Source organism: Scaptodrosophila lebanonensis, unplaced genomic scaffold, assembly GCF_003285725.1.
Source record: "Scaptodrosophila lebanonensis strain 11010-0011.00,11010-0021.00 unplaced genomic scaffold, SlebRS2 tig00001412-arrow-pilon, whole genome shotgun sequence".
NCBI classification, from domain to species: Eukaryota; Metazoa; Arthropoda; class Insecta; order Diptera; family Drosophilidae; genus Scaptodrosophila; species Scaptodrosophila lebanonensis.
The window spans coordinates 11426842-11497647 of NW_022060739.1; the positions used below are offsets into that span (position 1 = coordinate 11426842).

At 39.2% G+C, this 70806-nt stretch overlaps 8 protein-coding genes across 8 annotated transcripts; 6 read left to right on the plus strand and 2 right to left on the minus strand.

Annotated features, from left to right (window-relative positions):
• Positions 1 to 19238: 19238 nt before the first annotated feature.
• LOC115631569 (glycerate kinase) lies at positions 19239 to 21409 on the minus strand. The gene is made up of 2 exons (XM_030528361.1): positions 20109 to 21409; positions 19239 to 20051 (listed from the first exon to the last, which is right to left on the minus strand). The coding sequence occupies exons 1-2, from the start codon at positions 21252 to 21254 to the stop codon at positions 19716 to 19718; spliced, it is 1482 nt and encodes a 493-aa protein (XP_030384221.1). The 5' UTR covers positions 21255 to 21409; the 3' UTR covers positions 19239 to 19715.
• Positions 21410 to 22551: 1142 nt separating this feature from the next.
• LOC115631625 (pancreatic triacylglycerol lipase-like) lies at positions 22552 to 23975 on the plus strand. The gene is made up of 3 exons (XM_030528432.1): positions 22552 to 22671; positions 22739 to 22832; positions 22890 to 23975. The coding sequence occupies exons 1-3, from the start codon at positions 22644 to 22646 to the stop codon at positions 23710 to 23712; spliced, it is 945 nt and encodes a 314-aa protein (XP_030384292.1). The 5' UTR covers positions 22552 to 22643; the 3' UTR covers positions 23713 to 23975.
• A 1060-nt stretch (positions 23976 to 25035) lies between these two features.
• On the plus strand, positions 25036 to 26143 carry LOC115631377 (pancreatic lipase-related protein 2-like). The gene is made up of 3 exons (XM_030528098.1): positions 25036 to 25063; positions 25131 to 25230; positions 25288 to 26143. Exons 1-3 carry the CDS (start codon positions 25036 to 25038, stop codon positions 26141 to 26143), a joined length of 984 nt encoding a protein of 327 aa, XP_030383958.1.
• An 857-nt stretch (positions 26144 to 27000) lies between these two features.
• On the plus strand, positions 27001 to 28326 carry LOC115631156 (pancreatic triacylglycerol lipase-like). Its single transcript, XM_030527833.1, has 3 exons — positions 27001 to 27195; positions 27263 to 27362; positions 27419 to 28326. The coding sequence occupies exons 1-3, from the start codon at positions 27168 to 27170 to the stop codon at positions 28302 to 28304; spliced, it is 1014 nt and encodes a 337-aa protein (XP_030383693.1). The 5' UTR covers positions 27001 to 27167; the 3' UTR covers positions 28305 to 28326.
• Positions 28327 to 28650: 324 nt separating this feature from the next.
• LOC115631155 (pancreatic triacylglycerol lipase-like) lies at positions 28651 to 30042 on the plus strand. The gene is made up of 3 exons (XM_030527832.1): positions 28651 to 28700; positions 28768 to 28879; positions 28941 to 30042. The coding sequence occupies exons 1-3, from the start codon at positions 28673 to 28675 to the stop codon at positions 29908 to 29910; spliced, it is 1110 nt and encodes a 369-aa protein (XP_030383692.1). The 5' UTR covers positions 28651 to 28672; the 3' UTR covers positions 29911 to 30042.
• Positions 30043 to 30421: 379 nt separating this feature from the next.
• LOC115631378 (inactive pancreatic lipase-related protein 1) lies at positions 30422 to 31920 on the plus strand. The gene is made up of 3 exons (XM_030528099.1): positions 30422 to 30567; positions 30995 to 31753; positions 31827 to 31920. Exons 1-3 carry the CDS (start codon positions 30422 to 30424, stop codon positions 31918 to 31920), a joined length of 999 nt encoding a protein of 332 aa, XP_030383959.1.
• Positions 31921 to 39955: 8035 nt separating this feature from the next.
• Positions 39956 to 41693, plus strand: LOC115631379 (phospholipase A1 member A). The gene is made up of 4 exons (XM_030528101.1): positions 39956 to 39986; positions 40549 to 41292; positions 41350 to 41518; positions 41588 to 41693. The coding sequence occupies exons 1-4, from the start codon at positions 39956 to 39958 to the stop codon at positions 41691 to 41693; spliced, it is 1050 nt and encodes a 349-aa protein (XP_030383961.1).
• Positions 41694 to 41930: 237 nt separating this feature from the next.
• Positions 41931 to 57250, minus strand: LOC115630939 (vesicular glutamate transporter 1). Its single transcript, XM_030527506.1, has 8 exons — positions 56797 to 57250; positions 54530 to 54896; positions 50061 to 50385; positions 48478 to 48714; positions 47083 to 47733; positions 46843 to 47028; positions 46570 to 46785; positions 41931 to 46485 (listed from the first exon to the last, which is right to left on the minus strand). Exons 2-8 carry the CDS (start codon positions 54577 to 54579, stop codon positions 46246 to 46248), a joined length of 1905 nt encoding a protein of 634 aa, XP_030383366.1. The 5' UTR covers positions 54580 to 54896; positions 56797 to 57250; the 3' UTR covers positions 41931 to 46245.
• Positions 57251 to 70806: the final 13556 nt, after the last annotated feature.

Here is a 70806-nt window from a genome sequence, read left to right on the forward strand (position 1 = left end):
GAGCGGAGCAAACAGAAACAATAACAAATTTAAAATCGTTTTATGCTACTATATAGTACATATGTGTATATATATAAATAAATAACCAATTTTTAATTGAATTTCTACCTAAATTTTTAACCTGTTTGACGGCATTCCGTGGCAATCAACGTCGCTCGTTGTAGAGTAGTCGTCGATGACGCTGGTTGCCCGTGTTGTTGTTGTTGTTTTTGTTGCTGCTGCTGCTGCTTTTATTATATGCATAGTGTGTAGTTGTTATTGTAAATTGCTACAAGCGCCGCAGCCGCGCAAACCTCGTGCTGTTTTCTCACTGCACCCAACAGCCTCCACAACAAAGAAGACCTTTTGCATCTCAACTGTTGCTGTTACTGTTGCTGTTGCTGTTGTTACTGTTGCTGTTGCCGGCGTCGGCAGCAGCAGCAACAACAAGCACAACAACAGCAGAAGCAGCAAAAGCTTATCAGCAGCCAGCCAGCGAGGCAGCCAGTCGGTCGATCGCCTGGTCAGTCCATGGCTTTTGGTCGATCGGCTGCTGCTCCACTCGCTTGACTGCTGCCTGCCGCATGGAAACGGAGACTGAGACTGCGACTGAGGCTGAGGCTGCGGCTGAGACTGTGAGGCAGCATTGAAATCGAGTGATAGCCCCAGAACCCGAGTCGTTCTCCTACAGTCCCTATCGGTTAAATGGCAAAATCAAGAATACATAACTTGTTTTATCAAATTGCAGAGCTTCACTTAAAGCTAATGGAAACCTAATCAATCAAAAGATCAAGCTTGGGTTTTTATATTGACATCGACACAATATTCAATTTCACGAATTTCAGCTTTTTAAAAAAGGAAAATGTTTTTTTATAGTTTTAATATTAAACTATAAATATTTCCAATTATCGACATAGGTACTGAAGAATATTTGTATTATAATTAATATTAAGTACTGCATACTTTTGGGGTACAAAAGCTTTTAATAGATCCTTTATTACAATGCAGATAAATTGATAGAATAAAATAGATAGAAAAGATTTGTTGCAAATTTTATTTGAGACCAGATATTGGAAAACTGCGCTTTTAATTTGGACCTTTTAACAGTCTACAAACTACACTCAAAAGAAAAAGGAACAATTATGAAGATTGATGCTCTTTAGCCTTCAAATTAAAACTTATAAGTACGAATCAATTTTAGCTTTATACTTGTTCCATCAGATTAATGTATTCGAACAAGATGAATTCAACAAAATTCTCAACCAGAAGTTCATGGTGATATCAAGTTTTCGTTTTCTTGGGCCTAATTGTTTGATTAATTGATTTTTAATTATCAACCAACATAAGTGAGGAGCATCATTTTAATAACATTTTAATAATTTTCGTATTAAATAATAAAAATTTTGAGTACAATTACTATTGTTTTTGTAATAAACATAATACCTATAAGCTTATTTATGTTTAATATGGAATCCGCACACGAAATTCCTCAATTCCTTCCTTCCTTAAATTCTTCTATGCACTTTAGCCATTCCTTGTTGAAGTCTTTTTTGAAGAATATTTGTTATTAAATATATACGCTATAGCCACTGTACTTAGTCATACTCTCACACACACACCATCGTATATCTGTGTGTTTGTGGTACTTTTGCTGAGCACGATTACGCGACAAGCGATTCGCATCAGCTTCTGGAAATGGAGCAATTTAGAGCTGCATTGAAGTCGGTTCGGGGTGTGAATGCTCTGAAGGATGTTGACTTACACACACACACATAAACACACACACACCATTACGAGATTATGTTATTCAGAGTGCAGCTTCATTATAATTATGATAATGACAACAATAACTAGTCATAGTTATTACATAAACATGCAAATTTTATAATCGTCGCTGCTCTTGTTTTCTGTAATAATTATTTGCCCGATTTATGTTTTTATTACACACGAGTACTCGTATTTGCAATGACTTGTCATTTTCTGCTTCCTTAAGTTTCTGTAGTTATCATTGTTTGTTTTTCTAATTCAATGATTCTAAACTGGGTTTAAACTCTTCTTATCTGCCCAAAAGTGGTTCAAACTAGCGAGCCAAACAGGCCGTGAGGGTTACACAATTAACACACACGGCCTCAATAATTACGAATAAGATTGATATTGAAACTACAATATGCTCAACAAATGCAATAAACAGCTTGCTGGAAACGTGTTTTCAAAGTCGTCTACTTCTTGTAATCCAATATGTACACCTGCTTTTAAAAACTGAAAGCCTACAAGCCACTAAGTTCAGATTCATGATAGACGATGATTTACTATAGAGGAAAGGTTTGCCCCATATATAATTTGTTTGTTCTCACTATAAGTGCATATAACTAATTAATTGTGTTGTCAACGCGCAATCCAACACACAAGTTAGAGACCAGAAATTTGCACACACATTTCAGTTTGTTTGGAGAACTTTAACCAAATTGTGTAAAGATTGCGACCAAGATTTACATGGGAAGGTGCTTATTTAACTCTCGTCTAGGGAACATAAGCATTAAGTGCAAAACCTTACACACTTGAGTAAGGTTTTCTTACTTGAGACATCCTTTTATAACAATTATTTACAAATTATCTTAAGGAGTTTTTGGGGTACGACTAGGAAGCTTGCATTTAATCTAAGTGAGAACTTAAGAACATTTATAGAAAAACAAAACATTATTTAATAAAAGACAACTAAACACCGATTAATACAAAGAAAGTGAAAAAGAGCAATAAAGTGCACGAATTCCTCATCACAATGGCATTATTTTTTATCTGCATGAAGCCAAAGTTATGGGAATGAATTACAGACAGTGTCATCAAAAAGAAAACCCCTCCCTTATCAGAAAACAGACAAACTTGCAGAATTCCATTGCCATAGATCTAAAGAGAAGGTATTTCTCGCATTTGCATAAATCAGTCAATCAGTTACGCGTATGCATATGAATATATGCATTCCAATAGACAATCTTGTTCGCTTTCTAGTAATTACATGCTTCCATCTGTCATATTGCCCCCCGATTGGAGAAATATATAGTTTTCATGTGATTTATCACGTCTGACACTTTGGCCAAACCACTTGTCAAACGTTGTGCGACAACACGCTGTGATTTCAGATAAATTCATAACCGATCTCGACTTGTCTTGCCTTCAAAGTTCAAATCACTTCGCACTCGCACACGCACACACACACACATGGGCAGGCATGCCCACAGCAAACAATACAACTTGTTTTGTGTCTGTCTGTGTGTGTGTTTGTGTTTGTGAATATGCTTAATTTTAATTATTTATTTATGCGTTATTTTAGCGCGCGTTCACTTCGATAAGCTGAAAATGGAGACACAATTTACAGTTAGAAGCGCAGCTGAAACCGCAAATCAGCTGTTGTCGACTGCCGCTGCCTCTGCCGCTGCCGCTGCGACTGCGACTGCGCGGCGACTTCTTAGCGCGAACTTGAAACAATTGTGAAATGAAAAGGCGGCCGAGGCTTCGATAAAAGCACAAATAGGCGTTGTAATCAGCCCGCAATGGCCGCGATTCGCGTTGTTGTGCCATTTCTGATTTCGACTGCCCAGGGGTGTACGCGGGGGGAAGGGTTTAAAAACCGCCCACATAAATGTCGCTTAAAAACTTTCTGTAAAAACTTAGAATTTAAACTCTTAATAGAGTAGCGGAATTATAACGAATTCGATTTGTAAAAAATGTGAATTATCTCTGGCGATGAAAAGTATACAATTAAACTATTACAATTAAAACATCATTATTGTAATCTTTTGGCATTCAAATGAATTTCAGAACTTCTATAAATATTACTATCAACTCCATTATAGAACATGTTAAAAATGTTTGCTGATATAATCGTTTATTTAAAATTGTTAATTATATAATTAATTATACGACAACTAGTGGTGTGATTCAAAAAAATGTGCTAGAGTCTCAACCATTAAATGGGCAGACTTTTAAGATGTTTAACCAAATAGATTTTAGTGACATAACATTAAAGTTCTTAGTTACTTCCCGGTGACTGAAATGATTCATTTATCTAAAAGAAAACTATCATTGGTTGGCAAGATTTTATCCGAAATGTGTAGCACTTTCGATTTGCAGCCTCGTTAGGCGATTAGATTCTTTTTGTTAAAATAACTTTCGTCGCGGCATTTACAATTCGAACATTTAAAGGAAAAGGCACGTTTGCTTCAAAATCTAAACAATTTTGTTTCATATATTTCAAACCTTGCAATAATACGCATTAATTAAAAACTTATTATGTAACCCCCAACAAACGAACCTGAAACGCCACTGTTGGCACTCAAATACATATAGTATATGTATATTTAGCACATTCTGATAGTAAGTTGGTATATGAATGAACAAAATATATATATGTACATATGTATATTAGTTCTGTTAGATGTGCACAGAAGTCGTATGCTATTTCCTGCTTTATTTCTCCCAAAATATATTTTTTTCAAGCGTGTACATCGGAAGTAACGGAGCATACGCATCGCAAAAATAACTGATATGCTTATGTTTGTTTTGTTCAAAGCCCGATAAAAGTGTGCGCTAAAACAAACAAATCAGCATTTCCCACTTTTTTGAGCTCTTAAGCATTGCACAGCAGCAATACTAATAATCTGTTTGTTTTTTGTCCTTGTTCGAAGCTATTAAATAAAGTGTTGGGATTTGTCATCCCATCCTTTATGGAGAACCCTAGTATTATAGTATTATATGTGTGTGTTCTTTTCAAAAATACATATATGTTAAAATAGGGAAGTAAAAAGTTTGGAACAAAGGCAAGCCAGTAGCTTAATGTTACGCTAATATTAACTTCAGTTTGAAAGTAGTAGTAGTAATAGTAGTTTTCTTTTGAAGGTGCTTAACTTAATTTCTAGCTCTTGCGAAAGAGACTGCGAATTTATCAGAGAAAATGGCTAATGTTCATATGTACGTTTCCCCTAAATATTCATATTCAATGTGCATTTGATTTTCCAAGACCAATCAGAATTTCGTGCATTATAAATATTAATGGGAAGGAAAATTTCTAAGCCGCACACCAATCGGTCGAAAAGCTAACGCCGAGTGCAGAGTCCAAAGTCAAATGGCGAACACCAGCGATTGTGTTGTTCTTGTTGCTGCATTGCTGGCCACATTTTGTATGTTAGTTTGTAGTTGCAACCTGCAACCGAATTGTTGCTGTCTTGTTGCTGTTATTATTGCTGTTGTTGTTGCTATTATTATTGTTGTTGTTGTTGTTGGTCGCTCTCATGCAATTCAAGTACAAGCGAATACCAATAAAATTTTTGCATGGTAACGTGATAGCAAAAGTTGCTGCTGTTGCCCGCAGTTGCTGTTGCTGCCAGCGAGCAACAGCAGCAGCAGCAGCATCTGCTTGTGGAATTTATTTATCGTTAAGAAATGCGTGTAAAATAAGTGAAACTATTGGAAGTTGCCTCTGTGTGTGCATGCGTGCCTGTGTGTGTGTGTGTGTGTGTTTGTGTGTTTGTGTGTGTGTCCAGTGTGACCAGTTTCGTTAGCATGAGAGCAGCAGTGACGGCAACTAATGCTACCACTTTTGATAAAATGTTGCTGGCCATCTAAGCCTGTTGCTGCCTCTGTCGGCGTCTCTGCTGCTGCTGCTGCTGCTGCTGCTGCTGATGACCAGTAGCTGTTTGTTGCTGAATCTGAGTTGCACATCTGGCTGGCAAAGTAACAAAAAGCAGAAATTATTGCCGCATTGCTTAGTGGCTTGCCTGTCCGTCCTTTGTCGCTCGTTGTTGTTATCAGCAGCAGCAGCAGCAGCAGCCGGAGCAGCGGCAGCAACACTGTTGGCAGCAGCGGCCGTTGGCGCATTTAGCAAGTTGCTTCATCGCGCTCACGATTTTTGTCGAATTTCCGAAAGTGGTAGACCTTCGTTTGCCACTTGTTGTTGGTGCTTAGTTTGTTATCAGGTTTGAGCAGCGATCACCGCTTGGCCCAAAGCTCGCACTCGCACTCGCAGCCGCACTAGCAGTCGCCTCTCTGCCCATTTGGGCTATCAATTTCACACCTGACCAACTTGTTTCTACCTTTTGGCTGCGCTAGGTCTTATATATATGTATATATATAAATTTTTTTTCATCTTCTCCTTCTTCTTGTTTATTTGTTGTTTAATTTGACAGTCGTTCGTTGCGGTTTATTTGCTTTTGACATTGTCGCGTGGCAGCCAGCGCTTGCTATACATGAGTATAAAAGGCGTGAGGAGACAGCCCTCAATTCAATTGCAATTTTCTAAAAATAGCCCAAGCACGTTTATTTTTAGCCAAACCACTTAGCAGTTCAAGTAGAGCCTAACAGCCGAAGTAGTTAATACTTATTCGTAGATATACTTTCCGTACAAAGAGTTTTAACAGTCAGCTGGAAAGTTATTAGGTTTAGCATAATACTAATTCACATTTTTGGCAACGTGAGGAGTTCATCTTTGGAAGCACAATGGAGAGTAAATATCAAGCTCTGTGAATTCCTTAGAAGTGTTCTAGAATACAATAAAACAGCATCAAAATATACTGTACTATCGTTGGAAATGTTGATCTTGATTTCAAGTCGAAACAATTGAAAGGATTACAGCAGTGATATTGGGGAATCATTGGAGTCTCAGGATTTGGGTAGTTGAAGGGCAAAAAGTTTATGTAGAAAGGCTTTTTTATGCACTACACTAAATAAATAAAAAATAAAATAAAAAAAAAATAAAAATAATTAAAACCATTATTCAAAACTTATTCATGAGTTTCGTCTTTAGCTAATTTACTTATAAAGCTATGTCATTGACTTTAGTCTAGTAATAAGTTGTAACATAAATAAAACGAAAGAAATTTATAATTTAAGCAAAAAGACACAGACGTTTTAACACCTTGTTCAATCCAAGATACAATACAGAAAAGTACTGGGACGAAAAAAGGGGCTTCAACGATAACTACGAGAATTCGCTCTAGAACTTTAACTTCAATTTTCTTGTTGTACTCGTTAACAAGGATCAAAAGCGTAACTCAAACAAACAATGAAACCGATCGAATTTCTTTGAGCATAAGTTGAGAATGGATTCTCTTCAATTTAAAAGAAAGAGCTCCATAAACAAAACACTTCAATTTGATTTATTGTTCTGTGTGTGGAGTAGCCGCAGCAACAGTTGGAATAACTGAAGCAGCTTGAGTGTAAGGCGTCCATAAATGTCAACAGCTTGGACGACTTGGCCAATTAGCATAGCAAATGGCATGTAATGCGATAGGGCCATAGATTCAGCCACTGGCAGTGAGTGGCACTGAGCATGGAGCGCGGCACTTCATCACATTGCATCAGACGACAATCAAGCTAGCTGTCAGCATGGGAATGTGGCCGAAGCTTATGCAAGCAGCTGACTGCGAGCCATTGACGCCATAGGCGGCCAACACATACAGATATAGGCATATATACATATTAAAAAGGTATGTGCAATTATTCAATTAGTTAAATGGCGCCATAAATTAGCAACAATCAATAGACGCCCCTCTGCCAGAAGTCGATCTACTTGTCTCACTTGCTTGACTTGTCAAAAAGGGCGACCAACTGGCGCGGCACCGATCGAACTAAATATCACCTTAATATAAGATTAAAATTTAAGAACTAAACATCAACACACAAATATGCAACAATCAGCACTCTAACGGAAGGTTAATCAACAAGTTAATTTATTTACTTCTTTTTATCTAACAAACAATCTATCTATCTATTATGCATTTGTCAATCAATCTGTGAATGATAAAGTAAATGAATCTTAATTCATAACTAGCTAGTATATATTAGTTTTAATTTTGAATCAAACTATTCATCTGTGCCTATCTATCAATATTTCAATCAGAATCTTAATTCATAACTAGCTAGTATATATTAGTTTTAATTTTGAATCAAACTATTCATCTGTGCCTATCTATCAATATTTCAATCAGTTAAGCTATCGATTGATCCATAAATCAATCAATTAATTTTATTTAACAAAAAACATTTATAAGTTTAAGCTGATATAATCTATTAGCGAATCTATCGCTATTTGATTCAATCATATTATTAACCAAACTATAAATCTATTAGCAAATTGATGAAGCAATCAACTGATATATTTATCAATCAATTTGTAAATGAATTTATCTATTTACTAATCCATAAATCAATTATCAATAAATGCCAATCAGACTATTAATACATCTACAATTCAATCTTGCAATAAGTCGTTCAATCATCAATCAATCAATCAATGTGTATTATCTTTATATAAATCTATATGTTTTTCGACGTATTCAGCTATTTATGCGTATAGATATCGATATCTTATCGATATCTTTATTTGTTTCATCGTCCATCGATTTACCATCAATCAGTTATTTATTATCCAATCAACCAAGCAATAAGTAGATCAATCATTCAACCAACGAATAAATCAATTAATTAATCTATTAATGAAATTTCATATTAATAACACTTTTTTCAAACATCAATCAATTCCCAATCTATCCGTGCATAACTATTTATTGATGTCATTCCCGATAACTTCCTTCTCTGGCGTAGGGACCCTTGTATTTAACGGCAAGTGAAATAGAAATTCTCGCATTTGTTCGACTGTTATGTGTTTAATGTGTTTGCATTGTAGTGTAAAATTGTTGAACGCCCTTACCACGTGATGCATTTAGCAATGGATGTTAGTAGCGCATGGCGTATACGTAATATCATTATTTACGGCCAATTTGGCTTACCTGCACACGTTCTAAAAGCGTTCTAAAATCCACAAATCCTTCGGCTGCAACTGCAACAACAACCAATTGTAGCAATGCACAAATGTTGCATACATTCTCAGTGGTGAAGGGCACGATCAATGGGAGGGGGCGGTAATTTGTATATATATATCTATTATTTTATTATTTCTTTTACAAAGGGACGCGCACGCACAAACAGATAATGATGGGCACTTCACATGGCCGAACGGCTTTGATTCGAAAGCTGCACTTGCGTAGTAATATTATTATTATTATTATTACTATTTGTAGTTACGATCGGTGCTCGCTATACATATAGCGAAATATATATATAGAGATCGATACATATGTATATATGCATATGAATGGGCCACACTAGGCACGCTCTCAGCTAATGATCAGCCGAAGCAGCAGCGCCAGATCGAGTAGAGGAGGCAGTTAACACAAACACCAACACTAATGCACAGGCTCACACACAGGTGGCACCTCTACATACAAACACAGACTATACTTGTGTGTATGAAATATCAAAAGGTATTATGGCTCATACGTCACACAATATGCAAATCATATCGGATCTTATGGAATGGTATCGTATCGTATCGGATCGGATCAGATCGTATTGTATCGTTTCGAGACGCGTCGACAAAAGCGAAGGCGCGGACGCTGACGATGACGACGACGGCGACGACGGCGAAGACGAAGTCCGAGACGAGCGAACCGTAAACGTTTCAAAGAAGAAGAAGAAGAAGAAGCAGCCGCAGCAGAAGAAGTAAAGCTGTTTATTGTTCTTAGGCGCTGATAGTTCTATCTGCTATTGTTGTTGTTAATTTGCGATTTGTAAGAAATAGGCAGACGCGATAGGCTTTAAAAAATACTTTAAAAAAAAATAGCACTCTTTATGTTTCATTGGTGGTGTTGTACGTGTATTTGTTGTTGTTGTTGTTGTTATTGTTGTTGTGGTAACTAACGAAGGCGCAACGACACCAGCAACAACAGTAAATCAGCGCTGCGTATTTCACATTTTCTGATAAACATACATACTATACATATACATATATGTGCGTATATATACATATGTATGTGTTGTTGTGTTGTTCTTTTTTTGTTTTTTGGACAAAGCTTGTAAAAATTTATTTTGGACAGCGGCGACAAACAACGGCGAAAAAAACTCAACGAACGGTTCCGTACAACGAGCGTTGAGCGCAAAAAACTGAATGAGCGACCACAGCGGCCAGGCAAGGCGAACAGGCAACGGCCAAGTCGAGCTGAGCCAGCCAGCCAGCGAGCCAGCCAGCCAGCCATCCAGCGAGCTAGTTAGTTAGTTAGTTGAGCGCGTAGTAGTGAGAGTCGCTTGACACACACACAAACACCCAAACACACACACACACATATATATACACATACACATATCAAGTTGCTTAAGTCGCTCAAGCGCCATTTAAGTTGAGTAATTAAAACAAGCGGCGATTTGCATGTATACACACACACACACATATACAGCCACACTTGTGTGCGTGTGTGTGTGTGTGTGAGCAAGTGCGATTAATTATTAATCAAGCCAAAAACAAAAACAAAAAAAAAAGCAGAAACAACAACAAACAAGTCGGAGCAGCAGCATAAAAAAGAAGCAAAACACATCGCAAGAGACGAAAGACAATCACAATACAATTTCAAGTCTCAGGTCTCTGTGCGACTTTCTTTGCCTCTCTACAGTTGTTACATATTTTGTGCATAGCCTATAGCAGTAGTTGTTGTTGTTGATATTTCTGTTACTGTTGTTGTTGTTGTTATTCCTACTTCCACCAGGAATTTGTGCCTTGCATTCCTGCCAACTGGTTCTGCACGGCCTGGCCGGCATATTCATTTATCACAGGCAACTAATGAAAATCTGAACTGATTGCAAAGTTGTTTGCAATTACACTGCAAGAAATAAAAGCAACAACATTTTACGAACTTTCGCCATATAATTGTAACGTATTTAAACTCTTAAGTCATTCCCATTTGTCTCAGCCTTTGCCAGAGTAGAGTAATTCACATCTATCCCATCATTGGATATAACTACATTCAACTGATATTTACTTGAATATTGTTAAATATATTTAAATATATTTCAATTTTTTTCCATATTTAAACTACCTTAAGAAAGCAAAGCATAGGCAATCGAATTTAAACTAAGCTGCTCTGAATCACAATCTAAAATTAAATGTGTGCCCAGACTACATTTTATAATGCGAACATCAAATCTTAGCTGCGATTCTGCTTGCCGAAAACCCCAACATTTATGGCTAGAAAGAACCATATACTTAGTAGTTGTAACTTTAAACTATATGATTCTAAATATATTGAAAACATGGACTAGGAATCGATAAATTGTGTGTGCAAGAGGGAATATTTTGGCATCGCAAAACTATAAAACATTCAATAGCCATTGTTATTTTATCGAACAATATCAAATGAAAACAGTAGTTTTTTCTCTGTGTGTATGTACACACATGCATAGAAACGAGTGAGTGTGTATGTGTGCGTGTGTATGTATATAACATGCGACAAATTCATATTTATATTATAAAGTTATAAGCGCAGCTTTTGTATGCCGTTTTTTTTTTTAATTACATGCCATGTGAGTGCGTGTGGTGGCGTTGCCAGACCAATAAAAGCCCAGAAGCCATGCCCAAGCAGGCGCGCTCTCTGCGAGCGGAGTTCGAAAGCTACTCCCCGTTAATTCTTCAGCGCATTGCGCATACGCCACATGGGCTGCTGAGAAACAGCAACAATTGTGCTGGCAGCCCTGGCTGGCTGATGTTACGCTTGCGTCCACACTATCGCGTTGTTTTTGTTGCAGTCTTGCGCATATTGTCTTTGCCGCAACAGCAACAAAAGCAACGACAACCTAAAAAAAAATATATTTATAAAAAGAAGAAAATAACAAAAAAAAAAAAAATGTGTATCAAAACTTGTTCATTGGAATTTTCTAATAAATCAATAAACGCAGACAACAACAACAACAACAGAGACAACTCTTTGTAGAGGGGCCAGGGGGCCAAAGGGGGCAGCACACAGATGTGCAGCGCCGTCGGGCCTTGTCGCGACCGCAGATGGCAACTGCGATGGCAGCGACTGTGGCAGTGGCGGAGACGGGGATGCCGATGGCGACGACTGCGAGACGCACGCATCGAGATTGCGCGCTTTAAAAATAGCTCTTTTTTGAGGTTATGGAAAATTTTTTCAACTCGGCGACAAGCCGAGCAGCCGTTACAACAACAACAACAACAACTCGATTTGTGAAAAATATGGTGAATATATATTTAAAAAAAGCGTTGCTATACGAACATTTGCAAAGCACTTTCACAGCAATTATAGTTTTTTTCGGTGGTGGTGTTGGTTAGCTTGCATTTCCGGCAACACATACGAATCGTGGGCAAAGCGGAAGTACACACCACACACACACACACACACACACACACACACACACACACACACACACACACACACACACACACACACACACACACACACATAAAGACACGCGTGCTTGTTGGTTAGAGCGTATAGGCATAATTGAGTAATTTAAAGTTCAAAAAAAATATACAAAATGTGAACATGCAACCGAAGGCGAAAACATTTAACTGCCAAAGCCAAATCGATCTTATATACATATACATATATGTAAATATGTAGGTGTGTGTGTATATGTGATGCCTTGCCTTCCTCACGCACACACACACACACACACACACACACAAACACATGCTGGCAAGCTGGCACGCAGCAACAAACAAACAAAGCGGAAAAACAACTTTTTGCTTTAATTAAATTATTATGCTGGCTTTATAATTTTTATACATCTTATAACGTTTTATTTTTATGTTTGTGTGTGTGTAACTGTGCGTGTGTGTGTGTTCATTTCGTTTTCATAACCAATAACACCAACAACAAATCGTTAGCGTATTTTATGGGTGCGCTCGACGATCTGCCAGTGATTTTATGCAATTATTATTAATTTTTTGTTGAGCATTTTAATTGAATTAAGAAATTTGTGTATTGAATAGACATGCGCTGCTCCGATATCACAAAACTGATATGCTAATAGCCATAATGGCTGACAATTTGCCGCTCCTCCTGCTCAGGCAGCCAGCTAGCCAGGCAGCCAGCCAGACAGTCGACCACTTGTGACCACTACATTTTAAATGTAAATAAAATGGAAATTCCTGGCGGCAGTAACACAACAACAACACACAACAACAGCGACTGTAGGAAAAAAGTTGTAGAACAGCACTTGTTGAAATGCCTGCCTTGTTAAACGAGCCTGCAACACCCCACAGGCAACGCAGGCAACACAGGCAAGCAGGCAACGGCATCATCGGAGGCAACAGAGGCGACAGAGGCAGGCAGCACAGCAGCAACAATAAACAATGTTGCAATGCTTAATTATTTCAGCGGCAAGGAATTCCTTTGCGCGCAAACTTGAACTGCTTCTTCAAGATTGCAATACACGTTGTTGTTGTTGTTGTTGTTGTTGCTGATGTTGCTGCTGTTGCTGATCTTGTTGTTGCTGTTGCTATTGCGGCCAAGCATGCAGCGCGTTTGTTCCCAACACTTGAGGTCGTCTGCTACTCGTCCCCAGCAGCTCCGAAGGCACACCACAAAGCAACGCATTCTGCGCAGTGTTGGTCAACGGCTTCGTCACGCCTGTGCTAGTAACTTGTTGTTGCTTCTCCTGTTGTTGTTGTTGTTGTTGTTGTTGCACCTATTTGTAAGGCCTTAACCCTAAACAAACTCAACATATTTTCACTCAACTTATATTTGCCCCAATTTTGAGGTAAAAAATGCCTCGTGTTCTCAATGGGTTACTTTCAAAGTGTATATCTTTGATTTCGAAAAAAGTCTTGATATTTCTTAAGATTTACTAAAAATCATAACAAATTGAAAGTTAAAACAATTTGAATTCTGATGTTAAGAACACTATTCTGTTAAAGGTTAGCTTGTATTCGTTAACTACTTGCATGTTTAAATAAAACTGAGGTGTAAATCTGCTAAAATTTACATTTAACAAGCAATTTTTGAGGCTGTGGATAATAGTCGATATACAATTGGTGCCTTTAATTGTCCTAATTAATTTAGTCCTGCATTCATTCTTGGATTCTGTAAGAGTTAATTGAATTCAAATATTGATAAAATGCCATTTAAAATGCAATAATGTCACTAACACTAAATAACACTAACACAGACTTACAATTCTCAAACGAATTATCATACGAATTCATCTCGACTTGATCCTTAACAGTATCTACTATATCTGGTTCCAATATGTCGGAATTTTATTCGAATTTCGCATAATGACTCACTTTTACCGCCCACGGGACCAATGCCCAGCCACATGTTGCAAATTAGGAAATTCCACAGAAGCATGAATCACGATCCACAGAGATCGGCAGCGACATATCTACACACGACTATATGTTCTTACGATTTCCACTAAGATACAGCTTAAGCGAGTGTCAATTAAACTTACGCACGCACTTGCGGGCGCAGTACTTATGTATGTGCATACACTGAGAGAAAAGTAAACTAATTAGGCATGCACTTAAGCTGTTGTCTTTTCGATTTTTTCACAAATTTTATTTGGTTTTACTTTAAAAAAGAGGATGCAATTTGAATTTAAAAATCAAGGCAAAAATTTAATATAATTCATTATTGGAACTTTCAGTTATCCTGTACTATAATTACTAATATAGAGCACTAGAAAACTGCAATACGTTATATATCACATTATAAGAAAGGTCAAGAACTAATTTCACAATCTTCAGAATGTAAAGATGGAAAATCAATTGAATTAATTGATTATTTATTTAAGTAGGAAATGCTGGTTTGTTTTTCTGAGTGTACGTATGTATGGATGTACTTATTACTTTAATGGAGGGCACACAATGATCACACACGAACACACACTCACACACTCGCAGGCGCACTTGCGCGTCCACAGGCAGAGTCATCTCTGCTCTGACACACAATGAACTTTGCCACCGTCTAGACAAATTAAGAACAGACAAATTCATACTCGTATAATAAATATGTCGCCAAAGTGCGCGCTCTAATGTTTAATTGTTTCATACTTGAGACTCGAAGCAAGAGAAGACCATATACTATGTCATATACACTGCATATACTACAAGTACACACATTTTTGAATGCCTGTGCGCACAATAAAATGAAAGCACTCCAAAAATGTACATATCGGCACATTGATTGCGATCTCATAGACCACATACTTATTATGAATAAATGGTACAGTGAATGCCTAGGATCGATTACTGTTTGCATGACCCCTTCTCGGCACTTCTCAAACCAATTAAGTCTGAGGAAGTCTGCTCATTGTGTTAAAATTAAGTTTCCAGTGCCTTTTTAATTTCCAAAGTAACTTATGAATGCCTAACAAAAATAAGTGGCATTCAAAGTATTATGATTTGACACAATTAGTGGCAATTAATATTTGTTTTCATAAAGAAATAATAAATTGTATTTAATTAAAAGGAGTTTCATGAAATATTTCAGGCAGAAAAATTATAAGAGTCTTTTTACAATAGCTTAAATATAACTTTCTCAAAAAGAAATCAAATCTGATGGAAAGCTGATTTAAAACTAAGCTGGCAAACATTTTGTGGCAAATTATTCTTAATACCTCAATTTAACAGACTTTTCTTCTAAAACAAACGTCTTGTATAATAACAGATATTTGTGTGCAAATTTTTAGCATATCTTCGTATATAGTATATACATTTATACAGGATGCGCCATCTTTTATGTCGGTAAGTAGATATTGAATAACTTTGTCAGTAGTGAACCGATTGACTTGAGTAGACCAGTGTTGAAAACCTCAGCTCAAGAAATTGTACATAACCAAATTAAATAAAAATATCTCATACTTGAAAATCGGTTGTTTATTTTCAAGGATATTCAATGTTTGCATGCCGACATAAAAGATGGCGCACCCTGTATATATATGAACATGCTCATTGGTGGGGTTTTTAGCGTGTATTATATGTTATACATTCAATATTTTAAATTATTTAATTAATGTGAATTATTTCCATCCCATTTTCCTATTTTATATTTTAGCACCAAAACAAAGTTGGCAGCTATAACAAAACGATTTCTGATTTAAAACTCAGCAGAAGGACGATAAATCATATTGGAAGGAAATAAGAAATTATGGACTAATTTGATTTAAATAATTGCTCTTTGTAGGCAGCCCCCACTGTATGTGTGCACATAGAGTGTCTGTCTGTCTATATTGACGACTTGTGGACCACATGGCGTATGTGCAATGTTTGACTTCTTTCTAGTGTGTGCCATAAGCGATAAGCGTCGTCAGCTTGTCTGGCCGATCGCGGGCCGCGTGCCAACTGATAGAGAAGTGTGTGATGTCATAAGTCAACATGTCAGCTGCGTGTATCGCTCAATGTGTGCGGGTATGTGTATGTGTGCGGGTATGTGTGTGTGAGTGTGTGCGTGTATGTGTGTGTGTGAGTGTGTGCGTTTCATTCGCATTGCTGTACGCAGGCTATTCGTTAATTAAAATATCAAGCGTGTACTTCATTAACATCGATGCCATCATCGAGTGTGATAAATTGTTGCGAAAACGACACCAAAAGTACAGGAAGAGAGAAGGTGGAGAATCAAAATGGAGGCAAAAGTTCTGCGGGAAGTAGGAGTTGAACGTCCATAATATTTACTTTATGATTTGTGGAAAGAGAGCGGCTCCAAAGCAACCCAACTCAGCATTGCTTTCCCATAGAAAAGACGTCACCTTCCGGACTGGATTCCATTTATTATTTACTCATCAGACAACCTTTCACATAAAAGTAAGTAGCTCTCTATTTAGATCCAGCGATTGATTATGGAAAAACGAAATGAAATATTCGCCACTGCCTATATACTCGTATGTAGTCTACACCACCCCCAAAACAACAACAACAACAACAGTAAAAACGGCAGCAATATCAACTGTGGAATGTCGCGTCAATTTGTCTGCCACAGTCGGCGGAGCAACAATCTCTGATCACATCTGCTGCGCAGGCGCGGAGACTTCAGCTGCGGCCATTCAGCGTTGATTTATTAATTAAAAGATTGGAGCGAATGCCGCAGCTTTTGTTTGCACATTTCTGACATCGATTTCAAAATATTCACATAAAATGAAAACATGTGCCAAGTATGCCGAATAATTAGTTATTTATAGTATTTTATATGTTCAATGACTTTGTAGAAATTTTTTATTGAAATCTTAATAAATGCTTATCACAAAAGTCACCATTTAAATTGAATTTAAGTGCAGATCGCATTTCTATTTATCACATTTCGACCCTATCCCCAGTTTGGGTTAAAAAATAAACTAAAGCAGCTCCATAAATAAAAGGATTATTCATTCATTTGTATTAATGCTATTCATAGACTAAGTGCCTACTTAGGAACAAACTCGCATTGTGTGATTCGCCTAGCTCGCTTAAGGAATTCTTGAGAAACGCTTTTAATAAAAACTAAACTAATAATAAAACAATCGCTTTATATATCGCTGTAATGTAATATAGAGACTAACGCACAAATTAAGACGGGAGTCCATGGGAATGCAAACGGAAACGGAAATGTTTCTAATCAGACGGGGAAGATCTCGGCGTGGGCAGTAGTCGCGTATAAGACTTAATTTAGGAAAGTGCGCTCAATTAATGAACTGTGCTTAATGCGTATAATGCCACTTAATGTGCAACTGCAACTAGAAAAACAGATTAATGCAGCGAAGGAGGAGGAAACACAGAAAAACAATTCCATAGAATTTCCCCACTTACTCATCGCCAGTCGCTGCAAATGCGCTTTAATTGTTGTTTTTTGTTGTTATTTTCAAAATAAATTGATAGCAGACGAAAATAGCACAGGCAAGCGATTGCGATTATTTAATAATTGTGCTAAATGCTTGGGAGACGATGTTTTTTATTTCTATTTATAATGTTTTTTTTTTCGTTTTGTTTTGTTTCAGCAATCAATTGTTTGCAAAATAATTATAGTACAGCGCTGCTCAAACGGCAGCTCGGCGAATGTAAATGTTTAACAATGGCACATATAAATATAAGTACTACAAGTATATCGCAAAATCAACAGCAGCAGCAACAACAGCAACAACAATAACAATGCAATTAGAAAAATATGCAACTAAGTGTCAGTTGTAAATTGAATGGGCGCGCGAGCGTTTTGGATTTTGCGAGCTGAGCTAAAAATAAAAACCGCGGCGAGGGCGGCAAAAAATACATTTACATTTTTAATTGCAATTATCGCTGCCAGCTGTTGTTGTTGTTATTGCTATTGTTAGTGTCGCTGCATGTACAGTGCAGTCTCAGTAGTTTTAAATAGTTCCCGAACATCGCGCTACATCGAATTCGAAACTCTAAAAGAAAGTCTTTTTCTAGCTTCAATGCTGGGTACTCTTAAAATTGTTAATTGTTTAATATCGATTGTAGACTCTGTAATCTGAACACCACTCCTTTTTTAAATGTACAGAGCCAACTCGACAGATCGAACAATTTAAGTTACATTTCCATAGTGGAGTTTCAATGTTGGGAGTACTTGAAATACTTTTCGAAGAGGTGCTTTAAAAATGTTGAAATGCAATTTTTGTAGAAACAGAATTGCGATCTCAGGTTGTTACTTATCGAAATCTACCCGGATGTACAGATATTCAATAAATTATACTGATGTCGACAATAAACTTTCTAATAATAAAATAATATTGCAACCTGTAAGAAAAGATGCCTACAAATCTACATAACTTTATATTTTGTTTTCTTCGTTCGGTTTTCGGTATTTCGGGCAGTGATTATATCGAGGCTGTACTGTGTATATATATTTTATATTAGTATCTCGGCTATTGCTACTGTTCGCGTGTGCTTTTTGTCTCGCTGCGAAAATGAACAATTAAAATGATTTATTAGCGTCACTTATTTTTTCTTTTGTTGTGCGAGCAGCAAGTTCAATGAATATTAAATAAAATATTGCATCTATTAATTCAGTTAAATTAACTGAGAATAACATTTCCTTTTCCTGCAGATCCGTATCTATTGAATTCCAATTCCAATTATCGCCAAAACAATTGATTGGATATCCAATTAAAAAGATTCTAGTGTAAAACATTTTGTTTCAAAACAAATTAAGGAGTCGAAGAAAATGTTACTCGATTAGGCGTTTCATTTCACTCAATTAATTTTCTGTTGTTTTGTTAAAAAATATCAGTTTAAAAAAGTAAGTTTGTTAGTGAGACGAAAGCAATGATTTTTGATAAACCTTTTCGTTTATTTATAATCAACAATCACAGACACAATAGTTAAACATTTACTTTCTACAAAAACTAAAAAACATCTCACAAAACTAACAATTCTCTGTTTTCAGCTATTTCCTTGGAAATTTAACTCACTTATTAGTGAGATACGCAATGAACCTCGTTTCGATTAGGACTAAAAATGCTTCATTCGTTAGTTATTCCAATTAACAATCACATACACAATAACTATACATTTATGCTTTACAAAAACTAATAAAGATTTTCTACAGAATTAGCAATTTTTTGTTCACAACTCTGCGGCTATTTCGTAACAAATTTGTTTAATGTGCTTCGCACTCGTTAAATTGTCATAAATGGATAGAAAAACTAATTGCCATTTTATGTTGTGCACGAGCACCAGTTTGCAGTTGTAGTTGTAGTTAAAATAAACATAAAGAGCAAAAAATATTTCCACTCGTATTAAAATGTTAATGAAAAAGTCGTAAAAATTCATGAAAATTAAGAGGGAAAATCGTAAAAGCTGTCATACCGTTATTAAACAATTCACTGCTAAACAAATTGCCGTCGGTGCTCGGTTCAATTGCCATTTTATGTAAAAGCTCATTTAGGAATCACATGTCTGTTTGTTTCTAGTGGAACGGCACGACCATGAAATGCAAGTCCATCACATTGGTGCCCGTGTGGCCGGTGAGGATGTGGAATTCTCCGTTGCATAATTTCTTGTAGAAATTGTAGCTATCACAATTCTGCACAACCTGGCGCAGCTCATCCAAAGTATTGCTCTCCAAATAGGTTTGAATGACGGCCTTGTCGCCAATAGCGCCGGCGGCATCGGTAGGGCCATCGATGCCGTCCGTGCCAGCGCTGAAGAAGCAGCACTCGCCCAGCGCCGGCTGTTTATGCAGCAACTCGGACATGAGCAAGGCTAAATGCTGACTGCGACCGCCTAGTCCTTGGCCAGAGACCTGCAAACGAAACATACGTATTCTATTACTGTTTCACAATAATTTTGAAAGACAGACCGTTATGACTGGCTCTCCACCAGCTATGAGAAAGAGCGGCGCCTTCGACTTCACATGCTGCTCCAGGACCTTCAAGAAAGCTGCGAAATTTTCCTCTGGATACGCAAAGCGATCCTGCAGATCTTTCTCTGCCAGCGTCTTATTCTTAAAGCCTTCAATGCTCAGCAGCAGACGCTCATAATCGGCTGCCACATTGCTGACAGGGCCCTGCACGGTGCAGCTGAGTATGCAGGGAATGTAGCCGAGCTCCTTGGCCTGATCAGCAGCCGCAGCGGCCGCCTTGACATTGCTGCCCACAATGAAGACGTGATTGTTCTCAGGCGGTCGGAGTTCATCTTCAGGTGGTGGCGTCTTAATAGCCTTTTGGATTTTGGGCGTAAGATCATTCCAGAGATTATATTTGCACAGCACATCGGTTGCTGACGCTTCGCCTTCCTTCGGAGGAATAGTTGGCCCGCTGGCAATCAAATCCAAAGGATCGCCGATTACATCGCTCAGCACAATTGTGACCAGCAAGTCGGCGTTGCGAGCTGCTCCTGCCAAACGGCCACCCTTGATGTCCGAACAGGCAATGCGCACAGTGTTTATCTCCTGGATGGTGGCACCGGCCTTCATCAGCTTGTTCGTTATCTGGCGCTTGTCGGACAGAACGAGGGGCTTCTTGGGCAGTGGCAGCAGCGCTGAGCCACCGCCCGAAATAAATACAATAAGCACATCATTGGATTTCATGCTCTTGGCCAACTTCTTGATGGCATTCGCAGCATTCAGAGACGCCTCATCCGGCAGATTATTCATAGCCCCTTCGTGTATCACCAGACGATTTTGACCAATGACGCAGCTGGAGTCCTTGATTTGCTTCAGTCCGCTTATCGGCACGCTCAGAACGCCGCCTGCCGAGTACTTTCCCAGGTCCCGATGCACCTTTGTAGCCATGCCCAGCACCGCCTTCCCGAAGCCGACTATGTGGCATCTTTTATTCGCTAAATCATAGTACCTGTTATCCAATTTAATAAAAACGCTTTCTTTAGCAACTTCTGGACGAAAGTCGAAGGATGGCGACTCAGCAAAGATCTTCTCGGGGTGTACAGCGCTCACGGCATGAGAGAATATCTGTCGCATGTGTTCCCAGGCTTGCTTTTTAGACATTTTTTTGTTTGTTTATTTGTGTAGCGGAAAATAGTGATGTAAGTCGAAATGAGAAGGTCGCGATGTTAACCAACATCGGCTGCACATATCGCATCAATGTTTAAAATTAATAACATACAAAATTTTTCAAACCGTGCCTTTTTTAAGAAAAAAAAACGAGTTTATGCGGCCTAACAACAACAGAAATTGTACTGCATTTTTAAAATTTAACTAAATTAAATTGTTCTCGAATGGACGTGGTCGAACTCTATTCGACACATCGATTGTATGTTTTTCCGTTTCGTGCACCACTACCCATTGATTTGAATTTAACGAGGTGGCAGCGCTCCCCTTGTAGTCGATAGTACCCTTGTCACAAACAGGGCTGCATCGTTCGGCTTATTATAAATATATCGCATTCAAATTCAATGAGTGCTGTCAAATAAGTGCTGGCAAATAAAAAAACGATATTTTCATATAGTACATAACTTACACAAATTATATGTTAAAGAATTTCCGGTAATGTGTTAATGTACACTATTTGATTGCATTGTTTTATGATAATTAAAACCAAATAAATTGTGTTAGTAATGAATTGCTAAACACTTAAGCATGTAAAGACGCTTTATAGCCGGGAAGCACTTCCTGGGATTCCCGCCTATTCAGTCAATTAGATATTTTTAACCCTGAATGAATAATTTCTTGTCTGTTGGCAGTCTACAAAACAATACGCAACGAAGAAATTGACTCTCATTGCTTGGGAAACTTACCCAAGATCCCCAAGCTCCACAGTAAATCGTACATCTATTCAATACTTTCATCTAAATGAATTCATTTACTCTTCTACGTGTCGTATACAAATTGTTTTAAATACTGAGTGAAAAACAGTATTTCTTATAATATTTCAATATATTTCTAGCATCAACTGATTGTTTGGATTTGCTTGAAGTTCAAGGTCTTGTTTTAAAATCTTTTATTTATAAATACTTTAATCTTTATTTAAGATCTGTCCTAGGTTGAACAATTATTAAATTTCATGATAACTTAAATCATGCTTCATTATTGTTTCGGGGTGATTCAAGCCGAGTGCCTAGTCGGGAACAAACCCACAATGTGGAATTACTGCTAGCTCGTTGACCTATGCCGGGCCCCACCTTTATTCGTTGGGAAATTCTTTTTTTTTCTAATTATTTAGACAGCTGGAAGAATATTTTTACATAAAGGTGTTTGTTCTAAATTGTGTATTTAACGATCTTCATATAAATATTTTAATAGCATTTTTTATCTTTTTGGTTAGTGCATTTGCACGTTTTTTCGACCTGATAAGCGGGGCCTTAAAAAGCGGCCGCTTTCGACGCGCTGCCAACAGTCACCTCGGAGGGTTCTGACAGAGCAGCATTAGACCTTAAAATGAGAGCAACGGTGTTCCTTATAATTGGTAAGCCACAAACTTTAAAGGTAGCAGGACGAGAGAGTAAGCTGCTTTCCCTTCTGATTTCTGACAGCCTACTGCGTGTATGCCGAAGCACAAATTGGGCCATGTATTGTTGACACAGGGGATTGTCCCAGCGAGAACGTCGAGTTTTGGCTCTACTCTAAGTAACTTGAATTGAAATTAGTTCCCTTCCCTCATAATAATTTTGAATAATTTCCCAGTGAAACACGGGATTCGCCAGTGCTGCTAGACCCGCTGGATTTGAATCCGAGCGACTTCGAGCCACCGCGCCCGATCGAAATTCTAATACATGGCTACACTGGCCACAGGGACTTCGCCCCCAACTCCAACGTACGTCCTGCCCTGCTCGATCACGAGAATGTCTACGTTATTTCCGTTGACTACGGCCCTTTGGTGCGAGAACCCTGCTACCCACAAGCCGTGGAGAATGTGCCGCTGGTGAGCAAATGTCTCGCCCAGCTCATCAACAATCTACTGGATCGTGGAATTTCTCAGAGCGATCAACTGCACATTATTGGCTTCAGTCTGGGCGGGCAAGTGGCCGGACAGACGGCAAATTATGTGACGGAAAAGCTCCACCACATAACTGGCTTGGATCCGGCCAAGCCAGGTTTCATCACGAAGCCTGATACAGAACGATTGGATGCCTCGGATGCGAAGCTCGTCGATGGCATACACACCGACGTTTTGGCTTTTGGCATGCTCGGCTCCTTGGGGCATGTGGATTTTTATCCCAACAACGGAGCTTTACAGCCGGGCTGCATTGAAGATACGATAGCTGCTGCTAACTTTAGCAACTGCAATCATAATCGCGCGCCTATCTACTATGCCGAGTCCATATATTCGGAGAAAGGATTTTGGGGACGTCAATGCATCGATGGCATCGGAAGTCTCTTGGATCCATGTTCCGAGGACACCCCAGAGGCTCTAATGGGCTATCATGTGTCGCGCGATGCACGCGGCGATTACTATCTCAGGACAGCGAGTGATTCTCCTTACGCCTTGGGTCGAGACGGCGAATAAAAGAATGCGCTTGATGGATAGCTTCAGAAAATATTTTAAATAAATAATGTATGTATGTATCAGAGTTTCAAAGCTGTAAGAAAAGCTCTTCATTCTAAATGTCAACCAATTGGATTTTCAAGAAAAGCAACTAATATTTCAGTCTTGATACATGGAACCATTTGTCCGAATCCACGATATTCGACTAATGATAATTGGATGAGCATCTAATAAAGAAAAACACATTGTGGTCCTGGCTAGTCAAGACCATTCGATTATACATAGCTATATTTGTTTGAATTTCGACTACTTTGAAAAGCTTAATTTTCCTGATCTAAAATAATTTGTGTTGCCCTTTATCCTTTGGTACAGAGTAAACAGCAAAAGCATATGCTTTTATGAATTTCCGCACTGTTCCGCTTTCGTTTCTACGGATATATGCAAAAATATAGCATTCATTAATATAATAATAATATTTAGCCCCCTTGAGATAAATCATTTTCGAAGCAGAAAGGTACGAGTTTTCCAAAATGTGCTTAGATGTGCATTATCACACATCAATCAAGTTCATCAATCAATCTTTGGAGTTAGCAGAATCTGGATATTCTGGCTCTTATACTTTCTGACATCCTTGCACTTATGCGTATGGACGCAAAGACTGATGGACAGACGGACATGGCTATATAGAATCGTCTTGTCATGCCGATCTAGAATATACACATATATAGCTGTGGGGTCTGCCACGCCTACTTCTGTGTGTTAGATAAATTCTTTACATATCTCAGGTTCAGGGTTCAGGGCGTAATTAACTTGAAATATGAGGTATACAAAAATATTAGAAAGTTCCCAAACTCATTGTTCAGATACTTATTAATGTAACTAGCAGACATGTGATTCATCTTATAGAATGGTCTTTTACTTGTATTTACGCTTTTACCAGTCGTATACAGATTGTTTCAAATATTGTTTTTCACTTATTAATTCTTAAAATATTTAAATGAATTTCTATCATTAATTTTTTGTTTGGATTTGTTTGAACTTTGAAGTGGAAGTTCAGGGCCATATTTTAAAAGCTGTACTTTTATTTAGTGGAAAATTTTGTTTTTCAAATTTGTTTAGGCAGCTGCGACAATATTTTACATAAAAGTGTATTTAATGTATACGATCTACTTGTATATATAAATATATTTGTTATATTTTCATTGCCTGACCCATTTTGTTGATTTTTGGTAAGCACATTTGCACATAAGCCGAATTTTCGATCCGATAGGAGGAGGCTTTAAAAAGCAGCCACTTTCGACTCGTTGCCAACAGTCGCCTCAGGGGCTTCTAAGAGACGTTAAAATGAGAGCAGCACTGTTCCTTATAATTGGTAAGCCACAAACTTTTACGAAAGCAGGACTAGAGAGTAAAGTGCTTTTCCTTCTGATTTCCGACAGCCCACGTTTACTGCGCGTTCGCCGAACCGGAAATCGGGCCATGTTTTGTTGACACAGGGGATTGTCCCAGCGAGAACGTCGAGTTTTGGCTCTACTCCAAGTAACTTGAATTGAAATTAGTTCCCCTCCTTCACAGTAATTACGAATAATTTCCCAGGGAAACACGTGATTCGCCAGTGCTGCTAGACCCGCTGGATTTGAATCCGAGCGACTTCGAGCCACCACGTCCAATTGATATTCTGATCCATGGCTTCACTGGCAACCGAGACGCCACTCCCAACTCCAACGTACGTCCTGCCCTGCTCGATCACGAGGATGTCTACGTTATTTCCGTCGACTACGGTCCCTTGGCGCCAGCGCCCTGCTACCCACAAGCCGTGGAGAATTTGCCGCTGGTGAGCAAATGTCTCGCCCAGCTCATCAACAATCTACTGGATCGTGGAATTTCTCAGAGCGATCAACTGCACATTATTGGCTTCAGTCTGGGCGGGCATGTGGCCGGACAGACGGCAAATTATGTGACGGAAAAGCTCCACCACATAACTGGCTTGGATCCGGCCAAGCCAGGCTTCATCACGAAGCCTGATACAGAACGATTGGATCCCTCGGATGCGAAGCTCGTCGATGGCATACACACCGACGTTTTGGCTTTTGGCATGCTCGGCTCCTTGGGGCATGTGGATTTTTATCCGAACTACGGAGCTGCACAGCCGGGCTGCCTTCTAGAGAATCCTTTCACCTGCAATCATAATCGCGCGCCTATCTACTACGCCGAGTCCATATATTCGGAGAAAGGATTTTGGGGACGTCAATGCATCGATGGGCTCGTCGGTCTCTTGGATCCATGTTCGGAGGACACCCCAGAGGCTCTAATGGGTTATCATGTATCACGCGATGCGCGTGGCGATTATTTCCTCAGGACAGCGAGCGATGATCCCTACGCCTTGGGTCGAGACTCTGGAGAAAACAATGTGATTGGGGGAACTCTACAAGATATTACTGGTATATTGTAGTCACTTTTAAATTAATAATGTATGACACAATATGTGAGGAACGAATTGCATTCTCAAGAAAAGCAAATAATATATCAGTCACACATTTGATAATTTCATGAGCATCTAATAAAGAAAAACGCATTGTGGTCCTGGCTAGTCAACGTCGCCATTCAATTCATATACAAAACTAAATTGGTTTTATTTTGGACAAGAACTTCCTTTTCCCTTCCAATAATAACTTGTATATCCTTTTATCGTTTGGTAAAAAGTGAACAACATTTGCTAGCACTATTCCACTTTCGTTTTCAGGCATATACTTGTATATGCACAAAGTAAAATTCCTTTATATTTCACCTCCTTCACCTCCTCCTGTTCTGTGCAGCTTTTAGGTATAGAGAGGAAAGGATTGTCCAGAATGTCCTTAAATGTGCATTGAGCACAAATCAGTCCAGCTGCCTTTCTTGCTGTCATATCTCGAGAAAGCATGCATGATGCAACTAAATGCGATTCTTTTTGATTAGCCCTCGCAGAACGAATTTGAAAATATTGAGGATTTCATGGCAGCTGACATGCCTATTTCTAAGAACTGCTAATATTTTGATTAAACTTGTGCACCATTTTTTCAAATAAACAATAAGTCCACGACTGTAGACACGTACTTTCGTTTATTGGTCCCAGATTTTAGGTCAGCACAGTAATCGACTTAAAACCTTGTGAGTAAGCATTACATAGATTTGTTCACTATTTATATTAGAATTAGCTTTAAGATTTCCAATAAATAAATTACTTATACAAGTATAGTATGTAGATATTCAAAAATCTTATGACGATTACCAAACTCTACATTAAACAGTATACTTTTTTCCAAAGTTATTAAAAACGAGCAGACAGAATCGTTTGGATTTGCTTGAACTTTCAGGCCCTATTGCAAAATCTGTATTCAGTGGGAAATTGTGTTGAATTTTCGATAGGAGGAGGCTTTAAAAAGCCACTTTCAACTGGTTGCCAACAATCGCCTCAGAGGCTTCTTAAAGGCGTTAAAATGAGAGCAGCACTGTTCCTTTTCATTGGTAAGCCCCAAACTTGTAAGCAATCATAACTAAAGAGTAAAGAGCTTTTCTTTCTGATCTCCGACAGCGCATGCATATTGCGAGTACACCGATCCAGCAGCTCGATCCTGTTTTGTTCTGGAAGGGGATTGTCCCAACGAGAACATCACCTTTTGGCTCTACTCCAAGTTATTTGAATTGCAATTAATTCCTTTCCTTACCAGTAATTTGAATAATTTCCCAGGGAAACAGGTGATTCGCCAGTGCTGCTAAACCCCCTGGATTTGAATCCGAGCGACTTCGAGCCACCACGTCCAATTGATATTCTGATCCATGGCTACACTGGCCACCGAGACGCCCCTCCCAACGCCTACGTACGACCCGCCCTGCTCGATCACGAGGATGTCTACGTTATTTCCATCGACTTCGGGCCCTTGGTGCAGAGCCCCTGCTACCCGCAAGCCGTACAGAATGTGCCGCTTGTGGCCAAATGTCTGGCCAGGCTCATCGACAATCTGTTGGACCGTGGAATTGCTCAGAGCGATCAACTGCACATCATTGGCTTCAGTGTGGGCGCGCATGTGGCCGGGCAGGCGGCAAATTATGTGAAACGAAAGCTACAGCGCATAACTGGCTTGGATCCGGCCAAGCCGCTCTTCTCCTTAGCCGGTGACACACAACGCTTGGATCCCTCAGATGCAGACTTCGTGGATGTCATACACACCGACGCCTTACTTCTAGGCATGCTCCGCCCCCTGGGGCATGTGGATTTTTACCCGAACAACGGAGGCTTCCAGCCGGGTTGCCATCAATCTTATTTTTTTAATGCTAGCAGATGCAATCATGATCGTGCGCCTCGCTACTATGCCGAGTCTATATATTCGAAGATGGGGTTTTGGGGAGGCGAATGCGCCGTGGACGCCATCGAGTTTGATCTGGACCGCTGTTCGGGGGACTCACCACAGGTTCTGATGGGATATCATGTGCTCCTCAATGTGCGCGGCTCTTACTATCTCAGGACAGGTAGTAAGTATCCCTACGCCTTAGGAAAAGCCCCCCATGTGTTTAATGAATATCTAGAATATCTAGAAAATCCTGATGATATATTTTATTCAAATTTAATTTATTAATAAATGTTGACACTAATTGTTATTTAAGCTGAGTTTCATAAATAAAGGGGACTTTTTAGGCAGCTGTGACAGTATTTTTGCATAGCGGTGTATTTTTTTGCAGATACATCTGCTTGTTTCTAATTATTTATAAATATTATACCAACTATTTTTCATATTTTCACTCTCTGACCCAATTTGTTTCTTTTTGGTTAGCACATTAGCTCATAAGCTACGGTTGCCGGTAAAAAAAAACGTCAGAATGTGTGGGTGTTTATGTAAGCCGCCTTTTCGATCTGATAAGGGGGGGGCTTTAAAAAGCGGCCGCTTTCGACGCGCTGCCAACAGTCACCTCGGAGGCTTCTAACAGAGCAGAATTAGACGTTGAAATGAGAGTAGCGCTGTTCGTTATAGTTGGTAAGCCACAAACATTTTAGAAAGCAGGACTAGGGAGTAAAGGGGGTTTCTTTCTGATTCCTGACAGCCCACGTTTACTGCGCGGCCACCAATCCGATAGTTGGCTTATTCGATCCGGCCTGTTTCGTGGTCAGAGGAGATTGTCCCAACAAAAACATCACCTTTTGGCTCTACTCCAAGTAATTTGCACTGGAATTACTTCCCACATTAGTTCTCACATTAATTTTGAATACTTTTCAGTGAAACACGTGATTCACCCGTTCTGCTGAACCCGCTGGATTTGAATCCGTGGGACTTCCAGCCACCGCGTCCGCTCAAAATTCTAATACACGGCTACACGGGCTACCGGGACTTCGCCCCCAGCTCCACCATTCGACCCGCCCTGCTCGACCATGAGGATGTCTACGTTATTTCCATCGACTACGGCCCCTTGGTGCGGGATCCCTGCTACGTACAAGCCGTACAGAATGTGCCGCTGGTGAGCAAATGTCTGGCCCAGTTCATCGACAATCTGCTAGATCGTGGGATTATTCAGAGCGATCAGCTGCACATCATTGGCTTCAGTCTGGGCGGGCAAGTGGCCGGACAGACGGCAAATTATGTGAAAAGAAAGCTACAGCGCATAACTGGCTTGGATCCGGCCAAGCCGCTCTTTATCTTGGGCAGTAATAAGCGACGATTGGATCCCTCGGATGCGGACTTCGTGGATGTCATTCACACAGATGTCTTAGGTCGTGGCATGCTTCGGACCATGGGGCATGCCGATTTCTATCCGAACTTTGGACCCGCACAGCCGGGCTGCCTTGAAGAGAATCCTAACGATCCTGGGAGCTGCAATCATGATCGCGCACCGCGCTTCTATGCCGAGTCCATATATTCGAAGAAGGGATTCTGGGGACGGAAATGCGCCAATTGGTTCGTACATGTTCTGGGTCTCTGTCCGGGGGACGCAGCTGAGGCTCTGATGGGCTATCATGTGCCCCTCGATGTGCGCGGAGCGTACTTTCTTAAGACAGGGAGCAAGTCGCCCTACGCCTTGGGCCACGCCCCCAAAACAAACAATTCCAAATTCCTGTCGCAACTGAGCCTTGATTCCAAGCAAAACGAGATCGATCGTGACTACGAGCCCCAGCTCCATCGCACTCTACTGAAGCTCAGGCCCTTCGAGGATGATGTGTTGGACGAGAAGCTGGAGAATCTTAGCTTGTGATATATTCAGTCAATTGAAAACTAATAATCTAGATAAGTACTAATATAATTCTAGAATTTATTACTAATTAAACACTTCACTAGAAAAATACAAAAGAAATTTAATTGATCTAAAATGAAGTCTTAAAACAAATGTCCCTTCTGCCTTCATTTAATTGAGATATATTCAGAGAGTTAGTTTTCAAGTGTTTCGGCGTCTGAACTATTGCTGTAAAATGTATATTTATTTCCGAAAGTGCTTTCAATTTTTTCTGTGTCCGATTTCCGTTACATTGCTTAGTTCCACATAGCGCTCCACAAACGCCACCCGCACAAAGGTTCCACTGACCTTGAACTACTTAGAAATGGCTTAGAAACCTTGAATCCTTATCAGTGTTTTGTGTGCAACCTTCGTGTGTTATATGGGCGCTCATTTTCAATGCACTTTTCAAGGTTGTGCCAAAAAGGTTTATAGAATCAGCGCGCTCAGTGCACGATACAAAGCATTATAGATCGTCGTGCTGTGGCAAGCCATGTTGAGACTACGGATCGAACTAATTCTCCTAACGCTCTTGTCAGGCAGTCTTCTCACAAAGGCGCAAGTTTTCCTTCCCGAACTGTGTGTATTCGCCGAACAGCACTGTCCAAATTCGCGAATTAGTTTCTGGTTGTACAAAAAGTGAGTAATATATGCATTTCTTTGCGTCTGATGTCGACTTTCTTTCGTGCCGAAAGGTATATAATCGGATGAGAAAAAGTGTTCTATTTAAGCTAAGAATGTTAATAGCTATAATATTTGATGAGCTCGATTTGGAAAATTTCGGTGTACTCCAACAATATATAATAACTATAAGGAATATAAACTTACTATATATACGATCGTGTTTAGAGGCTATGAGCTTATATAGAATAACTGTCAAGTTTAGAGCTGTCGTTTTAAGAAGACTTCCTTTCACTGCAAATTAATAATCAATAAGACCCATAGGGAATATATACAATTCGTTAAATAAACTGTCTTAAATGAGGTTAAAATTAGTCGACCCCGCATCCAATCAGGTCTCTCACACGATCTTCCCTCATTTTCTAATAATAACATCACTTTACAGCAACACTAGGGAGCAGCCCACGCTGCTGGATCCGCTCAACCCGCTGGCTCAGCACTTTGAGCCGCGCCTGCCTCTCAAAATACTCATACATGGCTTCATCGGGAATCGCAGTCTCACGCCGAATCTCGAGGTACGCGATGTGCTCTTGCAATCGCAGCCCGTCCATGTCGTATCCATCGACTATGGCAGCTTGGTGCGTTGGCCCTGCTATTATCCTTGGGCCGTGCAGAATGCGCCCATTGTGGCCAAGTGCTTGGCACAGTTTGTCGATGGACTGCTGGATGCTGGCATTTACACACGCGACCACATACACCTGATCGGCTTCAGCTTGGGCGCCCAGGTGGCCGGCATGTCGGCCAATTATCTGAAGCGCAAGCTAAAGCGCATAACGGGCCTCGATCCGGCGGGACCCGGCTTCATGACTGCCTGGTCGCATGAGAAGCTGGACAGCAGCGATGCGGACTTTGTGGATGTCATACACACCGATCCGTTCTTCTTTTCCTTGCTGCCGCCCATGGGTCATGCGGACTTCTACCCCAATCTGGAGCACTTCAACCAACTGGGCTGCAGCTACGTCAGCAAATGGCGATTCTATAACTGCAATCACTATCGCGCCGCCATCTACTATGGCGAGTCGATTCAAAGCACCCGTGGCTTCTGGTCCCAGCAGTGCGGAGGGTGGCTCGACTTTTTCCTGCATCGCTGCAGCCGTTACTCGCACATGTCCGACACTCAAATGGGCTACTTTGTTTCAGAGAAGTACTACGGGAGTGGCAGAGAGGGTATATTTGTATAATACTGAGCGCTTCTTTCTTTTCTCGTTTTATTGCAGCGCCACCGGCTCCTACTTTCTGACCACCCACGAGGAGGCACCATTTGCCAAGGGACCGCTCATCGATTTCGAAATGACAGTCATTGGAGTTTAATTAAATAAAGTCGGCTAAAATGTTGAGAGACTTCTTTGTTACTATTTTAATATTTTTAAAGCTTGAACAAATTTAATATTTACGCCCTTAGTCGATTATTTTTGTAAAGCCCTAATAAATCCGTCACAAAGTGTTTCGACTGGTCTTTCGTAAATTTTGAGAGACTTCTTTGTTACTCATTTAATATTTTTAAAGCTTGACAAAATTTTATATTTACGCCCTTAGTCGATTATTTTTGCAAAGCTCTAATAAATCCGTCACAAAGTGTTTCGACTGTACAAAAAGCGAAGAGCTTTCAATTTGGTTATAATTTTCGGAGCTTTCGCAAACTTTTGCCCCAAACGAAAGACTTCAGACGCGAACTGGCGCCGCAGTTGCTCGTCAGCGCGCGCAAGTATCGCACGTTTTTGTGGCTCCCAGAAAATCAAGTTGTGTGCACGAAAGCAACAACAACAAACAGTTGAAAGAAAACGAAAACAGTGTGCTTTTCAATTTACGGCGCGTGCCCGGAGCCAATATAGTTGAATTAAATCATTGAACGCGGCCGGAATTATGCGTAGCCGTCGCCAGCGTGTCGTGCATTGAGATCGAGTCCAATGACCAGCATCGCGGCTGGTCTCTGAAAAGTGGCCAAAAGCCGAAAAGGCATTTGCATTTTTTCTTTTGGCAAACAGAGTGCACGTCAGTCGCAAACCTTGACCTAGAGCAAGGGCTCGAAGTATTGTACGGCTTGTTGCTGCACTCACTTGTGTTTTGAAAAAGTCCAATTAACCCAAATTGCAGTTAACCTCTTGGCCATAAAACCATAAAGCTTGCTTTTTAAATTTAAATTCGTGCTCGTTAAATACATATTGCAATTTAAATTTGACATCAATTGTCGAGTGTTCAGTGCAAAGTGTTTCCAAAAACATAAAATACATAAAATGTTTCATTGCCTGTGGCTGCTGGAAGCTACTTTTGGGTCAAGAAACACGCTCCTGCTGCTCCTACTCGGCTTGTCCCTCAGCAGTTACCTTGTGAATTTCGCCGGTTCGTATTAAAACACTGCCCCCATCCAAAAAAAAAACACTAAAATCATCAAAATTTCGGTTAAACTTTTACTTTCGCCCTGACACCCGATTCCATGCTTCAATGGCTCGCTTGCCTTTTTCTTTGCTTTAACTTTAACTTTAACTTTGCCTTTCTTTTGAGCCGACGTCACTGCCATTGTTGTTGTTGTTATTGTTGTTGCCGCTGCTGCCTGACTCTTCTTGCCTCAAATTAACAGCATTTTTTGGCCAAACCGCGCCTCTCGCCACCTGTTGACACTTTAAATTTACGCGCGTTGTGTAAAAATATCACCATAACCAAGAAAGCCTCGTCATAAAGTTCGCCATAAACCACAATAAGTTACGCAATGCTGGGCAGCACTTAATTCTGCAATTCAATCCAATATCGAACGACCTTGCTTCACATCCGCCCAATACCTGAAAAACCATAACAAGTGCTGATTTTTCGCAAACATAGTGTTTGTCTTTCGGCAATTCAGCGGTTAACGCTCCCAGACAAACCACACTGCACACTGCTTCGAGGTTGCCTTTTAATTATTCGTTTGTTTTTTTTTTTGTGTGCTCTATTCTGAGAATAAAGATATGCAAAAAAAAAAATATTCCATAAAGTCTGCAGCAAGATAATTGGCTATAAAAGCAAGTGATTAAAAAAAGAATAAAATTTTAGGTTATAGTGGTGTTTATCTGAACTTTTACAGAATTTACTCAATTTACTTCAATGTGACCTCTGAGTCTAGTCTTCAGTGGACAGTGAAGGAATTTTATATTATTTGAAAACATTTTAAAATATATTATGAAGTTTATTTTTTCATTTCTTGGTAATTGTTTGGGATTACAGTACTATCTACAAAGGTGACTCTGTGGTTACTCTAAGCATCTAAATCATGGATCAATCAATAGAAGATATTTATTTTAGAATGTATATGAAGTTTCTTAAAAAAAATTAGTAAATTAATAAAAGACTTTCTTTCTATGCTTGATAGAGTGTTGAGGCGTTTTATTCCGCCAAGTCAATCTCTGTATAATTTTTCTTAGCAAACATTTTCGATTGAAAAAAAACAATGATTTGTTAAATTATTTATTCATTTATCTATGCTCTTTCTTAACAAGATTCGTCTTTCTGCTTGTGGCTCAAAAATAATGAATAACTTAATAATACTTTCTAAAAATCATTATATAATTTTTATCATTCTGTTTTGTTTAGTTTTACATTGGACATATTAAATAATAACTTTTATGTAAATCAACGTAAATCAATCATGTTTTAGCGGATTCTCTCTTGATTCTTTATAAGCAGAGCTAAAGCCTGCTTCCTGATGTTCTACCTTTTAATATTATTGGCTCATTAAGGAATGGTATGAATTATTATCTTTATAAAATATGGATTTTATCGGCCTTGACAAATTATAAGAAAATATTTATAGGTACGAGCAATATTTTAACAATTTTGATTTTAAATATATTTTAAATTAAAAAGCGATATTTACAATTATTGAACTACTCTCCATTTTTAGTAAGATGACAAAACATTTCTGTTCGTTGGGAGTTGAAAGAAAGATTTAAATGTAATGTGGAAAAATATTCCAATTAAGCCTTCAAAAGTAAATCTAAAACACGGTTCTTGTAATAGACAATTTTAGCATTCCTATTTCTTATATGTGTAATTAACATTATGGCTTTGGCCGATTAAAGCCATTTTTTTTTTTTTTGCAGTCTGACTGCAACTTTAATTAACAGATTCTTGCAAGCCTGAAACTAATTGCTTATGCAAATACTCGTATAAATAAGTAAACAATCTGAATCACTGTGCAGGCCAACGGGTCCAACATAATTGAAATTGAATTTGAAATTCGCAAAGCAACAAAAAAATCTGGATTTGTTTGCGCATATTCAAGTGTCACTCGTGGCTACCGTAACAAATGGTCAAGTCTCTCTTGGCCCGCATTTGTTTTGGGCCCAATTCGTTACACATATTTGGGTGAAATTTCTGGCGTCTCGTAAACAAACCAAAACTTAAGCTGCTTCATCGAAAACGCTGCCTCCTCATATCATTTAATGTGTGCGCTGATGCATTGAACCACATACATAAATAAGTATATACTAAACTTTATTTTTAATTCAATTCACCCAACTATGCCTCATAATTATGTACATATGTATAACAAATGCTTAATGTTTGTGTGTCATAATACGGCGCCCACCTTGACACTCTTCGTTTTGCAATAATTACTGCTTAACATTTGTATATAAGCCCCCTCAGTTCCTCTCCCCTACCCGGCCCATTACTGTTGCTGCCGTTGACGTGTTCAAAGAGGTGTCTTCAAAATCGTAACTACAAGTGCCTCCAAATGGAGCGTGTTGCGTGCCGCCTGGTGTCTGGTGTCATCGTCCCGAGGTGTGGCTTTCGGATTTTGTAGCATTGAAGAGACTTGAGGCCGACTCACAAGTTCTCATTAGCGAGCAATTGCATGCCATTAATTAATAGTAACCAAGTGTATTGTTATTTATTGATGAGAACCTATGGGCATTCGGATTGCTGACTTTAAATACATTTATACATACATATCAGTTTGACGAAACACATACATTCAGACATGTCCATTTGCCCGTCCGTCTGTATGAACCTCAAGATTTTATAAACCATTACAGCTAGTTGAACTAAACTTTGTATATAGACTTTCCTCATCCATACGCAAATCAAGTTTATTAGAAACAAACATACATACATATCAGTATGACGAAACGAATACATTCAGACATGTCCATTTGCCCGTCCGTCTGTATGAACCTCAAGATTTTAAAAACCATTACAGCTAGTTGAACTAAACTTTGTATATAGACTTGCCTCATCCATACGCAAAGCAAGTTTATTAGAAACAAGCATACATACATATCAGTATGACGAAACGAATACATTCAGACATGTCCATTTGCCCGTCCGTCTGTATGAACCTCAAGATTTTATAAACCATTACAGCTAGTTGAACTAAACTTTGTATATAGACTTGCCTCATCCATAGGCAAAGCAAGTTTATTAGAAACAAGCATACATACATATCAGTATGACGAAACGAATACATTCAGACATGTCCATTTGCCCGTCCGTCTGTATGAACCTCAAGATTTTATAAACCATTACAGCTAGTTGAACTAAACTTTGTATATAGACTTGCCTCATCCATACGCAAAGCAAGTTTATTAGAAACAAGCATACATACATATCAGTATGACGAAACGAATACATTCAGACATGTCCATTTGCCCGTCCGTCTGTATGAACCTCAAGATTTTATAAACCATTACAGCTAGTTGAACTAAACTTTGTATATAGACTTGCCTCATCCATAGGCAAACCAAGTTTATTAGAAACTGTATAGAGTACCCACATTATTTTATATAGCTGACTGGAACTGATCGGTGCAGAGATCTCTCTTTTTTCTTTATAATGAGATCGTGAAAAAATTCGACATTAATGAGTACACCTAATTCTGTTTTTACACCGTAGATTGGTTCCAGAAACAACCGTACAAAAAAGATATTGATCATATGCAAAAATGGGTGATTGGTTCCATATCTCTAAAGAAATATATATGCAATTTTTAATTTTTAAACCGTGTTATATCAAAATCGTGTAAAAAGAGAAACAGAATTAGATGTATTGAATAGTACGTCATGATATATTCCGAAGTCTCTTCAAAATCAATGCACTATATCATAAAGCTGCCATAGAAAGGATTTCATACTAAGTTGTCACATGAATCCTTCTTAAAAACAATTTTCGCATGTAGCTGCTATAGTAACAAGATGTCAAAAAGATAACAATTCGATATTAAATCATTTTCCAGAGAGTTCGACACATTGAAGCTTTTTCATATTTCTCAGACACTTCATTCAAATGAAAATTGATTGGATGTCAGAAATTTGGTTCCGCCTTGTCAGCAAAATATTTCTTTACTTCCCGTAGAATTAACCTCATAACTGAAATTATGTGAGCGAGGAAAATGTGACTTCAATTCAATTTTGAGTTGCAACCAAGACGTAGAGTCTTCGAAAACTGTAAGCCATCGTGCTATTAATTCGGACACTAACAATAACAATTGTTGTTATGCAATTTCCCATTGGCCTGCCTCTCTGGCCAATTAAGCAACCATCTCAGTATAGGCAACCACAACCACAACCACAACAACCACAACAAACAATCGAAGTGACTCACGCAGAGGCATGCACATTCGGAGAGACACAAAGACCTAAAAACAAATAAAACGGAATTAAATGGAAAGCAAAATCATGAGCCAAATGGTTGGCCGAAGAGTCGAACATTGGGAATAAACCAAAACCAACGACGATAACATCTCTTGCTCTCTCACAACGACCACACAACAACAACAATGCTCGATGATGCGCACAACAACAAGTTGTTGTTGTTGCTGTTGTTGTTGTTGTTATTGCTACAGTTGTTGTACTTTCTGTTGTTGTCGCAGCTGCTTCGTCTTCCGCATTCGCTTCCGTTTGGTTTTCTGGAAGCAGCACCGCCGAGGCGCCAACATTTACTCGAAACTTTTGCGTTTTTCATTTTCATTTCTATTACTTTGCACATTTTCCGGCCCCACACATTTCAATACACACATGGCTATATGTGTGAGTGTGTCTGTGTGTGGGCAGGTAGTGTGGATTTGACAGTTGCAGCAAAATAAAAGCCAAAACATTTAATCGGCGCTCGATCCCCTTTTGGCATCCGTAATGCGGCATGCATGGAATATTGGGGCGCACAGTGGCCGGTTTTGGAAAATTTCAACTCAAAATGGACAAAACTACAGAGAACTTTCAATGTTTTGAGGGAAAACAATTCAAAAACTGCAAAAACAAAAAAAACAAAATTTAAGTTCATGTAAATAAATAGGCTTGTATCTGTAGTAAGTTATGTTCAAAATATTACATTGCTTGTTGTTCAAAGACTTACCCAGTTCATCATTTGCTTAAAAAATTAAACTTACTTATATTGTAAAGAATCTTCTATGTATATAGTGCATAATACATAAGTATAGTATATTAGTTAGGTTAGGCTATAGAAAAGCCTCTGAAGCTTTGCTTCTTCAGTATGAATAATTTTTCCAATATTAATAACTGCAAATCGTTTAAACTTTGAATTGTATATCCACAATGACCATGGAAAACTTTTAAATTTTCGAAAGCATTTATATTTGGCAAGCAACGTTCTGCATTCTGAGTCCTTTGTTGTATGTTTATTGTTCATTATTATGGCTTTATATGGCAAAATGTCGTTTTAGTCCAAGTTAGCTGGTCAGGCGATGGAGTTAGACTTGACAAAAATAAATTAAACTGAGCGGTAATCTAAATGTTAATATTTATAAAATGCATTTCTTAGCACTCTAATAGTTAGCATAGCTAGAATTGTGTGTAGACTCTATTTCTAGCAAAATTCTAACACATTAACAAACTGCGTTAAACATAAAAATAAATCGGAGACGAATAGTTTCCTTGATTCGCCTTTTTTAGGAAGCTTAATAGGAAGCCAATTTTTGTGTATAGTTGTTCAGTTGTTCATGTTCAGAAAAATGCTAGAAAGTCGCCTTTAACATAAGCATTAACCATGCTTCAAACAGAAGTCCACTCTAGACAAACATTTGTGTATATACTGTAATATTATTCTAGAAAGGTGCCCCTTTAAAAAGTAGACCAACGTGTTCATTATTTGATTGAATTCTTAAACAATCTCCTGCTAGACCTAAATAAATGAATCTTCGTCTGCAGTAAAATTGAAAAAAGGCGTTTAAAACAAACAGAGCAGTTATGTATTTATCTCTCTGGCTCTCCATTTAATACAATTGTTTCTCAACTGAAGCGCGCAAGCAGATGTGAATTTTCGCCAGCTTGTTGGCAATAGCGAGCCACTGTGGAGCGCTTATATAATCAGGTGGCTTACACAGATAAGAAATTGTGAAAAACGCCAATGCATGTCTCTCTACTATATATCTTCGTTTATAGCGACAATTGAGGCATGACTGGGCTGGGTGGGGCAGCAGAGAGGAGGGAGGCAGAGCAACGCTAATTGTGCTGGTTTTTCGGGGCCTAACTAACTCTGAGATGCAGCCATATGAAATGGAAAAGCTGACTGAATTATGTTGGCTGACAATATACGCGTAACAACCATTCGAGTCTCATGTAGTAGTTGTTGTTGTTGTCGGGTTGTAGGCGTTTGGTAAAAAGTCGCATGTTGCATATTAAATGTGCGCCAGAGCGCTTTGTTCGCTGCGTTTGTCATCATTGCCAGCTGAGGTGCACTGAGCCGTTTAAATGGTACTTGAAGCGAAATTAAATTATGACATGACTGGGAACTGAAATTGGCGAATTGTTACAAACGAGTGGAGATGCAGTTGCGGCTAACTGTGCCATGAGGTGAGCCGCAAATTGGAAACTGCAGTGGCGGCTTCAAAGAGTTTGTTGCCCTAAAAGGTGCTTCTGAAGCCAACCGGTTGCCAGCAGCTACCTCGTTAGCTTGTCTCAAAGCCTCGGCCAATTGCGCCAATTTAAAGAGTACACAGTGGGGGGCGCCCGCGGATCAGCTGAAGCATTGAGCAATACGCTGTTGCTGTTGAAGGCCGATTCTCGAATAGTAATGCGCTCGTAAAAATTCATGGCGCGCACGCATGCGCCACCAGCCGCTCTATTGGCCTGTCTATGGCAGATAAGCGTATAAGCTCATTAATATGGGTTTTCCTTATGGCCGTAGTGGAAGCGTCGCCTGAATCATGAATCATACTAATATATACGAATATATAATACGTATCTCCCCCACTTATATCATGGCACAAACAAAAAAGTATCGACCACAATATCAGCCAGTTAGACAGGCTTGCTAGCTGGTTGGCTACAACTTCCGTTTTGGCGCCTGCCTCACTTTTACTTTTGGACAATTGCACAAATGCATTCGCATGACATTTGTTGCACGCCAAATCGCACATTCAATGTCGCCGCCAGCCTTCGCCACATGGCACAGTGGGCCAGAATTGCCAAAAACTGAACAATATCTGTGGGTAACATTTTTGATCTGGAAATAGTTGGGCTATGCTTTGCCTGCATAGCGCGAATTACTGAGCAATTTTTGAAATTATTTAAAATTGTATCCAATTTGAGAAGTAAAATACATTACAATATCATTTTAATACAAGTACTACCCCATCGATTATGTAGGACTGTAAAATTTAAAAAAAATTTATATTTTTTCAAGCATAAAAAGGACATTAAGGACAAAAGACAACATTTGTATATATAGTGTGTATAATTATTATTAATTAAAATTTGATCCAATTTGAAAATTTGAAAAATACACTGCAGTATCATTTTAATACTACTCCATCGATTAGGTAGAATTGTAAAAGAAAAATGATATTTTTTCGAATTTATTCCGACCATTCGCACAATTCCGTACCAGTGTGCAGTGTCCCCCACTTATGCAATTAAATAAGCTTACTTCCATGGCAACAGCCTCGCCAAACCCGTTTCCTTTTCCCCCATATCGCGTACAAAATATACAACTGATCCTCTGTTTGCCTTGCAGCTGCACAAAATGCTGGCGCCGTAGCCGCTGCGGCTGTGGCGGCTGGCAGAAACCAGACGCAAGTCTATGTAACGGAATCTTGCCTGCAGAAGCCGTACCGGTGTCCGCATCCGAAGATACAGTTCTATCTGTACACACGTCGCACCCAGGAGCAGCCAGAATTCATCGATGTGCTGGACAGCAATGCGCTCTACTACACGCACTTCAATCCCCGCCACCCCACGAAGGTGATTATCCACGGCTTTGGGGGCGGACGCGCACTCAGTCCCAGTCCGGATATTCGGGAGGCGTACTTCAGCGTGGGCGAGTACAACATCATCATTGTGGACTACAGCGATGCCGTGAAGGAGCCCTGCCTGAGCCAGATGGAATGGGCGCCGCGCTTTGGCAGCCTCTGCATCTCCCAGCTGGTCAAATATCTGGCACGCCATCCACGCGGGGTGCAGCCAGATGACTTGCACTTCATTGGCTATAGTGTGGGGGCGCATATAGCCGGCTTGGTGGCCAACTACCTGAAGCCTGAGGAGGGCAAGTTGGGACGCATTACAGCGCTCGATCCGACCATATTTTTCTATGCAGGTACGAATAATTCGCGCGACTTGGACAGCAGCGACGCGCACTTCGTCGATGTGCTCCACACGGGCGCCGGCATACTGGGCCAGTGGCACTCCAGCGGCCATGCGGACTTCTATGTGAATGGAGGAACGCGTCAACCGGCCTGTGTGGGCTCGGCGACGCTTTTTCGTGAGTGCATTTGAGGCTTCTCTAAAAGCTCTTCTCTGAAAGCCTTTCATACTCTAGAAACCTTGGCCTGCGATCACACAAAGGTCACGCCATACTTCATTGAATCCATTACCACAACACGGGGCTTCTATGCGGGTCCTTGCGCCAATTTGTTCACCTATCTGATTGGCTGGTGCGAGCCCAAGGACTCGGAATATGTGCTGATGGGCGAGCATGTGTCGCACAAGTAAGCAACTGATCCTCCCTCCCTCTGCCCTTTGGAAACTATTTCTTTGATTTCTTTTTATTCTTGCAGAGCACGTGGAAACTACTATGTGACGACCAATGCAAAGGCGCCGTTCGCCCGCGGCTTTCCCGGCAAGGGTCGCTCCAATGGCGAGTACCAGGGCGTACGTAGATGAGCCCCACACATCCACATATAGCCGCATATCTATAGTTCTGATTGTGATTTTAGTTTTGCTTCCTACGTTGGCGAACTGTGTACTTGTGTACTATATTTGTATTTATTGGAATTGTTTTGTTAGTTTTATGGCTCTGCCTTCGAATTTGAAGCGTTTTGTACAAATTTTCTAATCATTAACATTTAAGACGAAAGCCCGGTGTTGTTTGCAGTAAAAGGCGAATGGCGGCGGCACATCTTTGGTATAATTTCAAAGTGTCTTTTATTGAATTCCAAATACATTTGTTAGGTATAGTTTGTTGGCTCTTTAGATATACGTACATACTCGTTTGAATGTTTTTAGTGCATATTGTAGTTCTTTGTTTGGGGCTTAAATGAGTTGGGGTTTCTGTTGGATTTACGTTTCTTCTACCCTTGCATTGAGTATATCATCGAACAGAATCATTTTGGAACAGCAGGAGATTACTCGTATTTGTGTAAATGCCGACAACTAAAGCGTTATTAAATACATTTTTTAAAATCAACATTTCATTGTGTCGTTATTTAAATTTTGATTTCTGATTTTCTTTGCTCAACTGTTAAATTTTTGCAATATTTTCTATACGTTCTCTTTAAATATATATTTATTTATAGGTGAGTTTATGTTTTTAACATACGTTGTGAATTATAACTTTTCAATTTTTTCTAGCATTATCATACAAATTATACAACATGGGCGGGTGTTGCCAGAAAAGGGGTCCAATAGTGCACTTAAGTTAAGAGAACACTCAATAAACATGAAGAATAATGTATATATGTTGAATTATTTCATTAAGTACGTATATACACTGTGTTTCAATAATAATTAATTTTACAAATCAATCAGCTTGCGGAATTTTATTGGGTTCTAGAGAAGAGGGGGAGAAATAATAATGCAAGTTCTATTTCAACCTGTTGTCCTTTACTAACGAGTTGGATTGAACATTATAATGCATAGACGTAAATATTTAGCTTTTTTCAAATTTAAATTTATGAATTTCGTGCAAACAATTTTGTTATCATTGTTGTGCTTAGCGACTATGTATAGTTCTTAAGTGCTCGGCAAGTGCGAATGTAGTTTATTTAGCCATAGATAAGTGCAATGAAATAATGCTGCTGACATGATTACAATATTATATGCAGTATTATGCCGTAAAATTTGTAAGTAATGATAATAATGAGCAATCCTTTGGATCGGTGTAGTTCTATTTCGTTTGGTTTCGTTTCATGTATGTACACTTATATTATTCACAAAAGCATTTATTGATGTCAATTAGTTAATATGTACACGCATGCTATCCATTCTTTGTTTCAATTAATTTGAAGTTGCTTAATTTGTTTGGGGATTATATGTTCTTTGGTTACTTGCTATATGTATATAGTATATGTGCGTTAATTTATAAGTATAGCTCTCGCTAAGGGCTTCGATTAAGTTAAACATAAAACACTGTGGCTTTTTGTTAACATCCTCTGTTATTATTGTCCACACAGCCATGAGAGCTTTGTGCGTCTCTCACTCCCGAAAAACATATTATAATTATACGATAAAGCCATCGTCTGGCAAATCAGACCATGAACACGTGCTTTGGCATCGTGGACATTGGCCCTTATTATCCTTAACAAAAAAACTGATAATTTAATTATAGTTTTTTGCAGCATTTGCTAATGGTATGCTCTCTTATATACAGAATGCTTTCGAATTATCCTAATATTACACATACGCCCCGCAGGCCAGACTCGTTTACAATTTCCTCTAAACGAACAGATATTCCTACTGTCTGTGTTACTTCAAATATTGTCGCTGGCACAAGCAGTTTTATAAGCATTGTCCATATCTTTGTTTTAATGAGCAAACACCTATTACATATATTCGATTACTTATATATACGAGCATATAGCACGCGTGTGTCTCGATCCATACTCGTTGTTGGCTTTCGGATTCGCACACAACACACTATATATACTCTTATATATTGAGACTACGATGTACATAGTGTTTAAAATGAATTAATTATCTGATTACCCTCTAGACTATTCCCATATAGCTATTCTTTATTGGCTGCGCTGTACAAATTACGATATAAGAATTGACTCTTTTAGTTAGAAAATGTTCACATTTTTTAATACATATTTTGTTTAATTGTGAATAACTTTGTAATACTTGTGGCTAGACAAATACATTTATATATATCATACAGTTTATCAATGTAGCTTTATAGTTTCTTTAATACATCCGCTTGCGCTCTATTCAAAAGTAACTGCGTCCAAATCAAAATTGTTCATATACAAATTACTGCTAAAGGAACAACTCGCAAGTAACTTAAAAATACAATAACAATAAAGCAATTTATAAACGAGTACTAATATTCACTTGAAATACACAAAAGGAAAACCTGTAAATAATATAACTAACTATATGCTTATTAATTGTCTTTAGTTATTATCCCTTACATCTATTTGTGTAATGGCTGACAACATTTATGGGGAACGAGCTTAAACTTTAAACAAAAAATCAAAAACTGAGCATGGTATGAAGAAGAACGATGTTAATCCTTAAAACTTTATGTTTAGCTATTTTGTTTTTGAATATTTTAAATTTAATATTACTTCTGTACAGTAAAATCTTTGCTCTTTTTTCTTATGTATGTTTATATTTGCATTATACTTGTAGTATTTATGTAGTGGCCGCAATTATAACTTTGCAGCAACTAGTTTATTGAATAATATATAGGAATACTTGAAATATGTGTGAGTGTTTTAACGTTAAGCTAATTTATTTATTGTGTGTTGACTTTCAATTCCACTTTCAAAATGCTACGAAGCTGAAAATTTCAAATATCAATTGCCTAACAAAATCGTTTAAATACTCTAACACTTGTTGGGAAAAAGATGGGATCCATCATGAACAAAAAATGCGTATATTTTTGAATTTAAATATTAAGACTTGAGAAATTCTGTAAGGTTTTATGTTTCTATTAATTAAAATATTTGTTTCTAAAGCAATTTATATGCAATTAATTCCATTTATGTCGACTTCGATTGCAAAAATGAATTGTAAAATGTACTTATTGTGGCATGAGCGTTTTATTTTGAAATGTGTCCCTACATCTAAATGGCGGCAGTTCTGTGCATTGATAGTGGTTGTATTTTAAAACCAAGAGCGGAGTTTAGTAGCTTAAAGTAAGGTTTCTTCAGCTTTTGATAAAATCTTAAACATGTTCCTTTGAAGTTGCAAATGTAAGCCAACACACAACCATTTTCGCATAAATTTTAACATATTCGTAGATTGGTAGAGCTTTCTGCTTAGTGGGAATAATCCGCACTAAGGAACCACCTCCTACCTGCCTAAGTCTGGTGATTATATACACACTATATAAGTAAGCAGTATATCTAAAATGGCCGAATGTAGATGCAAAAGTTTGAATATTCTGAACAGCTTATGAAGACCAATTCTGAGGTTATACGTATGCTTCTACGGCTAACTACCTACATGTAATACTTAAGTACTTAGGCATATCATTAATTTCATAATCGGACTCCAAATATTTGATTAACACTGCAAATTGCCGAACATCAACAATTGTCTATTGTTTGGGGGGGAATTTGATTAAAACGTACTTGTGTCTAGTCCTGTGCCTAGAGATAAATGATTATATTTGTAATTGTATGTTTGTATGTTTGTATGCTTGCATGTCTGTGTAGGTCTGTCTATTCAGAACTGATTGCTGTCATACACATATAGTAATATCTTCAACGGTAATAAAACTTGGCTTACTTAACATTTTCTCAATAGATAGTAGCTTATAGATTTATATAGTTTTTCTTTATAATTTACATTTAATGCTTTTGATGTTTGAGACGTGGTGCATGTCTGGATTATGTCGAGATGATATACACAGTTATGCTCGCTATGCTATGGTCAAACAGCCAAATAATCTGCACACAAATTCCCCAAACTCCTTCAAGCAGACCATGAAAGATAAATCTAAAACGGCACTAGAATATAATGATTACAAATTTATTAAAATTAACTCCATGAGAGCCTTTTAAATTCGTTGAGTGTTGAGTGCGCAAACTATCTGCATGTCTGACCACGGTTTTCTTATTGAACTTGCAACTAGAGTTGAGCCTCATATTTGTACATACTCGGATATATGCATGTATACTCACTGTATTTAACCTTTGGGTCGTCTTGCCATGTTGGAGTAGTAAGTATCGTATGATTCGTAGTACACGTATATGTATGCGTTCATTTTGTTCCATTTAAGGTACATAGTTTCAATGTGTTAGTGTGTTTTGTAAATTGATGAATGCTGCGTTGAAATTCGATTAACTGGCCCTACTTGCCAATAGTAAGGAGTTTCGTTTTGAACATGTTCATGGTCTTTCATGTATATGTGTTTATAGTTACCCATATTTTATATATATAGTATATACAATAACAATAAAGAATGAAAACTTTAACGGCACATCAAGAACAAACAATTCGAACTACAACTAAAAGGTATGATATTTCGGTTATTTTGCAACTCCGCTCACTCCTGTTTGTAGGACTGTCGTTCGTAGGGATTAGTAGGCTCCGCTGTCGATTGCGCAAAGTCATATCCGTAGCCGGTGTTGGCATTATCCGTGTACGGCTGAACAGGTTCCTCGACTATGGGTGCACTGGCAGTCATGGCGAAGGGATTGTTCGCGACATGGCCCGTGGCGCCGTAGCTAATGGCATTCGATTGTTGCATTTGACTCTGTTCGTTGTACGCGGGAGGGGGAGTGCCCTAGTAAAAGGAAATGGGTTAAAAGTTGAATTTAAATGAACTCAGATAGGCAATAAACCAGAATAAAGCTATCTGTCTACTCACAAATGAGGTCTCTTTCATGTAGGCGCCCAGCATGCCCGCTTGGCTGGGATCGTCGTTGGTAATGGCGCCCACCGGTGGCGCCCACACCTGCTTCTCTTCGGCCGGAGGCTCCGCCCAGGGCTGCAGCTCACCGGAGGCGAAAATGCCGTAGAAAGTGCAGCCAATCAGATGAACACAGGCAGCCAGGGTGAAGACGGTGGTCCAGCAGCCATGTGGCTGCAAGAACAAACAATTTGCAATCTACAACTATAAACAATCGCACTCTCCACTTACATCCCGCTGGATGAGTCCGTCCAACGCGTAGGGTACAATAATGCCCGCCAATGTGCCAATGCCATTGGACAAGCCCATTAAAATACTGGCATATCGCGGCGCTATATCCAAGTGATTGACATTATAACCCGAAATGGCAAACCCGCTGAAGGCCACGCCGCAGGTAAGCGCGAACATTGCGCCGGTCTATGGAACAATTAGTTCATTAAATAAGTTTAATTAATATCGCGGCCCACTTACCGACGTGTCCGAGTGCGCCACAAATAGAAAGAAGAGACCTTCCATGCCGAACCCGCCGCAGTTGAAGAGCTTGCGCACATTCGTGGTGGACAAGATGCCGTTCTTGCGAATATAATCGGCCAACATGCCACCGAAGGGCACAATGGTGGTCATAATTAAGTGAGGTAGGGAGCCCACGAAGCCCGCCTCCTCCACCTTAAAGCCGAACTTGTGCTTCAGAAAGGACGACTGAAAGAGCACCAGCAGATAAAAGTTCCACGAGCGACAGAAGTTGGCCACAATAATGGCGTGGACAGGCATCGATCGAAATATCTCCCTCCAGGGTGTTGTCTTCAAAGAAGGCATTGTGGGATGCGCGGACTCGCCCAACGATTTCTCAATGTACTTCAGCTCCGGTATGCTGATGGCGGGATGTTTGCGCGGATTCTCGAAACAGAGCCAGTTCCAGAAAAGAAACCAAACGACTCCGAATATTCCATAGACATAAAACGGCGCCCTATAGCTTATGTTGTCCGCCAGCAGTCCAGAGAGAGGCAAACCGACGACGACGCCTGCATAGGAACCGGAAAAGGCCAGCGTGGCCAGACGAGAACGTTCCATGGGAGGCGCCCAAAAACGCCAGATGCCGTGGCAAGCCGGATAGGTTACGCCCTGCGGGGTAAATGAAATGTGTTTAAATTAATAAAAAGCTAGCAGAATGGAGTGTTCAAAGGTCAGCTTCCATGATGCGCATCTAAGGGAAAATTTATATCGGCATTTCTTCAAAACATTCGAGTCTTTGATTCTATACATAACGTAGTTAGATAACCAATATATATTTCTATTTATATATTCAAAGAGACTCGTTTTAAGAAAGCTAACAAGAGTATTAGCAAAGCATAGCTTTCATCAGCCTGATGGACTTGGCTAAATGGAGACTACCCTTTGAAGCTACTTGGAGATTCCATTTCTGAATAAACTATCTAACTACTTGTATGTAGCTCATCTATAGATTTAAAAACTTTGATATCCATTGAAGCAGACTCTCTTAAATAAACTACATTTGTATTACTCGTATGCTGAAAGGGCAAAGGAAGGGATAATAGACTGAAGGCAAAACGGCAGCCAACACACACACAAAGAAATTGCATTAAAATAAATGCTTTTGTTGTTTTGCTCGCCCCTTGCCAAGCACGCACAGATTACAGCATGTTGACATTTCACATATTTGCTTTATCATAAAGGAAAACGCCCCCAGAAAGGGCTCTCCATTCATCCCCAACCCACTCCCTTTCGCGTTGCTCGATGAAGCAAGCGGCAAAAAAAGCTCACGCATGACATCAGTCAGCATCGCGTAATCCTTGAGACGCTCCGCTTCCTAATGCTTTGATCCAAATCCAAATCGAATTTCCTTACCTCACACAGTCCCTGGACCACGCGCACCATTATAACCACATGGCCATGGGCCAGCGTCATCGCGTAGGGCACAAAGAGATGTAATACTGCCGAGCAGAAAATCGAGAGTCCGAAAATCTTGTTGGCCGGAAACTTGGATGCAATGAAGCCGCCGGGTATTTGCGTAATCAGATAGCCCCAGAAGAACGACGAGTCCACATGGCTCTCCACAGCAACAGTCCAGTTCATGAAAACGGTCTGAAATCATCACAAGCACAAATCATTAGAGAGAGAGGGAGAGGGAGAGGGGGAGAGAGCAGCGATACAGTGAACAATCAAAGCGCCGCAGGCTCTTTTTAACGAGCGTCTCGACTGCACGCTCCACCACAAAGCGGCACGCCCCTCACGCCCCCTTCAAAATGGCACTGACTCTTGAGAACGTGACACTCGCACACTAATTGACAGCGCACTGTCAAAAAGCCAAATATGAAATGTAAGCGCACAAATATCAATCAAAAGGACCCATTATGGAATTATATATATAGGAGTGCCAACATTATTTCAAATTTTACTTTTCAGCTATAATGACTAGAGCTTAAATCTCGCTTGGCACCGCGATGAAGAAACTTAATGCCCGACTTCTTTGTATTACTAGGAGTCCTCTTTTTAGTGTAGCTTGAGAAAGTTTGGAAAAAAAGGCCGGATCTATTGATGGACATAGGAAAGTCTTATTAACTTTCTGTTTGTTTTACTTTAAAGAAATCTAAAATGTAAAATTTGAAAATTAATGACACGTACAGTTTCTTTTCAGCCACAAACTAATCAACGGGAGATACTTTTTTGGCATATTCTAAAAAAAACATTTGAAGGAAGCTGATGTGCTGATAGACCTCCTTTTTTTAGTTTTCTCTTGAGCTTGAGAAAGCTTGAAAAAATAAGCACGATCTATTGATGGACATAGGAAAGTCTTATTAGCTTTTTTTAGTTTTCTCTGGCCTCTTGAGCTTGAGAAAGCTTGAAAAAATAAGCACGATCTATTGATGGACAGTCATATTGGCTCCCTGTTTGCTTTACTTTAAAGAAATCTAAAATGTAAAATTTGAAAATGAATAGAACGTACAGTTTCTTTTCAGCCACAAGCGAGCCAACAGAAGATACCTTTTTGGCATATTCTAAAAAAAACTATCAAGGAACTTGCGGATAAACCTCCTTTTTTAGTTTTCTCTAGTCCCTTGAGAAAGCTTGGAAAAATAAGCAGGATCTATTGATGGTCATATGAAAGTTTTAGCTTTCTGTTTGCTTTACTTTAAAGAAATCTAAAATATAAAATTTGAAAATGAATAGCACGTACAGATTATTTTCAGCCACAAACGAGCCAACAGAAGATACCTTTCTGGCATATTCTAAAAAAAAACTATGAAGTATGATAGTTTTTTTTAGCTTTCTCTGGACCCTACCAAAGATAAACTCTTTAAATTTGGTAAAAAACGTTTAGTGTAAATTATTTTGAAAGAACCAAAATAAGTTATTTTATAAAGAGCTGGCTTGGTCTTTGGTTGTGTGGAGTAGCTCTACCTATGAGCTCTCTTTAGTTGTCTACTTACACCATTGTGCTCACCCTTGAGCTTCGCTGCTGACATATTGCAGCGCATGCCGAACGCAATCATGAATCCTACGCAGGCCATTGTGGCGATGGTGTAGCGGGCGGGCATGCAGGGACATTCGGGCTTGCAGTATTTGTCGATTTTTCGCAGCGGCGGACGTTCGATTTCCTCGAAGGAGGCCGGTGAGTCGGGCCGGTCGTCGTCGTAGGCATGTCCGCCACCGGGTCCGGTGCCCTCGCGGTCGCCGCCCTCCATTTCCTCGTAGCCACCATGACCGCCATGATAGCTCTGGGATATTTCGAATTTCTCAATATTCGGTTTCAAGCTGCAACGAGAATGGTGGAGAGGGGGAAACATATTTCATACCAATTAAGTGACAGACGAGTATTGGGGACCTGTTGCTATTTCGCAGTCAGAGGCGTGAAAACACAAATATTTTTATGTTGTTGAAACAACAACAAGACTCTGAACACAACCGGGGTAGTTGTTGTTTTCCCAAAGGCATTGCGGTGTTGGTGGTGGTGGTGGTGGCAACGATGCTGCTCTGCTGGTGCGGACTGCGGACTGCGGACTGGGGTGTCCAATTGAAATGGAATTCAATTTTATTAAGTGCTGATATCTTGGTTGCCCGCTCTTTGTCCCCGGAACCATTTAAAGCTGACTTGTTGATGTGCTACCTGTTCGAGTTTTTTCGACTTTTGTGATTTGATTGCTTTCCTGTGCGGCTTCCCAATCAATCGCTTGGCTTAACTACAGTAAAAGGCGATGTCAAAGCTGATTGATGACAGCCACATACCCTAGCCTCAGAGAGCGACCTATACCCTCTCCGCCCATTAGCCCCGTCTAAGTGACGCATCAGCAGTGATAAGCTCATCAGGCAAGCTACTCCGAAACTTGACTAACTTTGCGCATTTTTCTTCATAAATATATACAGACAATCAGCCCGAAAGTATGCAATACAAACTAATAAGCAGACCAGCCACTATAGCAGCAGCATCAGAGTCCAACTAGCTGACGTCGTCGTCGTCGTCGTCGTCGGCGTTGTCTCATAACTCAAATGTCTGTCGCCAAAGCTACCCCCGTCTGGTCACGCACTCTGGCATCATCTTCATCGCCCCCTTCGTCCTTGTTCCTTGCGCCTTGACCGACTTTAATGCCGGCATGTCTGACGCCAATTTTATGCGCCACTTTTTTCTACCAGATTCCGCATATACTTGTAGTTGTTGCTGCAGTTGCCGCAATGGAACTATAAACGCGACTTTTTCAGCCACTTGTTTTGCGCGTTTATCTCTCCGTAAAAATTTCCCAGACTTTTTGGCGGCACATACATTATAGCTAACTGGCGCCACTGTCGTTCATGCCACCGATGTTGCTCTTGTCGGCTATCGACGATTCATACAGTGGCCCAAAGAATAAAACCGTCTAATGTTTTAAAGAGACTTTTGCCTTCTTAAATATAAGTGGATTTCCAGAAACTTTATGCATCAATAGCAACAGAAAATATTAGATGCACATTTTTAAGTATATGAAAGACTTCCTTTTGAATTAAAGCATCAGTTAAAATTTAAAGTCATCAAACGACAGTTCAGTTCATGGACATGTATATTTCTTTATTTTATTTATTTATTTTCATAATAGTTGTTTAATTCCACATTGAATTTTCTGCTACAACTTCTCATCACTCCTCTCATCACTTCTAATAGCACTGCTCGACTTTTGACTTTTCAGCTGTGTCGCTTGAAGATCTTTTTGATACTCGGGAGAATATAGTTTGGCGACTCTAGCCTCTTAAATTTGCTTTAATTATTTTTTCGAACACTTTTCAAAATACAGACTTAATTATTTGATTCTAGACATATAAATGCCAATGAAATATTTATGAAAATTGAACAGAAATCTTTTCATTTTATTTCTTCAAAAAATTATATTTCTCTTTATTCTTAAATAGGTGAAAAGTATTCGTTCTGGAAACATAAGAAGTCTAGGAAATATACTGACATCTGCTAAGAGTCTTTAAAACTACTTATTGATTACAAAATAGAATAAAAAAGAGTACAACGTTTTGTAAATTTGGGCAACAAAATATCTGAAATCTACCACAGTATGTCGCGTATTATGCTTGGCTTGCGATGAGTAAGCAAACTTCAATACTTTGGCTTTAATTTGGCCACAAAGACATGCTATTTGGCAGACATTAGATTTAATGTGCACATTATGTGCTTGCTTTGGTAGCGCCAACTTGTCAACAACAACATCATTATCAAGAGCAGCACCAACTCCAGCAGCAGCAGGCACGAAGGAAGACAGCCAGCAAGGACACTTCACGCGCCTGACAATTCTAATTTCAATTTCGCGTTGCGTTGCGTTGGCGGCAACAACAATGGCCAAGCACGCAGGCAGGCAGGCAGGATGGCAGGCCAGCTATGTTTCACGCATTTCAATTTCATTGCTTGACGATGACTTTCGTCTTCGTTTGCACCGACTCCGGCCTCGAGTGCCACTTGAGCACTTCAACACTTCAACTACAGTTGAGCCTGCTGGCGTGGCAACACGGGATGGCATGAATACTCGTAAAAATCAATTTAATTTGCCTGCAGCCTTTGAATTTGAAGCAGCCGCCTGTTGGTATGCAACACTTTTTTCCACACACACGCATTCCTTAATGAAAGTAAAGCTCAATATATTTCACCTATTGTTCCACTTTCTAATTCACTCACACACCCACACACACATACACACACATGGGGGCGCACACGGAAAATCAGTTGTGAAATCGTTTTGAGAAACTTCAATTGTCCTTCTGACGTGCTCATAAAATTGCATGCCAAAGATTCACTTGTTTGCCAATATATGGGCACGACTATGAGGCATTTATTGTATTGTTATTGCGAGTGTGTGCTCATGGGCGCATGTGTGTGAGTGGGTGTGTGTGTGTGTGTGTGTGTGTGTGTAGCACTTCATGAGACCATTTCCGTGCGCGCACGTGCTAGAAACGTGCACGGAATTCCTGACACGCCGGTCGAATGCCAACGCGTTCGTTGTCACCATCAACTGGACCGGCTCCTGTCTGGCTGCCTCTCGCAAACAGGGTGATCGACACGCTTTTGCTGTAAGCAAACTATTTAAAGAACTTCCTCGACTACAGATCAGTAATCTGTACAAAAGCAAAGGGCGGCACTATTTTCATTTACCGGTCAATTAACTATTCACATGAATTTTTAATGAATTTTATTTGTGCATCTTATACGCCGAAGTTCCCAGAATGGAATCAACGAAACCAAAATAGAAAATGGATACATAAACATTGTTTAAGATATCAGCCACCTTAGTTGCTTTTTAGCATTTGCCCAACAACAAATATATTTTTTCCTTTTGTGAATTTCTGGTTATTAATTTGTTATGGGAAAACAAATTTCCCAACATTTCCAATAAGCCTAGGCTTGAAAAAGTCTGACCAATACTTTAAGTATTACAACATTCATATTAAGTTTTTCTTTTCAAAAACTGTTAGAACGATCCCTCAATTTTTTTAAGGCAACGAATAAGAAAATAATTGGAAATCTTTCTTAGAATCTTCAAGAAAAATTCCTTTACTGTGACAATTTTTGTAATATCCAAAATTTTAATAGGCATAAAATTATTAAATTCTTGATTCCTAGTTAGAAGGCTTTTTTATAACCCTTATATTATTTTTCCTATGTCGAGGTTCTACATTTGTCGGCATAAAATCAGATAAATTAAAATAAAGAAAGCTATACAAAGAAAATAGTAACATACTTTTACTTGCTGAGCCGCTGAATTTGAATTTAATATACAAAGCTGCCTGACATATTTATTACTATTTCATCTTTTTAAATTAATGGTAAAATGATAATATTTATGTTTTAATTCTTTTGATTGCTACTAAAAAATACATATGTATATAACGAAAAAGAAAAAGAGCATAAAAGGCAATCAATTGTAATTGTAATTGTAATTTTAAAAGAACATTTTGCAAATCAATTTTTTGTCCACCTTCCAACTTCTTTCTACAAATAAGCCACAACTGCAACTCCATTACAACAATAAAGTGCTGGCTTATGTTGGATTTTAGAAAAAAGTCACCCTGCTGGCAACTTAGATGGAGTAGAAGGCAGGGTCGTCAAAAGGTAGCGCCATTAATGACTTGTTAAGCATGCCAATAATTTTACAACTTTCCGTCGCAAGTGCAGGCGGAGGCACGTGCCCAACTTTCGCGACACCGGAATTGGGTTTAATGCAACGCGTGACGTGGAAGGGAATGGTCACCCCGAAGAACGAAGGAGAAAGAAGAAGAAGAAGAGGATGATGATGGAAGCAGGAAGTGATGCGCAGCGTCCAGTGTTGCGTTAAATTAAATTTTTGGCGGCTTTTCGTGCACTGATTGCAATCATATTTCAAAAATGTATATTGTCTATCGTATTCGTTCTGGTTAGACGGCTTCGACTCACCCGCTAAAAACGCCCGCCGCCTTCTCCTTAAACGCCGTCAAGCCCTTCATGTTGCACGCCTCCTGCCGTTGGTCCTTGTTGAGTTTACTGCCTGACTTTGCTTGTGCGCCCTGCGTCCCTGTTATCACTTGTGCGCATAAATACTAAATTGTGTTGCCAACTTCACGGCGCTTTGTACATATAATGCAGGCGTAACGAATCCACGGGCAGCTAATTTACGACTTTACGACTCAATCTGGTTGGCTGCTGAATGTGCTTCTATGTGCGACGACTTTCACTTGGCCGCCATTATAATTTGTTGCTGTTGCTGTTGCTGTTTTCCCGTGAAAATCGTTCCAAAAGCTGCCGTGTTTCAGTTCTGGAGTGCCTGTAAGAGTTTATTTGCAAAGTTAGAATCGTACACACACACATACACGGGTGAGGGGGGAAAAGGGGACGAGTCTGTTTATGTTCGGCTGCTGATAAGCGAAATGCTACAACATTTCATAATTTGTTACATTTGTCGGTATGTGGGAACGATGATGATTGTGGGTTGCAGCGGCATGCCAATTGTTAATCGGCTTATGTTCATAAATTCTAGTAGAAGTTTGCGGGAGACTTTCAATTGCTGGCCAGCTTTTTATTAGTGAAGGAGTGGTGGGTGGTGGAAGAATGGAAAGGAAGTAGTATATAGAAAATAATACTAGAAATATCAAATTTAACGCAGATTAAAAAAGGCGTACCCTTTTTTAGTTGTTAAAGAACAAAACAACCAAAGTATGCTCGAAAAGTGAATTTTTGTTCAAATTCCAGCTTGATTTTTTAATTTCTATTCAATCAGCCGGGTCAGTCATTTTCTGTGAAAGAACTTAGGAGCATTTTTAGAATTAAGAAAAGAGCAAGCAAAGATTTTTCCGAACTATATCACTTTTTTTTTTAATATGTGATGATCCCTAAGACAGATTTGACGCAAAAAAAAAAAGAAAATACCAAATGAAAACTTATATTTTTATATTGCTTCAAAATAGAACATGTTAAGTTTTCTTGTATTGAATTCTTTTATAACAAATATGTGGGGTTATCATCAGTGGTTCAATCTTAATATCTCTTGAAACACTCCATAAAAATGGTAACATTCGCAGTTCAAGTTTATTTCAAATAATTTCGGAATGTTTCTTCATAAATTAAGTGGAACTGGAATAATTTGCGTAAAATAACATAAAACTTTTGGGGATCACTTTTATGTTTTATTGAACCTTTTTAAACAAATTTATTGAAATAAAAAAGTGTAGGAATGAGAATTTAATCAGTTAAGTTTAATTAAATTTCATTCACTGGCTGACATTCAAAATATTGAAACTATTGCTGGCGTTCATAGAAAACAGTTTCAGAGAACAACAAATGAAGAAAGAAATGAAGGTCATAAATTAAATTCGCATTTGATTTTTAAACTTAATGGCAAAATGTGAAGAAAATTCTGCTAATAATATATATTTTATCCCTATTCTAGAAACAGGAATGTAGTATAGAGCATTTTCAAATATAAATAAAGGACATTGTGTTTTATTTGTTGTGCAGATTTTTCTTGCATTTACAAAAATCGTTTGCTGGGAATTTCTGAGAAAGAAAATGAAGATCATAAATATTGCATTTACACATTTCATTTTTAAACTTAATACAGAAATTGTCAAAATATCTAGAAAATTCTGCTAATAATATATACTTTAACCATAGAGCATTTTCAAATATAAATAAAGGACATTGTGTTTTATTTGTTGTGCAGATTTTTCTTGCATTTACAAAAATCGTTTGCTGGGAATTACTGAGAAAGAAAATGAAGATCATAAATATTGCATTTACACATTTCATTTTTAAACTTAATACAGAAATTGTCAAAATATCTAGAAAATTCTGCTTATAATATATACTTTAACCAAAAATAGTTGAGTTAGAATTCATTTAAGTGTACAATTGAAAGGATAGGATTAGTTTTTAGAAGTGCCATGTTTTAATATAAACGAGAATACTCTAAAATATATAATGTATTTAAACCATTACAGTTTCTACCATAAATATATAAAATAGGCTTTACAACTGCAGGTTTCTATGAGCTCTGAAATTTATGATTACATAACGTATGTATATATAGTACTATATTAGTTAACAATAATTGTCACAGAAATAAAATATACATGTGTGGTGGGTATAGTTTTGTTTTGTTTTATTTGCGTGCTTTTGGATTTGGCTCGCATGTGATTTTCTTTGCATTCTTCTTCTTCGCAACTTACAGTGTTCACAAGTGTTACGTAATCCATATTTTTGTTTGCCGATTATCGAAACGAGCTGCTCAGCACCTTGAAATGAATGATGCGGCGCGATAGTTGTTTGGTTGTGGTTTTTGTTATATAATAATTTGGAAATTTGACTAAATTAATTATATTTTAATTTTTAAAATAATTTCTTGATATCACAAATAAGGTACACAGATAGGAGATTTTGTTCAATCACGACACTTAGGACACAAAAGAACGAACCAAACATTATGTAACGCGTTGAAATGTGAACTTTCGCACATTTTCTATGCAACACACGCCCGTGTTTGTAAAGCAACGAAAATTCGAAGACATTAGGTAGTTAATTGAAAAGTAATTATAAACTGAAAGTGGGCCAAGTTGTTGGCTGGCGAGACAACATTCAGACAGAGCTGACTGCGACGACGAGCCTGGCGAGAACGCGACGGCGCCCAGGCGATCCGAATTCAACTCTGTCTGAAGACTGTATGGCAGTCAGGTTAGACGCAGCCCTGACGTGGACCTATCTGCGGACGAGGATCGGACATGGCAACTGTTTCGTTTCACCCCAAAAGGAATGGAAGGAGAGCTGGCAGTGCGAGAATGCGACGGGCCGATGAGCTGTTGCAACTATCTCGGTCGCATATAGAGGCTTCTCTGGAAAGTATATAGCCAAAACCCGCTACCCACACCCCAAGCGAGGGGTGTTGAGTATATAGACTGGAAAATTTTCGACTACTGACTGCCCACGCTTTGATTTTTCTTCCTCAAGGGTATATATTCAGAGCCACGTAGCTCAGAACAACCTCGCTGGACGCGCTGGCTAATTGTTTGTTAAATGATTGAACCGATTTCAATTATTATTCATAAATTTATGCATTGTTTTATTGCACCGAATACACTATATATTGAGATATATATCTATAGACCACTGGCCACACGGCCACCAACATTACAGCGCTCGCTCGCTCGGCCTCAGCAGGACAACGCACGAAGTGAAACTAAAGCCAGCCAGCAGCATGTGCCCTTCTTGTCTGGCCAGCCATAGAGCGCCTAGGACTAAATTATGCTGCGGCAACATAATCCTCGTGCCGACTCGCTCCGTTCCATGGCCACCGCACAGGATGGCGCTAGTATGGTGAAAAGCTCTGTGAGGCGCTCTGCGCAGGCGCCAACTGCCTCAGCCTTGAGGATGTGCAGGAATTTGGAAGCAGCATTGGTCGAGGGATGTTCGCAACTGTAGCGATTTCCGTGGGTGTTGCGCCAACCTCTGGGTGTGGGCGCGCCACCTGTCCAGCGGCCACCAATCAGCGCGAACCACTGCCCCCACACAACTCTCTGTGTACCGCAGATTCTCGTACATACACATAAGTGCTTACACACAGTGCATATCCTTGAAACGAACAAAAAGTGTTCAGACAAAACTGATGCAGGCTATAGTTTTATTTTAGCTATACATTTCCATTGAAAATCCGAACCAATTCCAATTTCTTTTCAAGTTCTCGGTGGGGCAAAGGATAACATCGACATTTTATTTCGATTCTGCGAAAAACATTGTGTTTTTCAACTAAAAAGCTAAGTCGAGCTCGATTTTATACGCATCTTGCTTTTTGTAAGTTCTATAAATTTGCAACAGTTCTGTTAATTCTTTTCTTTCACCTTTACATTTAGAAGTCAGATGTTGAACTTAATATAAAACTTATTAATGTTTTATTGCATTTGCAAGTCACAAACATAAGTTATATTCGAAGATAGAATGCATGCATACATTCCTACTAAATCACTCTGAATTGAAAAGCAGTACATATGTAAATATTTCATTCTTAATTCAATTACATTCATTGAGTCAGTAACTTCATCTCTGGAGATTTTTGTTTACCAATTTCCAATTAGTTTATCGGCTATTTATTCTGAAAAAATTCCATGAAACGTTTACTTTCGAGACCATTGGAAAAATGTGCTTAAATGAAATTAATTGCAGTCAAAGGCTTGCTCCTTTTTAAAATTCTCGGCACTGTTAAATTAATTATACCAACATCAGTTCGATTATTGGTGATAAACGGGAGGATTGCAATCCGCAAGAGAATGAAAAAATTGCTCCTTAATTTACAAAAGCAAACTTCACATTGGAGTCAGCATAAGCAATTAACACTGTACATTCATAAATGCCACATAGTGGGTATTGGGGGCAAATAGCGGGTAGGACACTTCATGTCCTCACGCTGTATGCCAACAATGTGAATCTCGGCCGTGCGTGAAACGTTATAAACACGTTGCCAGGAGATGGTTTTCCATTGTCTTGCTCCTCCGCCATAGCATACTTATATGGGCGTCTGCATTCCGTCTATATGTATGTGCTTATGTGAGTTTATGCGAGTTTGCTGGATGGTTGGCTGGCTGCCTGCCTGCCTCTGTACATAGCCAAAATGTCAGCCATTTTGAATATTTGCTTTGTTTGTTTTGAAATGCCTGCATTGTGGCCTCGTGTGGGAATAAGGTGGGCGGCAGTTCGATGCCAACTTCCCGATTTTTACATGCAATTTATGATGCGCAATATATTAATTCATTGGCAATCATTGTTGCTCCTATTGATTGAGAAATATTTCAGCAGTCAATATAAACGATGGCCTGTCAAAGCTAAAAACCTTAAATAAGTACTGCATTCAACAACTATTCTTTTGAGCTAATTTCATGCGTGTATGTTTACAATTCATTAACCAGCATTATATCGAGAAAAATAAGGAAATATACATTTCGGCTGCCATCTATCGCATAACTTATAAATATACTCGTTTTTTTTTTTGGATTTAACCTGTTCGAATGTAAAATATAAAAAATATATAAAATACTTAGACACAAAAGTTGACTAGAATAAATGTTGGAAAATATTAACACAAACTAAATGTTCTTATGGTTTGAAAAAAAAAACATTTATATTTATTTAGTAGCACTATATGCTTTCAGTTTGTAAGCGTTACTAAACAATGATATGGTTTTCAAATATAAAATGCTTTATTTCAAAACTGTCCTGAATTGAACAATTATCAAATGTTCTCAATTAAACCTTGAAAATAACCACACAAATATATTAATGCGATATGGTTTTCAAATATTAAGTGCTTTTAAACTTTTAAAAAGTTTGCTGGCCGTTGTCAGGCAAGTTTATGGTCAGAATGCAGTTGCGGACTTATATAATTGTCAATTAAGACAAGTAGCAAACAAATGGAGCATTGTAAGAAATTAATCAAAACATACAACTATGTGAGAAATTAAAATAAAAAATGTAACTAATAATTGCTTTGGTTCACCATTTTTTACTGTTGCATTTTTGATTTTTTTGATCATTCTTTTCTGTTCATTTTCATTTTCCATGTACTTTTTAATAATGATAGAAAGAGGCATCGATGATCAGCAGAAATGAGTCCAGCAGTCGTAAACGAGAAATCGTGTTAGTCAGCCGTCTCGAACAATAAGTAATCCAATAACTTTTGGTAACTAATATATTGAATTTCTGTTTAAAATTCTTTTAATATCATTAAATATACTGTTATGAATAAACCCGCAAATATTTGGTATCTAAAAAACGTTGAAAATAAGTATTAAGTGTTTTTATTACTCTTGTATTTTAGATTTTCTTTTCGTTACATTTAAAAAATTTAAAATTAATTACCGGCTCTTACTATATTTGCCTGTGAATGAAATGAAAAATAAAATTCGCAGAAGCTGTTGAATTAATTAACTTGGGATTTTTGTTATATTAATAGCAGCAAGTCTTTTTTTCCTATAAATATTGCAATCAACAAATAATTTAAATGTGCATCTTAACTAACGATGTTTCCATTTTTGTGATTCGCAAACGACGCCCTTTATGGTGACAGACTGGCTGTCTAAGGAAAGTAGCATAAGAACAGCTCCTTGATATTCGTAGCTAGAAACACATACAGGAAGAGAAAGTCATACAATATTTCACATATTTCCCAAAGATATACATTCATTTATAATTTTTGTCTCTACACGCATTTAAGTGCCTTTATATTTGGAAGAATCTCTATGCATAATCTATACAAAGCAATGCCCACCACTCTGTAATCCGGCCGCGTCAGCAGGACATTGCTTAGGGATCGTTGCTAACCCTCATAAGCATAAAGCAAACAGTTCCAACTCAGCTAAAAGCCATAATAAAGTTGCGGAAGTAAACAGCAAAGCGAAATAAACAAGAAGCAGCAGCACCAGAAGCAACAACAACAAAAAATTGAAATGAAATAAAATTCAACAAAACAGCAAGCATAGCCGCAAAGGATTTTATTTTTTTTCTCCATTCAACATCGAAAAGGTTACATGACAAGGCGAAGCCCAACGAGATACAGAGCGACAGACGGGTGGACAGACACTGCCACAGACAAGCCGGCGACGACAACCACTGGCGCTCTCTCTCTCTCTCTGTCGGTATTAAATTTCAAGATTTTCCGCGCTAGTCCCTTTATTATTTAAACCAAACGATTAAGGGTGCAACCAAAAATCGCAATGATTGACACAAATGAAGAATAATCGAATTGCGCTCATAAAACTGAAAAACTAAGTGACTCCCAAAGCCGTTGCCATCAACAGTGTCATCCTCATCCTCATCTTCATTTCCATCACCATCTCCATCGTCAACGCCCTCATAAATCGTGCGAAAAAAGTGTCAAACTTGAGTTGACAGCCCGACGCGATGTTTCGTTGCCTCGAGGCTGTTGTTGTTGTTGTTGTTCTTATTGTTGTTTTTGTTGTTGTTGTCATCAACGGACACAGTCCCGGCTGTGCGCACGTCAGCGTTAATTAGTGAGTGCATCAGGAAGTCAGCTTGAGTTTCAGTCGCTTTGTTTCATTTTTCCAGTGTGATTATCACTCCGCCAGGCCGCCATCGTTCTACTTATTTTCATCTCTGCACTAATTACAAAATAACTTTTGCAGCATTTTTCGCGCAGAGTTGGGTTTGGAGGCGTTGTCATTTGCTGGGACTCCCCATGGTCTCTATATGATGTATGGCTTTTCGTTGCGTGATTTACGGAGCGGGTTGGCGCTCACGGATTACTGACAGCAAAGGGTTTCGGCTTACAAGCGCTTTTAATTACACAAATGCGCGCGGCTTTAAAGTTCAGTTTCTTGTGGTTTCCCAAAAGTGTGCTGCGCTCTTCACTCAATCCATCGATATCACCTCCCATACACACTATATACGAGTATGTTTCTATATATGTGAGTCTGTTGATTTAGCAGATTCATGCTGTCAATCCACACATCCACCCACTCAATCACAAACTAAACGCTGCGCTTCTCGATAAGCGTGCAATGTAAGCCGAAACCTGTCCTGCCGAGCTGGGGAGCTAGTAAGCGGGTGAGAGGCTTAGGGTGCTCCTTTCCTTTCCTTGCCTTGCCTTGCCTTGTTGCTGCGTGTGCACAAAACGATTTCGTTTTCGTTAGATTTAATATTTATTTTTGTTTGTGTGCAAATAGCTGGAAGCAGCACAGATACGTACACAAAAATTTATGAGCATACACGCGGCGAAAAACGTAGTTAATACTGTAATATTAATGCCATTCTTCTTCTTATTTTGTGGCCATTACAAATGGTTGTCGGTATTTGGAATGAATTTTGAAATAATATTAGTACTTCCTCTGAAGGTCAAAATTATATATTTTTCTTATTTTATTTAATAAATCATCAAATAGTGCTGTCGATACATATTCAAAAACTATGATGTATATTAAAATATAGATATTTAATAATATAACGTAATAAATTCAACTTAATAGATAATAAAGCCCAAGAAAAAGCTAAACAATAACGTCTATTAATGCCTCCGAGCTATTGGGATAATTTTATTTGCCATTATTTTAATTTTTATGCCCCGAATTATAGCCATATGTGGTCAGAGACATTATAGAGCTAACAGGCTAAAAAAAAATAGTAAGTAGAGTAGGAAAGGCAATTCTATTTAACAGCTAATTATGCATAAAGAGAGAGAGAGAGAGAGAGAGAGGGTAAGAGGGAAATCTCCAACCCGGATATTATGGATACACAGCTTATAAGTACATATATTTTCCATCATTTCAAATATAGTTTACGAGCTTACTTAACAAATATATGTATATATTTTTTAAAATTATGATCATTTAATTACATTAAGTGATAAGTATAGATGTGTGCAGAGAAGCAGACTTAAATAACAGATTTAAAAACGCGTCCAAATGTACGGGCTTCAGAAAAAGGTCAAATAGAATCAGCTGCGAAGAAGTATGAATTATTTCTTTGAGTGTAGGAAACGTTTCTATTTTTATGCGTATGTGTATTTGTATACCAAAGTGTATGTGTTTATTTGTATCAGAATTCCTTGTGGGGTGGCAAAGTGTTTGCTGTGTTTGTGCTCGTATCTCTGCTGTTATTAGTTTGGCAGTTGCCCATTATTGTTGTTGCTGTTGGTGTTGTTATTGTTGTTCGTCAGAGATTTGCCGCTTAATGGCTACTTTAGTGCTGGCGTTTTAGTGGAAAAAAAGCAAAGTTGGCGGCTTTAATTAGCGCAACCCTTCCCATCAAAAATACATTTCCAGATCTCTTGCTTTTCCACACAATGAAAAACGACACAAAAGCCAAAGTGCCAACAACAAAACGGCAACGGCAAACACTGACAGGGGCGCGTGTGCATGCAGTGAATGCGCCTGAAAGGCTGCAACTTTATTTTAAGCTACAATGCACACACACTTAGTCCGTCCAACTCTGGCACTGTGGCCGACGGCGACACACCGGAAGCGACGCTTTTGCGCGTGTGTCGCCAATGGCTGTACGGAGGGGGTGAGGGGCTGCTTTTTACCCTCAAAGTGCTCAGTACATGAATAACTGGAGCCAAAATGTCTTGATTAATGTTGGCGTGCGTTGGCTTTTACTCCTCCCGTTGTTGTAGTCGCCTGTTGGCGCAAAAAGCAATAAAAATGTTGTCACACATCATTTAGCAGCAGCGGGCAGCCAGACTTGACTCAGTATTGGCTAGAAAAATTTCGAAATGGGCTTCAGAGGCTGTGTGTGAGCACAATCTTAATTTTATACATTTTAAAACATTTAAAATTTAGCCGAATGAGCAACGTACTCGGACACCTGACACCCACTCGATGTGCCTGTCAGCCTGCCTGTCTGCCTGCCTGCCTGCCTGCCTGCCCGGCATCATAATGAATCTAATCACTTACGCTCGAGTGCATCAATTATGTTGCCATCAAGCATCAGACGGTAGGGGGTGGCGTTGCGACATCATAATACAGCAGCCGTTGGCTGAGTAGACAGACAGACAGACAGACAGACAGACTGACTGCCTGACTGACTGAAGGACAACAAAGCTTCAACGGGCCTTTTGTTAACTGTGAAAATTTGTTTGCAGCGTCATCAGCATCAGCATCAACATCATCATCTCAGCAGCCACATCAAGCTGATAACTTTATGATATATGTATGTATGTAAACCACCGTCAGACCAGAGCGAATGTAAGCATTGAGGGTTGCAAAACAAGCACTTTTAAATGGCAAAGCATGGGATATGATTTAAAATCGAAGGCAGAAAGTTGCTGATTTTATTGTCTTGTTAAAACGACTTTTTTTTGACTGCCTGCAACTGCCAGTGTGTGATCTCTCTGACAGTCAAAAAGCTACTCACATTGCATTTAAAGTAATGACAACACATAAAAGAATGCTTCTCTTATATTTAGTTCATATCTAAAGGAGCATCGCCGGGAAGTGATGTGTTCTAAATTAAATCATAAAAATTCGTGTCAAATAAATTTAAACTATGTTTTGAAAAGTCTTCGATTAAGTGCTTCGAATTTCATCTTAAAATCTATCTATATAGTTAATAATATCAAATCAACTGGATTCTCAAAGTGACTTCGGTTAATTGCTTCATAAATATTCAAATATTATTTTGTATATATAATTAATATCAACAAATCGACTAGTAGAGTGGCTTCCGGGTAGTGCTTCACTTGAGATCTGCGAAAAAAACTATTCGTAGTTATGTCAAAAGTTTAATGCTTTCAAAATACTTTTGGTGGCTTATATACCTTCCTAAGCAAACGAACATTTGACGCAATACGTATGCTGCCTAATATTCTCTCTCTCTATTTTATTATTTTTGTTAAGTAAACTATGTGTTGCAATTGTTGTTGCTACAATCCTGTTGGTCAATTGTGTGAAGAAACCACAAAAGTTGTTGTTTTTGCTGATGGACCTTTTACATCATTAGAAAAATATTAAATTTCGGCTTTGAAGAATCCCCCTGGACTTGTCGCCCTCCTGCCCATTAATTGCTGTGAATACTTAAAAGTTGCCTTTCATGCGGTTGCCGTCAAAGCGAAACTCAATTAAGCAGCTTCAGCCTCATTCTTAGTCCAACCCCCTCCACAACCGCATTCCCCCTTGCATTCTGATTTAAAACTGCTGATACGGCAACCACGTAAATGACAACAACACCAACAAAGACATCAATGACGGTGCTTTGTCATGGTCGCTGCCAGGCCAACACATACAATACAGTTAGCAACAACAACAACAACAGGCATTTCAAAGGCATTTTTAATTGAAATTACTGCTCCCTGCTCACCCCCTCTCTTGCTCCCTCTCTCTCTCGCTCTTTTGCTAAGAAAGCGAAGCAAAATGTGCGTTTTTCCGCTTTGCTGCCTTCGAAGCGATGCGAATTTTTTGATCGATGCAAATACGTACGAACATACAAGTATCTACACACAGACAAAACTATAATTGCATTCTTAAAATGGATGCGAATCCTGTTTTAAGTAAGTTTTTTTTTTTTTTTTTTTTTTTTTTTTTTTTTTTTTTTCGTCAACCCTGGTAGCTGTCAAAGTGACTAGTCGACTTTTTATTGTGCGCTCCGTGAAAAATTGTAATAAATTCCTCTTTTTCAATTATTTCGCGTATAGTGCGTTAAAAAAAACCACCCGGAAACCTAGTTTCACCTTGGCTTTTTGGCAATCGTTTAGTATCCTTATTTTCTTGGATTCCAATCAACAATTAATCTGCTGTATGGGGCTGCTCTGCTGACGTATACACGTCATCGGAGCAGAGACAGCCCAGAATTTTTCTTCTTTGCTTGTTTTGCAAGTCATCTTATCTCACGTAAATGAATGCTGATGAAGACTCGGCCGCTCTCGGAGCAGCTGAGGAAGTAGTCAATAAGCTGCCGAAGTACGTGGAGATGAGAAAAATTTCTGGTAAATCACCTTCGGAGCTGAGAGCAAAAATAACCAAGGACTTGCATATGTCAATGGGAAAACCATACTTAAAGCCGTCAATCTCAACCAGTAACTGGATTGCCTCAACCACTTGTACATCGACTACAAGTACCCTAACATTTTCTGTGGTGAACTCTCAATCAATGTATACTACAGTAGCGACATCAAATGGCAGTTTGTGCTCCACACCCGCCGTTGTGAGTACACCGGCTTCAATCACAAACTTAGTTGCAAATCCAACTCTGGACAAATTTTGCTCGTTTCAAATGCCAGTACCCGGTATTAATAGGAAGCGGAAAGGAGCCGTCGAGTCACTAAAATCGGCTCAAAAAAATAAGCCAACTCCTGTCAATACAACCCAGGGACAACGAACTGCGTCCTCCTCTCCGCCAGCGCTTCAAAATAATAGATTTGCAGCCCTTTCGGAAGAAGCTGATTCCATTATGGAAATGGAAGAGCCAGATTCCGAAGATCCATCGAGCCAGCAAAATGAAGCCAGCCGTTTCCAGCAGGGAAGTAGTATTCCTAAGCCTCCTGCTATATGTGTGCCACAAGTCAACAAATTGGATAAGCTGGAGGTGGCGCTCAATTCTGCTGTCTCCCCTAACGATTACGACATACGCACATCGAAATCTGGGATCTCGCGTATTTATACGAAGAATTCGAATGCGTTTCGTGCAATAATCAAATTATTGTCCAATCAAAATTGTCAATTCTGGCACCACCAGTTGAAGGAGAACAAACCCTGCAGATTGGTGCTCAGAGATATTCATCCCAATGTACCCAGGCAATTAATAGAGCGCACCTTTACCGACAAGGGCTTTACAGTTTTAAATATATATTGCCCCAGAAAACCGGACTGGCGTAACATTCAAATTAATGAGGAGGATGGTGAGGACATAAATAATGTTAAAACAAGACAAAATATGTTTTACGTTAACCTCCAGAACGCACCCAACGTTGCTGAGGCACTAAAAATAACTCAAATTGGTAGACACAGGGTTACAATATCAAAGGCCAAACAGAGTAAAGAGCTGGTACAATGCTTCAGATGCCAAGATTTCGGGCACACGAGGAACTATTGCCTTAAAAAGCCGGTTTGCGGTAAATGCTCGGGGGACCATGATACTGGCTCAAAATCATGTAACCTGAATGATAATGGGGAATTTATATGCGCTAATTGCGGCGAAGACCACATGTCGAGCTTCAGAGGCTGCAAGGTAAGAATTGATCTAGCCAAAAAACTTAAGCCAGCTGTGAGGTTGCCGAAAGATGGACTAGTTATCGGTAGCAATAGGAGTTACCCAAATAACCAAGGCACTAAAGTACAGTTTATCTCAAACTCTACTGTTAAGAGTGGCTTCTCTTATGCTGATGCAGCTAGGCCAATTGGAGAAAAACGTACCAGCGCGCCAACAAACCAAAACTCGCCCCGATCACACAGTTCCGCCGAAGATTGGCATCTAAACAACAAATTTAGTATGCTGGAAAAGGCGATTTTAGATCTAAACGCAAGAATGGATCAAATGTATAAGCTCATACAGGAAAATATGGATTCCAATAGAGCCTTCCGTGAATTGGTACAAAAACTAATATCCAAATGTTAAATCCGCTGTTAAAAATCGGATTATGGAACGCACGGGGCCTGGTCAAAAACAATGATGAACTCAGGCTTTTCCTAAGTTCAAACTCGATCGATATCATGTTAATAACCGAAACGCATATGCGTCCTGGCTTGAACGCATATTTGCCAGGATACGACCAGTACTACGCTAATCATCCTAGTGGCACCGCTAAAAGTGGTTCTGCAGTCATCATTAGATCAAGTATCGCTCATTCACAGAATGAGCCAATTCTAAAAACAAGCATCCAAGCGGCCAGCGTAACTATACCGACGAATGGTGGAAGCATCAAAGTCTCCTCCCTGTATCTTCCTCCCAATGAAGCTTGGTGCAGGGCCGACTTTGATCTATTGCTGGCAACCTTAGGAGATAAGTTTATTGTAGGCGGTGATTTTAATGCAAAACACCAATGGTGGGGTAATTCCAGATCTTGCAGGCGAGGAAGGTGTTTGCAAGAGGCCATAGCTAGTACTACTTGCCAAGTTCTTGCTACTGGAGAGCCAACTTTCTACTCTTACAACACACGGCTTAACCCCTCTGCACTAGACTTCTTTATTGTCAACAGGATTGCCCTAAACAGACTCACCGTTGAAACAAAATATGAGCTCGCATCGGATCACCTTCCAGTAGTAGCGACGCTACATCATGCACCGCAATATAATCCCAAGAGGGAATATATTCTACCACCTGGCTCCCGTATTGATGTTTTTAAAGCCGATCTCGAAAGAAGAATTAACCTGAACGTCGAAATTAACAGCCCAGAGGATATCGAAGACGCGATATCAATCCTCATGAAGAACATTTCACTGGCTGCGTCTTCTGCTGCACCGAAAACTTTACGCTTGCCAACCCAACATAGTCAAGCTAGTCTACCACCAACGGCTGCTGCGCTCTTAAGCCTGAAAAGAAGAGTCAGGAAAGAATATGCAAGAACTGGAGATACTCGCATTCATCAAATCTACAAAAGACTGTCCAATCGACTGCAAAAAGAGCTTGCTAAAATCAGACAAGGCAGAATTGATGACATATTGGAAAGTGCTGGTCCAGATGCATCATTTAATTACTCGCTCTGGAAGCTTACGAGGCGATTTAAGAGGCTGGTCATCCCTAAGACTCCAATTAAGGATCCTACAGGTGGATGGAGCTACTCCAGTCAGCAGAAAGCTGAAATCTTTGCAAACAGCCTAGAGGAAAGATTTAAGCCTTTTGACTTTACAACAGCAGATAGGCGAAGGGTAGTCGAGCTTAGGCTGGAGATGCCATTCCAAATGGCCTTGCCTGCAAGCCCAGTTACACTTCAAGAAGTGGTACAGCAGATAAAAAATCTAAAGGTAAAAAAAGCGCCTGGAGAAGACCTTTTAGACAACAGGACGCTGAAACTGCTCCCCACAAGGGCTCTGCTGTATATTGTCTTGCTCATGAATAACATACTCAGGCTGAGGCACTTTCCAAACTGCTGGAAAATGGCGCTAATTACGATGATTCCAAAGCCAGAGAAACAGCATACTGAAGTAGATGGATATAGGCCGATTAGTCTGCTACCTGCCCTCGGGAAGATGATGGAACGTGTGATTCTGGACCGGATTCTCCAGCTCGAAGCCGTGACGCGCAGAATTCCAAAATGGCAATTTGGTTTTCGAAGAAGTCACGGAACACCGGAACAGCTCCACCGTGTGGTCAACTTCGCCCTGGAAGCCATGGAGCAAAAGATGTACTCAGTGGCTGTGTTTATGGATATTAAACAAGCTTTTGATAGAGTGTGGCATGATGGTCTCCTCTGCAAATTGAAAGGCATGCTAACTCCTCAATTGTTTCAACTCATCGAAAGCTTTCTAAGGGACAGAAGCTTCAGAGTTGCTGTTGATGGAGTGAAATCCACGAGGCGCTCAATTTGTGCAGGAGTGCCCCAAGGCAGTGTTCTCGGTCCTACCCTGTATACATTATTTACTGCTGATATGCCTGCACCGCAAGAGATCATTGGAGTATACGAGGATGACGCACTAATAGCTACTTACGCAGACGACACTGCGGTGCTTACCAGAAGCAGAGATATCGATGTAGCTTCGGAAGCCTTACAGCAGTATGTAAGTAGTTTCGAGAAGTGGGCTCTGAATTGGAACATTGGTATCAACGCCAGCAAGTGTGCGAATGTCACATTTACAACAAGGCCGTCGTCATGCGGAGATATCACAATGTTGGGGTCCACGCTCAGTCATACAAATTCGCACAAATATCTTGGTGTAATTCTGGACAGAAGACTCAACTTCAGCAAGCATACAACAATGGTCAAGCGATCGGTCATGGCGAAAGCCGGAAAGATGGCATGGCTGCTTGCACCATGCAACAAGCTGTCCCTGCACAGTAAGGTGACAGTATATAAGTCCATATTAAGTCCAATATGGAAGTATGCGCTACCAATTTATGGCATTGCCGCTGCATCGAACCTAAATAAAATAAGAGTTGCGCAAGCTAAAATACTCAGAAAAATATGCAACGCTCCCTGGTATATGCGCACTAGGGACATCGAAAGAGACTTATGTGTCCCCAAGGTTGGCGATGTCATTCAAATGCACGCAAGCAATTACGAGAAGCGACTCGGCAGTCACCCCAACGCACTAGCGAGGCGGCTCCTGTCCAAACCTAAGAAGAGAAGACTGAAGAAGTGCCATCCAAAGGATCTCCCCACAAGAGCCCTTGTATAAAATACATAGTATATATCATAAAATATAATCATTTTTCATGTAAAACATTGTAAATATTGTATATATGTACATAGATATAAGTGCGTCCTATAGATGCTTACTATAGACAACTTTTGTATTCCCTAACTTTCAACTAGCTTAAGCTGCCATATTGGTAGTAGAAAACTAGTTTAATAAATTGTATATATGTAAAAAAAGAAAAAAAAAAAAAAAAAAAAAAAGTAAGTTTTTCAATCTTCAATTGCATTATCTGTTTCAGTCACGCTTTGGTTTGATTCCATATTTATTTTTTAAAATGACGTGTCAAGTGTGCTTTTTTTAGGATATACTTGTATAATAGTATGTAGTATATCGCAAAATGATCCTATTTAAACAATTGGTTTCCTCTTGAGTTCTGGCCGAAACAAAATATGTCCT

Coding starts and splice junctions, on each gene's coding strand:
- LOC115631569 (XM_030528361.1), bottom strand. CDS start 21,254: ATGTCTAAAAAGCAAGCCTGGGAACACATGCGACAGATATTCTCTCAT. Junction 20,052..20,108: donor GTGGAGAGCCAGTCATAACG/GTCTGTCTTTCA, acceptor TTTCGTTTGCAG/GTCTCTGGCCAAGGACTAGG.
- LOC115631625 (XM_030528432.1), top strand. CDS start 22,644: ATGAGAGCAACGGTGTTCCTTATAATTG. Junction 22,672..22,738: donor AACGGTGTTCCTTATAATTG/GTAAGCCACAAA, acceptor GATTTCTGACAG/CCTACTGCGTGTATGCCGAA. Junction 22,833..22,889: donor GAGTTTTGGCTCTACTCTAA/GTAACTTGAATT, acceptor ATAATTTCCCAG/TGAAACACGGGATTCGCCAG.
- LOC115631377 (XM_030528098.1), top strand. CDS start 25,036: ATGAGAGCAGCACTGTTCCTTATAATTG. Junction 25,064..25,130: donor AGCACTGTTCCTTATAATTG/GTAAGCCACAAA, acceptor GATTTCCGACAG/CCCACGTTTACTGCGCGTTC. Junction 25,231..25,287: donor GAGTTTTGGCTCTACTCCAA/GTAACTTGAATT, acceptor ATAATTTCCCAG/GGAAACACGTGATTCGCCAG.
- LOC115631156 (XM_030527833.1), top strand. CDS start 27,168: ATGAGAGCAGCACTGTTCCTTTTCATTG. Junction 27,196..27,262: donor AGCACTGTTCCTTTTCATTG/GTAAGCCCCAAA, acceptor GATCTCCGACAG/CGCATGCATATTGCGAGTAC. Junction 27,363..27,418: donor ACCTTTTGGCTCTACTCCAA/GTTATTTGAATT, acceptor ATAATTTCCCAG/GGAAACAGGTGATTCGCCAG.
- LOC115631155 (XM_030527832.1), top strand. CDS start 28,673: ATGAGAGTAGCGCTGTTCGTTATAGTTG. Junction 28,701..28,767: donor AGCGCTGTTCGTTATAGTTG/GTAAGCCACAAA, acceptor GATTCCTGACAG/CCCACGTTTACTGCGCGGCC. Junction 28,880..28,940: donor ACCTTTTGGCTCTACTCCAA/GTAATTTGCACT, acceptor AATACTTTTCAG/TGAAACACGTGATTCACCCG.
- LOC115631378 (XM_030528099.1), top strand. CDS start 30,422: ATGTTGAGACTACGGATCGAACTAATTCTCCTAACGCTCTTGTCAGGC. Junction 30,568..30,994: donor AGTTTCTGGTTGTACAAAAA/GTGAGTAATATA, acceptor ATCACTTTACAG/CAACACTAGGGAGCAGCCCA. Junction 31,754..31,826: donor GGCTACTTTGTTTCAGAGAA/GTACTACGGGAG, acceptor GTTTTATTGCAG/CGCCACCGGCTCCTACTTTC.
- LOC115631379 (XM_030528101.1), top strand. CDS start 39,956: ATGTCGCCGCCAGCCTTCGCCACATGGCACA. Junction 39,987..40,548: donor AGCCTTCGCCACATGGCACA/GTGGGCCAGAAT, acceptor TTTGCCTTGCAG/CTGCACAAAATGCTGGCGCC. Junction 41,293..41,349: donor GGGCTCGGCGACGCTTTTTC/GTGAGTGCATTT, acceptor TTCATACTCTAG/AAACCTTGGCCTGCGATCAC.
- LOC115630939 (XM_030527506.1), bottom strand. CDS start 54,579: ATGAAGGGCTTGACGGCGTTTAAGGAGAAGGCGGCGGGCGTTTTTAGC. Junction 50,386..54,529: donor GCGGCGGGCGTTTTTAGCGG/GTGAGTCGAAGC, acceptor TTCTCGTTGCAG/CTTGAAACCGAATATTGAGA. Junction 47,734..48,477: donor TGGTCCAGGGACTGTGTGAG/GTAAGGAAATTC, acceptor TTTACCCCGCAG/GGCGTAACCTATCCGGCTTG.